Raw genomic sequence first — 72,089 nt, 5'->3', positions numbered from 1 at the left:
GAAGGGGAGTATAATGTTGAAAAAGAGATATACTAGTCTTGAAAAATATATATACATTTTTTGTCCTATTCAGAAATCATAAATTATGCAAAATATCCGTCTGGCATGAAAATAAAACAAGAAATGCATTTGCCTGTGTGTCGCGTGTCATGTTCTACAAATTTTGTAATCACTCCCATCCAGTCAATTCAAATTTCAGAACATGGCATGCTGATGCAGGAAAATTATGAAACGGTCGATAAAACCATGGAGTTTTTACATAAGTCGATAAGCTCTGGTTCATGATTTTAACCATAATGTAGATTGTGAAAGACTGTGGTTTCATGGTGTAGTGGTTATCACGTCTGCTTAACACGCAGAAGGTCGCGAGTTCGAGCCTCGCTGGAACCTCGCTTAGTATTTTTTTTTACACATAATTTCAATAATTATAATATATAACAAAAGGAAATCAGGTCATTTAATTTCAAGGCTGATGGTAATCACCAAACAAAATAAGCTCGGAACTTTTTTCCATGTTCAGCAAATTATAATGACATCCTAGGTAAAAATGGCGAGACTAATGCGAGATTGTGTGTAAAATGACCATAACGAACATTAATTAATCTCAGAAATCTAGAAAAGAATAAAAATGTGAACAGTACAACGACACCTTGAAACACCAGAGGGATGGGTTCATTTACTTAGGAGTAAGCGTCCCCTGTAGTCCGTTCATTTCCGCCGTGAGCTTTATGTATTGATCAGGAAGATGAAGTAATCCATAGTCAACTTTAGTAAAAAAAAATATATATATATATATATATATATATATATATATATATATATATATATATATATATATATATATATATATATATATATATATATATATTGACCTAACAATTGATAAGAAACATATCAGACAAAATATACTATAGGATGTTTTTGAAAACAAGGTCATTATGACGACCATAGAAGTGATGACTTTAAACGATATTGTGGAAATCCCTGTAACAGCAAACATATTTGCCAGTAGCCTGCCTCTGTTTAAAAATTTATGCGGCCCTTTGTTATCAAATCAGTAGGGAGACATAACAAGAATCCCATGGTCCACAATGCTCACCTAAGTCAATATGGTCCTATTGTTCTTCATCACCAAAAAATATTTCTATGTAAAAATTTGATCACATATTGTGGTCCAACCCTATCCTCGGAAGTCATGATTTTAATAAACTTGAATTTACACTACCTGAGGATGCTACCATAGAAATATGAAAAATCATGCTTCTGCTGTTCTTGAATAGAATATTTTTGAAGAGTTTTCCTACGTAAAACTTTGATCGCCCATCGTGGCCCCACCCTACCCCTGGAGGTCATAATTTGGACAAATATGAAACTACAATATCTGCAGATATATCCATAGAAATGTGACTAATTAAGAAGAATAATTGTAGAGATTTTTCCCAATTTTTTTTTTATTTTTTTATTATTTTTTTTTTTTTGTAACATTATGATACCATATTGTAATCCCACCCTACCTCTTGTGGTCATGATTTGCACACATCTGAATCTACACTACCTGAAGATGCAACCATATAGATTTGACTACTAGTAATCACAACCTTGCTGTTCTTGAGGAGATTTTTAAAGATTTTTCCTATGTGTTCTTTTCTTTAAGTTTTGATTGCTCATTGTGACCCCACCCTACCCCCAAGTCATGATTTGAAAAAAACATAAATCTACACTATGTAATGAAGCCTTCACGCAAGTTTAGTTTTTCGGGCCAAGTGGTTCTTAAGAAGAAGGTTTTTGAATTACCCCATCTTATTTTCACAATATGTTATTTTTAATTATCTCCTCTTTTAAGAATATGTGCTCATTCATTTGAACAAACTTAAATCCCTTTTATCCAGGGTTACTCTGTGCAAAGTGTGGTTGAAATTGGTCAAGTGGTTCTGGAGAAGAGGATGAAAATGTGAACAGTTTGTGACGTCGAGGACAACTACGACAGACAACGAACAAATTTCGATCAGAAAAGCTCACTTGAGCCTTGTTAATACATAAATAAGGGAAGATGACGATGGAAAAACTGAAGTCACTTTGTTTGTCATTCATTTTTTTTTTTTTTTTTTTTTTTTTTTTTTTTTTTTTTTTTTTGGTTAGTTGAGCGTTACCGTCTATAGCCTATAAAACAACCAAATATGAAACTGATGTGGCAGACTCGGTTGTGTCTTTTATTTCGAATTTGCCGGGATATAAGGAGTCGACATATGCCTGAAAGTAATCATCGTTAATTGAAACAAAAGTCATCTATATATCTAAATGTTGAGTTGAAGGCCTCAACAAATGTTATTCTTATCATGTACAAATTTTTAAATAAATTTTGCTCCTTACGAATAACAAAACAGGTCTGCTAATAAAGAAAAATAAAGAGGCACGATATCTGTCCATCGGAATTCCGACAGTTTGATGAAAGACCATCCTAACAGCACTTCAAGGGTTCCTTGTCCACTAGTGGCCATTGAACCCCTGACAAACTTCATTCGATTTTTTACGGGCTGATTGAAGCAAACTTCTTTTTGGGAAATTACAAATCCTGATATTTTTAATCTCTCGACCAATCACATTCATTCCTTTCGGTGAAAAAAAAAACTGTAACACGTGCATTGTCAACTACCTATTTAATGTTTACTTTTTTATCAACTTATAAAAGCTCAAATTTGCTTTGTGCTTCTAAAAGTCTGAATCTGCATGGCAAAAAAAAAAGGAAGTAATTTAATGAAATACTAGAACTTCAATTATGTTCGATGCTTGTTAAGGTCAAGATCTAGTAAATGACTTAGATAAAATATAGAGATAACGAACAGTATTCGAGCTCAGAGTCCATTAAAACAATACAAATCGGGAGCAGAGCAAACACGGACATCCAAAAACATCAAAGGTGGGATCAGGTGCCATGGAGGAGTGAGCATCCCCTGCCGACCGGTCACACCCGCCGTGTGCTCCTTGTCATGATCGGAAAATAACGGAAAAAATCCGTTGACAATTCAGTGTGTAAATAATGGTCTAGCAATTAGTATGAAAAACGTCAGTCAGCATATGACTTAATGATAGATTGTATTTGCTTACAAGGGTCATTGTGTCGACCATAAAACTTGCGAAATGATGACTTTAAACGCGACTGTTGATATTCTTGTTTCATCAACTTGTTTATCTATAATTTACCTCGTTTTAGATATTGTTCATACATAGAGCATGCTCTTGCATATCGTATACACCCCATATGCAAGTGATATAGGTATATTGCTGCATAAGTAAGGGAAGTTGACGATTGAAAAGTTAAAGTTATCACGTTTATCATAAAGCTTTGTTGTTAGATTACCATTAACGTCTTTTTATTGTAAATATTCAGTGTCAGACTCTGTAGTTTCTTTTATTTTTGTGGGTCTCCAAAAACAACATAGATATTTTCAATCAGAAACTCGAGCATCTTTTTAATATCAACTTCATAGTACTTGTGTGTACAATCAAAATGTTTTTTTAACAAAATAGTTTTGCAAATGACCAATGACAAAGTAAGTAAATTTACGATTTTTATTGAAAAAGCAACTGTCAGTGGTGTCAAAAAGCCTGGACTTTAATTTATCGTTGGGAATGGTTGTCTTTTTGGTGTTTGATCCATTGTGACTTCAGAAATGATCAAAGCTTAATATCGATACATTTCTATTATCTGAGATGGAAAAAAACTCAGAAAATTATACTTGACTTTCTTCGTTTTCATAAAAAATTACAGTTTAAAATTTGGGGTTTTTTTTGTCTAGATTATCAAAAAATCATGTCCCGAAACACCTTATTTTACCAAGCTATATTTGTGAAGGGTCATTAAAAGAACTCGTTTTTAAAATTTGAAAAATTCTTACTAAATGTTTAAAGCAATGGGTTTGAAGTATGAGTTTCCTCTTGTATTGTGTAAATAAATGTCAAAGAGAGCTATCAGGATGAGAGTTCTATCAATAACTAACTGTTATACAACGTTATTGGGACGTAGGCATAACACGTTAATCCGTAATCCTTTTATTGTTTACTCCTCTGCTAGTTAGCTTTAGATCGTGACATTGACATTTATGGGATAGCAAAACATTTCACATTCTCTTTAATACAATCAATTGCAACTACCCATTCTACGCAATAAAATCATTCTTATGAATTAATTTGATATACACCATGATTAGCTGAAATTTATCCATTTAGAGTCGACAGTTTGCTGTTAAAAATTGATTGTTTACATCACAGAAGATGTTTGGGTTGTTAAACAAAAATATCACAAGTACTTTTACATAATATTGATATTGTTTCACAATAAACACGATAATTATTTCTGATATTAACTTCCTATAAATTTTAGTCATAGTACTAATAATAATATCAATGGCTATCTAACTCAAAACTCCTTTTGCTTAAATTTTCATAGAAGTCAAAATATTTCAGAGGTGATAACGCTCTCGACAACTTTATGGATATTTTTTACTGGAACGATTGGTGTAACGTTATAATTATTGGTTGGGGTGATATTAAAAGGCAAAAAAATGCTGCAAAGATGATTTTTCTGCAATAAAAATGACTTTTTTTAAAAAAAAATTTAAACCGTTCAATTCAGTGATAATTTGCTTACTTCAAGTACTCACATTCTAACTGACTGTTGATAATCTTTCAATTTTTTAAAATCTTTACAAGTCATCATAAACGTTCCTCGAAAATAAGTAATAATAATTATAATATTTTTGTGTCAAAACGAAAAGGAAATTTGAATAATTATTTTTAGAGGCCGCTCAAATTTGTTGTGATGCCATGATGGTCTTGATCAGCACTGTACAACGTAAAAACAAACCTCAGTTTCATCCGAAGTTCGAACTTTGAACTCTCTGCCTGTAGAGCAGACATAATAACTACTACACTATGGAACAGATCATTTTCGATATTGTTCCTAGCAGACTTGATGAGTTGTAAGAAATATGGAGATAATGAACAGTATTCAAGCTCAAAGTCCATTAAAACAATATAAATCGGGAGCAGAGCAAACACGGACATCCAAAAACATCAGAGGTGGGATCAGGTGCCATGGAGGAGTGAGCATCCCCTGTCGTGTGCTCCTTGTTATGATCGGGGAAAAAAAACGGGAAAATCCGTCGATAATTCAGCGTGTAAATAATGGCCTAAGAATTAGTATGAAAAACGTCAGTCAGCATATGACTTAATGATAGATTGTTTTGCTGACAGGGTCATTGTATCGACCATAAAACTTGCTAAAGGATAACGTCAAACGAGACTGTTGATATCCTTGTTTCATCAACATGTTTGTCAATAGCTTGCCTCGTTTTAGAAATTGTTCATACGTTGATCATGTTGAATTAACACTGGGTCATAGAAAGACACAATAAATTGATTTTTTGAGAATTTGAGAATATTCTAATATTAAGAGATAGAGAAACTATTTTGTAAAGTTAAGGTTTATCATGTAGCTCAAACTTAACATCCGGCTTGATGGAATGCAATGTCTGCAATGTTCCAGGTGTATGGAAACAAGACAGTATAATCAAGGATAAATTGTAAAATTAGATTCATTTCTTGTCTTTATTTCTTTATTGAAAGTTGCTTTTTTTTTTCTCAGAAACAGCATTCATGCTGTGGCATAAATTGGAGAAGGTTAATTTGAATCGGCATTGCAATTGATAATTCGAGATGAATGGTAGCTGAATAAACTCATTGTTGGTGTTTTTTTTAAATATCTAAATTGACTCTATCATTTATCATGATTTTTACTTTTTTCTTTCGTCATTCATTTGTGGAAGTTACAAAAAGGTTTTCAAGTCACTGTTGTTTTTCTCATGTAGCATAAAAGAAAAACGGGGTGTGTTCTCAAAGTAGTTGTATAAACAGTGGACAGTAATTTCATAATTCATCACTCATCTCTGGATCTACATGCATACACGAAAATAATGCGTTGCATAATATGTGTAGTATCATATAAATGTTTTGTACATTTCTTTGATGCATGAGGCAAATCCTGCAATGTCATCATTGTATTGTAAGTAAAGGAAAAATTATATAATAGTACTTAAAAGACAGACATACTCATGACAATAATATTTGTATCCATTGAAAAATCGCTAATCTGTTTAATGCCGGAGAAAAGGTGAAATTGTTTGGTATCGCGTTCAATATAATCCAACATTGTTCTATTCAATTCTAAATTTCTTTCAGATTGCAGCTGTATGAATACTTTATCATTCCCTTTCCTTAAAATATATATAACTAAATTTATTATATACCCAACTGTTTGTCACTCAGTTTTACTGTTGAATTCACGCAATCACGTGACGATGTGATCCGACGTTCCGGATCACCACACTGTGGTTTTCTGAATCCATATCACCCCTCTCTGAAACTGATGACGTAGTACACAGATAAATGACGTTTTTATTCTCGCGCATCAAAATGTTCCTTGACAAAATGGTTTGTTTAATGGACTTAAGTTCTGTAATTGATCCAAAAAGTTTCCTTTTATTATATTTTGCTAGTTGTAAAGGGGTATATAATAAATTTATCATTATAACAGTAACTTGATCCGAAGAGCCGTATCACGTCTCGTTGACAGGCGCTGATCATCAGATCAAACTCGACGCTTCGCGTCTCGTTTGATCTGATGATCCGCGCCTGTCAACTTGACGTGATACGGCTCTTCGGATCAAGTTACTGTTATAATAATATATATATGTAGGATTGAAAACGGTTGTATATAGTGTTCCAAAGACAAAAATGAACTTGTAAATTCAAAATAGTAACACGCAGCAAATTAAGATCTTTACTGTAATCAGAACATAAATCTTTTATTCTACCATTTGATCATGTATATTTATCTTTTTTTTTTTATCATCTGATCATTTTAAAAAAAAAAATATTTAGCATTCAAATTGTCGACATTGCTATCTACAATTGTTTTTCGCAAAAGTTAAAATAAAAATAAGATTGAATGTAACACATCTGCTAAGGAGTTTAAAGTAAATAAATTATCCGAACAAAATAAAACATTTTTAAAAGTATCCGAATAACAACTGAAGATGTTCAGAAACATACTTAACTTGAAATGTTTTTTTCATAACATTGAAATGTATTTGTCAACTTCAAATTGGTTTTAAAAAGGTCAAGGTCATATAGAGTAAAAATGGCATCACGCAATGGCAAACTTTATATTCAAAACATCAAGAGTTAAAGAAAATAATTGATTTGGCATGATTGTTTACCTTTCTCTACACACCTTAAAAATTTAAAAAATAATAAATTGAAGCAAAGGTTCTTATGATTATTCACTAAACTCCAAATAGCATATGCGTAGGATAAAGAACATTCTTTCTTATAAATAAAAAATAAATCATATACTTATTTTGAGGTCAGAGGTCAAGACCATTTGTCGATCATGACACCCAGGTTCCAAATAATAATTTAAAATAATACGAGCTGGACATGAATAGAATGTTTACAAGAAGAAGAGGAGGAACAAGGGGAAGATTTACGGTAAACGCTTATAACAGTTCTCCTTATCTGTTTAATAACATCGGGTATTAGATGTAATAGGTGAAGACAACTGTAGTAGATTTCACTTTTGGCGTTCCATAGAATTAAAGGTATTCAGTTTAATACAGCCTTATCCACCCCCACTAATGTGTTCGGAACCTTTCATTTTTCGGTGTTCTGCAAATTATAAAACTCGAGGAGTTCAGAGTAGCTCTGACAGTAGCTCTGGCGAGATTAAGCGAGACTACAACGAGATAAGGTAAATTATTCACGGAAATGTGGCTAGGAAGTGACTTCCACGTGGAGACATGGTAAACAGAAAAGTTATGTTGCATTTCAGTTTTCACCACTGTATAATATCTGTAGAAATGTATTTCAGCCTCTCTTGAATTCATTCAAACTTCAATAAGTATTCCTAATGAAATTATTTTCTGCAGTTATGTATTAAAATTTATTTTTGAACAAAAATATTTGCAATGAAACTGGGACTATTTTTTGGCATCAGATTAGCAAATGAGGTACCAACATGGCTTAAACTGAAAAATCAGCTGAATGAGTTGAATTGCATTCTGGGCTACTACAGATACTACAGGAATTTTACGCTTGGGAAAAACCCAAATCTACAGGCGATCGGAAAAGCAGAATGAACTTTTTTTTCATGCATTTCGTAGATGAAAAGAAATTTGTCCATTTTTATTCTATTATTCCCATGCTCACAATTACAAACAATTCATTTGCTAAATAAACGTGGAATTCTAGCTTTTCTCAAAGTCAGACTGTAAGGCGATTTAATCGCGTCTGTATTCCTTTGTTGTACTATCGGTGAATACAATTGTCAGGTGGGTTCCCTGACCAAAAACACATGTGACCACGGGTATTGTCATGTAAAAAGAAATCTTTGCTTTTCTTTTAACTGTCTAAATGCCTAAGAGATGCTGCTCGTTTTCCTTAACCTTGAAGTGCCGGTGTTCTGAACGTGACACAGACTATATATTATTATATTAATATTTCTAGTTAACAACGTAACAACAAATAGCAAACATCAGTGACATCTTTCATAGTTTCTAATCATTTAATTTTTTTTAGCAGTTTTGGTTTTTTTTAATTGGTTTTTGCAGTCCATTTAATATCGATCGTAGATTGACCTGAACCACGTGTTCGAAGTAAAATGTAAACATGTAGTTGTCCAGTAAACGTTGCTATTCATTCAACGATTGGTCTATTGTTCGTTGTAAGATCCTCTCTGCGCATTAATAACAATAGCCATATAAGGTAAACAAAGGTTTGTCATTGTAGAAGATATTACATATTTTTTTCTACTAGCGGATTAGGCGATTTTGAAAAAAATGTTACTACTGAGCTCAAATTTTCGCCGTAAATTATCACAAAAGCGACCCCCCCCCCCCAGCCTTTTCTGTTTAAAATCAGGAACATCTCTCAGAAAGGTCTGGAAAAACATTTTATTTTTCATAGGACATGTTTTTAAAAGATACAGACTATAGCAATTTCCTGTTTACTGCCAATTTTATTTATAAAACCGGTTCTATCTTATAACCTTTGAATGGGTCAACCTACACCACGTGTCTTGAATTTAAATCACAATAACATTAGTAGGGGTGAAAGGAATACAGACGCGATTAAATCGCCTGACAGTCTGACTTTGAGAAAAGCTAGAATTCCACGTTTATTTAACAAATGAATTGCTTGTAATTTGCTAATCTGACGCCAAAAAATAGTCCCAGTTTCATTGCAAGTATTTTTGTTCAAAAGTAAATTTTAATACATAACTGCAGAAAATAATTTCATTAGGAATACTTATTGAAGTTTGAATGAATTCAAGAGAGGCTGAAATACATTTCTACAGATATTATACAGTGGTGAAAACTGAAATGCAACATAACTTTTCTGTTTACCATGTCTCCACGTGGATGTCACTTCCTAGCCACATTTCCGGGAATAATTTACTTTATCTCGTTGTAGTCTCGCTTAATCTCGCCAGAGCTACTGTCAGAGATACTCTGAACTCCTCGAGTTTTATAATTTGCAGAACACCGAAAAATAAAAGGTTCCGAACATATTAGTAGGGGTGTTATCGAGAGATATACTTTGGCTATCGGTAGTCAATTGTCAGTCAAGCATAAAAAATATCTATTGGTCTCTTTCATTCTTTTATTCTCTTGGCTATTTAAATCATAACAGACCTTTAAATTATGAGTAGTGTATCTAATCAAAGACTAGTGTTGACACCTGTTCCACCTGAATCAGATACTACATGATTTTCAGTATTATTGCATGTTTATAGTTATAATAAATTGTTGAAATCCTATCAAGTTGTTTTATTTAAGGAAAGTTAACCTTGGTCCAAACAATTATATTTCGGAACGAACCTGGGTGAAAATGAAAATATTTTGGAGTGGGAATGGACTCCTACAGAACAAACGGTGTTCGATCTCAAAAATCGAGTAAAAGGTGAAAATAACGAACGGTGTTAAATCTCATAAAACCAATTAAAAATAAGAGAAGGAAGATAACAAATAGTGTTTAAATTACATTAAAATTACGACCAGATGCAAATTTTAGTAACATTCCTTACCACATATGTAATAAAAAAAAATAATTTGTGGAAAGGTTCCAGCGAGGCTCGAACTCGCTGGAACTAAAATTTGCATCTGGGTCGTAATTTTAATGTAAATTACAAGTGCCATCAAAGATTATGGTAAATGAGTGAGCCTGGTCAATTTACCTTAAAATTACGACCAGATGCAAATTTTAGTACCATTCCTTACCACTTAATACTGTTATATAAAAGGTTTACGGATGATATTAGAATTGCATCGGGATTTGGATCAATGTAATTTTAAAACAGAAACCTGTAGATGAAGTGGTTAGAGATTTAAAATATAGAAAGGATGATGTGACATACGGCCCCCGGTAAATTGACAAAAAATTAAACGTCCAAATTTTACTCTAATTTCTGCATGCAACTAATCACTGATATGTGTACCCTTATGGAAAACTACTTTTAACAAAAATAGAAGCGTAATTTGGAAGATATAGATCTTTCATTTGGGTAGGGGTGCCATGTTTACATCCGATTCCCATTGAATTTTGGCCCCGCCCCACTCTTTGAAGCCCTTAAAATATACTAGCGCAAGTAGGTACATTTTTCTCCTTTGGCTGGTCACTGTATTTTATTGAAATCTACCTATATGTGAAAGGAGAAAAATGTACCTAACTGCGCTCACATGTTGTTTTTTAAAAAATGGTAAAATCTAGCTGGCCTTTCCTATTGTGAACAGATCGACGAAACTATTTTTTCTGACGTAAGATTAAATTCATATGCTAATCGAGGCACTGGCCATACTTTCTAACTGACCAATCAGCTAAATGAGATGCATTACGAATGAGTACCACAAAAATACTAAGGAAATTTTATGCTTGGAAAAAATGCTTTTTTACCTACTTTCCGATAAACAATTTTTTATGCATTTGAGTCACAGATTAGGCACGGATCTACAATTTCCCAGCTCACAGTTACAAACAATTGATTTATAAATATACATAATTTAAAGTTTTGTAAAGCGTTTGGTAGGCATTTCGCTAGGTCTACACGTATTCCCGAGTATCAGTGAATACAAGTTTCATGTGCATTTCTTGACCCAGAACGGTAAACGCTGAGATTCCATATGTATTATTATGTATAAACAGCCTTGGCTGACCATTAAAAGTTTGAAATGTAGTAGAGATATTGTGTAAATTGACCCAAACCACGTGTCTGTGATAATTGTAAACATGTAGTAAACGACAGCATGTTTTGTCGTTCTGTCATCAGATTGGACAATTGTTCTCGGTGAGCGACTATGTGCGAAATAATAACAATAGCCACATAAGGTAAATTTCTCAGACATGCATATCTCTCTATTGTACTAAGACCCGCCTATTCTCTTTTCATAAAAGAACATATTGACACAAACCTGGCCGAATGTTGCTGTCATAGGGTCTAAAAAATCATAGATAATGCAGTAATCCTTATAATTAAAATGCGTCGGAACTAATGAAACTATTCAAAAGGCGTCGTATTTATTCACTCATGTTTGAAAACTATCAAAATCGTTGTAGATTAAATATAATTCGTCGTAGAAAAAGGGGCCCCAGATAGCAGTTATGTCACATCATCCTTTATAAATAATTTAAAAAAAAAATTAATCATTAAAGGGAGGTGCATCGTAGAAGCACGGTTCTGTCCACAAGTGCCAGTGCCGTAAAGCTGTTATACTAATCGATTGTGATTGCCTTTAATTCTTATATAAAAATATTTGTAGCGGTTCCATGGTGTAGTGGTTATCACGTCTGCTTAACACGCAGAAGGTCGCGAGTTCGAGCCTCGCTGGAACCTTTCTACAAATTATTTTTTTTTTTACATATGAATTTCTTTGACCATGACAAAATCATGTCCTACTGATTTTTCGACACTTAATTAATATCCAGGGCAATAAGAAAGATAGAAAAGTTACTGTTATTTTATATAATGCCGGGTTATTAGATAACAATTAAAAGTTAAAAAAAGATAGTTATGGAAAAAAAGAAATGTGTCATACAGGAAAAGAGACCAGGCTCACTCATTTACCATACTCTTTGATGACACTTGTAGATTTTCATATCAATGAATGGCTTCTACTATACAAACTGTATGTGCTTTCAGAGTCTTTTGGTTTTCAAAATAAAATGTCAAGAAGACGAACACTTATCATATTCAATTTTATAAACTATAAGAGAATTTTATATCGACGACGTTTTCTCTATTAATAAAAGTCATTTTTATTCCTATGTTGATTAGATATATCTCACTGAACTCGAAATAAAAGAAACAGAATGACTGACACATCTATGTCATATTTGGACGCTTTACAATGAAAGACATTGATGGCAAACTGACAACTAAACTTTATGAAAAACGTGATAACTTCAGCACTTCTTTTGTCAATTAACTCCCTTTATTTATATGCAGCGATATACAATTATCGACTACATATGGAGTTTATGTCTCCTAGTTGATTCATTACGCAAGAGCATGTTCTACGAACATTGGAACAATTTCTAAAACCAGACAGGTCATTGACAAATAAGTTGATGATAGAAGGATATCAACAGCCTCGTATAAGTCAACATTTCGCTAATTTTATGGTCGATACAATAACCTTGTTTCCAAATCAATTTGTAGATAGTCGAATAGTGACTGAGATATTCCACACAAATTGTTAGGCCAGCATTTTCAAACTGAATTGTCTCGTGATTTTTACCCAATCGTGACAAGGGGCACTCGGCAGGTTTGACCAGTCGACAGAGGATGCTTCCTCCTGCATGGCACCTGATCTCACCTCTGTTTTCAGATGTTGGCTCTGCTCACAATTTATATTGTTCCCGTGGATGTGTGAGAATGATTACTGTTCAATATCTTCACATTTCATATTTAATCTTCCACAACAATTCATCCCAACTTAGATGTTTTCAGAGGTTCATGTTTTCACAAGCATCTTTATAATATCTTACTCGGAGAACTTGTATGTAGTATCAGTATGCTCTTTTAACAGAAGTAAGTTTGCTGATGACCAATGACAAGGTATGTGAATTTATTGAAGAAGCAGAAGTCTGCAGATACATGTATCTATAATGTCAAAAAGTCTGCTCTTTAATATATCGTGGGGAATGGTTGTATAAAGTGTTGAAAAGTCGTACTTTTTTATACTATTGGTTTTGGTATTGTGAAAAGAGTACCAAATCATTTCCAATAAAACGCTATACAAACCTTATGCCTTCTCAATACTTTACTAATTCAATTTTAGACAAATCCTTTGCATCGTTTGAAACTTTATTCTACGGAGTTTCTAGGTTGCAATTGCAGGTTTTTTTGTTTTTGATTTTTTTTACAACTTATAAGGATCGGCAGTAAATATAAATGACACCCTGCAAAAAAAAAAAAACAAAAAAAAAACAACCCTTACTCCTACAATTTCCCCTACTATTTTCTGTAAAAAAAAAAAGTATTCCCTCATTCCTTCATTATTTCAAACTTTAGTATTTTTACATATAATGAAAATAATTACATACCTGAATTAAGCCAATGGAGTAACGCCTAGTACTGTTAACTTCTTTATCTAACAAATGATATAAGTATCCGGGGAATTGGTACTCTCATTCCTATTAGAAAATTTTAGGGCGCCATGTGATCTCTTTTTAGCAAATCAATATTCTATAAATTTGTCTGAAGTGGAATAATTTCTACTCTGTAGACAATTCTATTCGGTAGACAACATATTAGAAGATTTTGCAGTTGGTCTTCTTACATTTTGGTATAGAAACTTTGTCCAGTGAGATTCCTAATAAATGAATGATTTTTAATCTACTGACCACCCCCTGACGACTGGTCGCGACCGCCGCGTGCCCCTTGTCATGATCGGGTAAGCGGAAAATCCGTAGAAAATTAATTCAGTGTGAAAATGAAATGTCTTTACAATTTGTATGAAAGACGTCATTCAGCATTCGACCTTACAACAGATTGTATTTGAAACAAGGTTAACTTTAAACGAGATTGGTGATACCCTTGTATCATTAACTTATTAAAAGTTTGCCAAATGTTAACTTTAAACGAGATCGTTGATACCCTTGCATCATTAACATATTTGTCAGAATTCTGTCTTGTTTTAGAATTTTTTCTTACGTACACGAGCGTGTGCTCTTGCGTAACAAATCTCGAAAGTCCAATGAAACGATACAAATTTGGAGCAGAGCAAACACGGACCTAAAAATTTAGAGGTGGGATCACGTGCTACGGAGGAGTGAGCATCCCCTGTCGACCGGTCACACACGCCGTGTACTCCTTGTCAAAATCGAAAAAAACGGAAAAATCCGTAGACAGTTCAGTGTATAAATAATGGCCTAACAATTAGTATGGAAAACATCAGTCAGCATTTGACTCAATAATAGGTTGTATGTGCTGACAAGGTCATTGTATCGAACGTAAAACTTGCGAAATGATGACTTTAAACAAGACTGTTGATATCCTTGTTTCATCAACTTGTTTGTCAATAGCTTGTCTCGTTTTGGAAATTGTTCATACGTAGAGCATACTCTTGCGTATCGAATCAACTGAGAGACATAAACCCCATATGCAGGTGATAAGGGTATATTGCTACATGCATAAGTAAGGGAAGTTGACGATTGAAAAGTTGAAGTCATCACGTTTCTCATAAAGCTTAGTTGTTAGGTTACCATTAAAACAACCCAATAATAAGTGATATTTACAAAATACATGTACATCATTATAATGTCCGTAGAATTTGCGAAAAGCTGAATTTAAACGGAATTGTTGAAATCCTTGTTACATCAACACATTTGTCAGTACTCTGCCTCGGTATAAAAGTTTATCGTATTCAGTGTATGCTCTTGCGTGTCAAATCGGTTGGGAAACATGAACACCAGATGCAGGTGATGTTGGAATATTACTATATGAATAAGGGAAATTGATGATGAAAAAGCTGAAGTCATCCTATTTGTTATACAGTTAAGTTATAAGTTAGGCATTATCGTTTATTAATTTCGAGTTCACTGGGGTATTTCGAGTCAAAATTTGAATGAAAGTAACTATTGTTAATTGATAAAGACGTCGCCGATAAATCTTATTAATGTTGAGTTGAAGGCCAAAAATTTGATTTTATACATGATTACTATCTCTTTTCCTCGTAATTTAACGTTCAAGTCAAAGTTTTCTTGTACATTTGGCAATTCCTTATACCGTTGGAATTAAATTCAAGAGATACCCGGTAAGTGACAAATTATTGATAAATGATTATACTGGCTAACATTATAAAAGACATCTTTTTGTTAATCTTTTGTTTTACTGTAAGAAGTACGGAAAAAAGATATTTGAAGATTTGCTTTCACATATTGAAAAGAGACAAGAATAATGGATTTTTATGGAATGTTTTATAATTATGGGGTTTTTTTCAGTTCTTCTCCTATGAAGTTGTTACTTTTTTCGTCACTTTGACGTCAGAGATTGCGTCAAAGGATCACTAAATAATATAACACAATAAAGTTATTTTCGTCAGGAAAACTTGACAAAATACGAAAGGAATGGTGTGAACGATACGTGTAAATTTCACGGCGCCACCGCCTCAATATTATTCTTACGAATCATGATGCCTATAAGTGGCTTCAAAAATGTAAAATGAACTGACGATGATGCAATATAATAAAGTCCTCAATTACAAATACAGCGATGAGGTAAAAAGCATCCATAGTTCTCATTGGTTTACTAGCTGCTACCATGATTGATATTCCAAAAAATAAAAAGCCAGAATATCTTTTTCTTTATAATATAGTGTTAATGTTGTCTTTATGTGGTTTATTTTTCAATTTGCAATTTATGAAATTCATTTTAAGATTGTGCTCATTTAATGCACCGCTAATGCAGTTGTGGAGAAGTATTCCTTCGACAAGTTTTCAGTCATCAAAGGTTTATTTGGTTTTTTTTAAAATTAAATTACAGGTATGGTCGACAAAGAGCTGTCTATTGTGTGGCTTTAACCCATAGCTCTTTGATTTAACCCTTTACCCTATGTCTTAAAGAGTAAACTCTCTTGAAAGTTAAAGGGTGTTAAGAAAGTTTGTTCAATATGATTTTTTTTTTGAAAATTTCGAGTAGTATTTAACTGAAGAGATTAATTTTCCAGTGGGACAAAATCACATGATTTTGTTTTCGATTTATAGCAATTAATTTCTACATGAAGTTGTAGGATTTTTCCATATGAAAATATAATAACATGGTATATACATCTTCAAAACACCCAAATGACAGAACTAGTACTGAACATTTTTTTGTAAAAATATAGGATTATTTACTTTTTTCTTCATAGCTTACTTTGCATTATACAAACTGATGAGTTTAGAAAGATCAGTCACTTTTCAAAAGAATAGGTTTACCATATTGGAATTTTATATTGACTTGATAAATTTTGTGTAGGTATTTGAAAGGAATTATTGCCGTGTGTGCTTAAGATATTTCATACAATATACTGCATCTCTGAATTTCTGCACAGACATCATCTGTTTCAATACCTGCCTTCCCTTTTCGTTTCAAAAAACACAATTAAACCTTATCAATAGCAAGAGCGGGACTCTTAGTTACTACCACCAAATATACATATATCTTTTCTGTATATGTTGAATGAAGGAAAATGTGGAAGAACTTTCTTGACGCCCTTTAATTCTAGATGAGTGTGTCATCACTATGCTATGAGGCGCCGTTTTGGTATTTACTGCCAAAAAGTGATATCACCTATTTGAATAGGTGATATCACCTATTCAATTGGTGATATCACCTATTCGAATAAGTGATATCACCTATTCAGCTTCTGAATAGGTGATATCACCTATTCGAATAGATGATATCACCTATTCGAATAAGTGATATCACCTATTCGAATAGGTGATATCACTTAATCATTTTGAATAGGTGATATCACTTATTCGAATAGGTGATATCACTTATTCGAATAGGTGATATCACCCATTCGAATAGGTGAGATCACTTATTCCTTTCAAATAGGTGATATCACTTATTCGAATAGGTGATATCACCTATTCAAATTAAATAGGTGATATCACCAATTCAAATAGGTGATATCACCTATTCGAATAGGTGATATCACTTAATCATTTTGAATAGGTGATATCACTTATTCGAATAGGTGATATCACTTATTCGAATAGGTGATATCACCTATTCAGCACGAATAGGTGATATCACCTATTCGAATAGGTGATATCACCTATTCATTTCCAATAGGTGATATCACCTATTCGAATAAGTGATATCACCTATTCGAATAGGTGATATCACCTATTCAATTTGAATGAGTGATATCACTTATTCGAATAGGTGATATCACCTATTTGAATAGGTGATATCACCTATTCGAATAGGTGATATCACCTATTCAATTTGAATGAGTGATATCACTTATTCGAATAGGTGATATCACCTATTCGAATAGGTGATATCACCTATTCGAATAGGTGATATCACTTTTTGGCAGTAAATACCAAAACGGCGCCTCATACTATGCACACTTAATAGACACCTAAATCTTGTTACAGATTTATTGACATATAACTTTCCATTGTTTCGTAGCCAGATATTTTTATTGAGTGTTTCCAATTTTTATGCCTCCACCATGAAATGGTCGGGGTATATAGTGTTACACCTTTCCGTCCGTCATTCCTTCATTCTGCCGTTATTCCATTATTAGCTCACCTGAGCTGAAAGCTCAAGTGAACTTTTCTGATCACCCAGTTGTCCGTCGTTCGTCCGTCCGTCCTCTGTCTGTATGTCCGTCCGTCTGTAAACTTTCACATTGTCAACTTCTTCTCAAGAACCACTGGGCCAATTTTAACCAAAGTTGGTACAAAGCATCCTTGGGTGAAGGGGAGTTTAAATTATAAAAAATGATGGGTCTACCCCCTTATAAGGGGAGATAATCAAGAAAAGACAAAAATAGGGTGGGGTCATCTCAATCCTCAACGTAATGAAGACTCTGTAAAAGTTTCATTAATTTTTATTTAGTGGTATAGGAGGACCGAAGTTGCAGATAAGAAATGGGTACCCTCAAAGTTAAACAGAGAATGGTTTAGTATGTTTTTTTACTAGCAAACCCCAAATATCTTTCCGATGGAAAATTAAAGAAGAAGGTGCACAATGACACTATGTAATAAAGATTCCGTAAACATTCAATTAAATTGCATTCCTTTGTGTAAGAGGAGTTGCGGATAAGTGATGGCTAACCTCTAGTGTACCAAGAATGTCAATGTCCATGGATGTTTTGCCATGGGGAAACCCCCAAATAGGTGTCCGATCGAAAGGTAAAATATGAGATGCACAATGCTACTTTGTAATAACGATTTTGTAAAAGTTTCATTAAATTGTAATCGGTAGTTTAAGAGGAGTTGCAGATAAGGGATGGTTACCCCCCTCCCCCCCCCCAAAAAAAAATGTAACGGACGTAAGGAAGGACGTACCTGCGGACATCCCCATCACTATTAACCCCCATTCCCCACTTGTGAAGCGGGGGTATAACAATTTCGTTTTAGACAATTTTGAATTTGTTGCATTTCAAAACTTTAATGTAAGATTTGTACTTTCTGTTCTGTAATTATTGTTTCATCTCCTCAGCAAGAGAGAGACTCGTCCTGGATAAGAAGGTGTTTATTAATAATTTACACATATGACTTTATTTTCTATTTTCGTTAGTAGGGTCTATTTCAGTAAAAACAACTTTTGGTTCATCATTTTTTGAACTTGATATTCCAGTCCAGTCGTGAAAAAGATATTACATTCAAGATATTTAAATTACATAATGAATAGGATTGTTATTTTTTGTCATCAGCTGATAGCCAATCAATGTTATTTTATTCACAGACTACGTATGTAAGCCCAAATCTGCCATTTACATGTAATTTAAATGAAAAACCAACAACTTGGGACCTGGTGAAATAAAACCTTATTATACTGTAATTAACAAGTAGATCTTAAACAAATACATGCAGCCATTTGACATTTGTATTCATTGGTTCAATTTTGAAATCCGTGATTTTTTTCTTTATAATTATCATTACGCCGGTTGCGTCTACATTTCATCAATCGTGATGAAGTTTGCACGTGTATAGAAATTTAAGGTAGGTAAATTCAACGTAAATTTACGTAAATTGAGTTCATCCTAATTTCATAAGGAAATAATAAAATAAGTCTGTATAGGACCAATGAAAAAAGTATGCAAATTTACGAGTTCCATTTTTAGCTCTACTGATCAGAGACCAGAAGAGCTTATGCGATGGTAAGGTGTCCGTCGTCCGTCCGTCCTGACCCGCAAACTTGATAATATAGTGAAAATGCATTAATTCTATTTAATTATCCTGTCTGCTCCTTAGTGTTAAGCAGATAGACAAAGTGATTACTTATAATGAGCAAACTTCTGGTCCCAAGGTCAGAGGCTCTGGTGTTTCTCAGTGGGGAGGGGGCTCTCTTGATAATATAGTGAATCTGTAGTAAAAATGCATTATTTCTTTAAAAATCTTCTCTGCACCTGGGCATATCAGAGGCAAAAAGAGTAAATGTTTTAATAAGGAAGGGTACTTTTACCAGATTTTTGAACATCTGGATCATTTGGTCAAGTGTTCTGGTTCTGGCAAGGGCTCTATTAATTTGTAGTCTTCTGAGAGGAGTTATTCCCCTCTGCCATTTACTTTTGATAATTAATCACTGTAAATAATGTACTTGAAAGGTTAATAGAATAAGAGAATTATGCAAGAATTTTTATTGTATAATACAAAAGTACTTTCATAGTTTTAATGATCAGTTAGACTTTTGAGTAATAAATAAATAAAAATGAGACAAAAATAACTTGTCTTATTAAATGTTCATCAAAGACCAAGAGAGGCCAATGTAAGAGTTTTCAACAAGGAATTAAAATAGTATAGAAGACTGATAGTTTGTTAATATACTGTATGGTGGTGGTGATAAATGATAAATATATAGGAACAGATTAGAACCTAATTTATGAACTGTTACCGAATGCTAGACTAATTATTTTGTTGATCCTCATCATCCTATTTTTCTTGCTTTTGGGCAACAAAGCTTCACCTTTCAGTTCATTTTATACTCTATGGATCCTCTAAATTGTTGTATTATACTCAGGTGACCGTTAAGGCCCTTGGGCCTCTTGTTTCAATTTCTTGTAGCTATTGTAATATTGTACAAAAAAATAAAGCCTGCTATACACCTGTGTTTATTTTTGTAGAAATTTCGATGTTTACTTCCTGGCAAAATTATTCAATTGAGGTACTTCTCTAAATCGTTGTTCTTCGGGAAAAAAATCGTAAATAGAATTGCATGTATGTATCTTAGTGAAGTCTACTTCAATACCATTTTTTATTGAAAACTGACCAAAACTGTAAGAAGAGAAGCATTTTAAAATAACTTAACCATGGCAACAAAAACTGATCTAAGTGTAGCCTTCTTGTGTACAAGTTTTCATTGAAATTTAACAAACATGTAGCCGAATAGAGATCTCTCTTCGAAATTAAAAACTAATAACTAAATTATGTATAGTATATACTGATGTTAAGTTTACTTGAAACCCCAATTTTATTTAAAACTGTATCTGAAGCAGCATTTTGAAGAAATTTCATAAAAGTTCCATTATAAAGTAGCCATGACAAAACTGATTGTTGAAATCAAAATCCCAATAATGCATCATAGTGAAGTCTTCTTTTGAGTAAAGTTTTAATGAGATCGGAACAAAAAAAGGGGAAGTAGCATATTGAAGAATTTAACAGAATTTTTTTATTTTTGGTAACTCTGAAAAAATCGTTCCTCTAGGCACTTAACTAATTCAAGTAGACCCAATCTTTAAATAGCGACAGAGCTTCCCTTCTTTTATGAACTCCCTCGAGTAAAATGCCTCACGATAGACTCTTTATGAAGGGGAAGACTTCGAAACTTTGTCAGAATGAAAAAAGAGATTTAGAAACATATTAAAGAACAGCATCAGAAAATTAAAAGGTAAAACAAGTACCATCTATTCTTTCTTCAGTAAGCTGGAAGTGAAAAAATAAGGCTACATGAACAATATATATTTAGTTCCAGCTATGAAAGCTTCTAACAATATAGTATTTGTAATTTTCATTATTACAACGTAATCTTTGAGGAATCAGCTTCTAATTCCACATCTGGTAATCTACATTATACTCACATGTCCCTTTCAATAAAAAAAAAGAAGAAATTCTTCAAAGTAACCTTCCAGTTTTAAAACATTTGTACGTTTAACATTCCAGCCAATGAAAGTGAATTTGATTTACAGTACCTATAGTGGTTTCCAAAAATTCATAAAAATGTTTACAAACAAGGATACATTGTATGCTCTTTACTCCTCAGGAGAATATTGATAGCTGCAATAATGTAGCCCTCTCCGATATTTTAAATTTAATGTTTTCTTAAGAGAAAAAAAGAGGGCTACATTATTGCGCTAGAATTTTAATTGCTATGAAGGAGAAACTTCAAAAGAACTATGCTACAAATTATTCAAGAAATGGTGTGAATTAAATATGGATTCTCAAAATAAGAACATTTAGAAAATTTGAAATTACAATATTAACCCAAATTATAATAACAAAATATAGACTTTAATACACTTGACATAATCATTTCAAAAACTGAAGACCGTGCTTTTTCGTGCTTCATATACAAAAGCTTCTTCAATAAAAATAGAACTTGAAATTTTTTAATCTTGTGATTGGTCACCTACAAAATTACTTTGTTAAAAATTAAATATTCTGCATCTACTTATAAGTATTCTGAAGTTGATTTGAAGGGGAGGTTGGACATCTAACAAAAGTTATTTTATTCGTATGTCCACTCCATATATCCCAGTGAACTCGAAATAAAAGACACGAAGTCTGCCATCTGTTTTACTGTCTATAAACGTTTTTGACCAACTAACAACTAATATATATAACAAATGGAACAACTTCAGTTTTTCCATCGTCAACTTTCCTAATCTACCTAGAAACATTCCACGATCACCTGCTTATGGTGTTTATGTCTCTCAGCTGAATCTGTAGGCAAGAGCGTGCTTCGAGTACGGTCATTTATTTAAACCAGAGCAGAGTACTGACAAATAAGTTGATGTTGAAGGACCATTTAAAGTCAGCATTTTGCAAATTCTTTGGTCAATTTAATGACCTCGTTGGAAATATAACCAACCATTGGGTATTACTTCGTACTTATTTGTAGGCCATTGTTTATATATCAATTTTTCATTGCTCCATTCCACTTTATCACCATCCAGTTCATTGCGGAACCACATGAGCAAACTAAAGACATTTTATTATAATCTGCTAGTGTACCAAGTTTTAATGAAATTGGAACAAAACTGTCGTCGGAGAAATATTTTAAAGCTTGTTTACAGAGAGACGAACAGAGCTGAGATTGCAGGACATATTGGAATGCTATCTTACCATCACACAAACTATTAACAAAGGTGGAAGGACTACAGTTAACTGTATGTTTAATAATACATTAATCTATAATAATTATGATGCTACCAGAGCCCATGGAGTCATAATATGAATAAACAGGAATCTTCGCTAAATGGGATGTCTGTATATTAATGACCTAATTGTAGCCCTTCTGTTCTTGAGATATTCCATGTCAAAGTATGACAATCTATAACCTACTTTGTTGTTCCCCACTCTAGTGCCACAACAAAACATGATAAAGCAGAGAGCTACAGATCTAAGCGTTGTAAAAACCTTCAATTTACACAGCTTCTTTTTTGTCACTTGCTCTGGGTATTGCTTCTTGTATTTTATGCTTCCCCCATTTAAAATGGTGTCTGATAATTAACCATAAATTTTACTCCTATTCCTGACACTTTATTTACCTTTCAACGGTTCCAAACGGGTGTATGTAGTTTTGGAGTATCAGTTTGAAAAATGCATTCCGACGTCCTTGTTGGTTATCATCCTGAATTAACACGCCCAAGTTTTATTTATATATTTCTTTTTTTTTTTACATACATATTGTATTCTTTATAGACAATATACATGATATTTGAACCTCCTGAATTTTTAATTTACATTTTCTCGGCAAGTGTATGTTCTTCGCAAGACTCATTTTCACACGACCCCCAACAAGGACGTTGGAATGGGAATTTTTAAACCGACATTCCAAAACCATCAAGGGCTGTTCTGGACCATTGAAAGGTATATAAAGTGTCAAGAATAAGAGTAAAATATATGGTTAATTATCAGATACCATTCTTAAAGCAGGGGACAACATAAAACACAAGAAATAATATCCGAAGCGAGCAACAAAAAAGCGGCGGCGTCAATTGAAGGTTTTTACAATGCTTCGATCTGTAGCTCTCTGCAGCGACCATTGACTCGGCTGAGCTTTAAAAAAATACATTATAGACAAGCGTGAAACAGAACAAATAATCAAAAAAAGTATCATCTCAAGTAAAATTTACTCTTGTTCCACACAATCTTTTAAAATATTTTATAAATGAAAGAATTTTCTTACTCTCATACTGATATCATTCAAACTTATTGCACTCGGCTAAAATGGTCACCCTCTGGAAACAGTTATACAAAATATCACATCGAACACACTCCAAGACATACAAAGTGATACTCTTAATTACAGGAAATCACAAACTCTGGTTAAGCAATATTGTACTGACATTATCACAGTTACATCATTGGGACATTTCTCCAGGCATTTTCACATCATCATACATTTATTAGGAATCTTCACAGTTACATCATTGGACATCCATTAGGCATTTTCGGTATTCCATTCTCATCAAACTCTAAACCTGGTGCCTATAAATAAACAAGAATACATCTGACATAGAAAAACTGAGGATAGCAAAATGAATTCAAAATGCAGAGTATTATTTGATTTCATAAATATTATCTTGAGGATACTAAAAAACATTCACACACAGGCTTTTCACATTTTTCCTAATATTCTGACAGATTTGCATTTTTGACAATAAATAGTAAAGCCTACCATGTCACCCACAATTTCTTTTGGAGGCTGTCCCATATTTTGCATCTAAATAAAATTAAATAATACTGATTGTTCTGCAATTTATGATACAAATATCAATATTAGTAATTTGGAAAGTGTATATCTGTAATTCAATTAAGAAAAATATCATTTATAGAGTTTCATTGGGATATACATGTATGACATAAATCTGATCACATACCAACTTCACGTCATATCCCAATGAACCTCTAAAAATGATATTTTATTTCTTTTATTTATATTTACATTTTTATATGTGTTACAAAAGGAAAAAATGCACTATTTAGGCCATCTTTAAAAAATTGCTTGGTGGCCCTCTCTTGACAGACTGACTAAATATGGCCCACTCAAAACTTTTTTAAACCTCCAGGAAACAATTATTTTTTAATTCATTCCAAAGTTTTCTCATCTCATTGTTAACTATTTTAACTTCATATTAGCAAGTGTTTTTAAGTAAAAAAAATTTCCTACCTACCTACCCTTATTTTTTCCTTAGTCGGGAGAGGGAAAGTAAACATTTTTTTTTTTTAAGATGGCCTTAGACTCTGTTATGGAAATGCAACATTATATACATGAAGGACATTATGTGACATCACAGTCTAGACATTCCAAATGTCTTGTGTGGTTTGCTTTCCATATGCAAGAAAGTCTGATCACATGACGGACTTCATGTCACATTGGCAAATGTAAATATAACAAAGATGAATAACTCTGTCTGACCTGTTGCATTAAGTCCACAATTCTTTCAAATCGTAGTTTTTTGACATCTTCTGTGTCTGACATGTGTTCAGCTTCAAACTCCACACAGATTTCCCGTACAATCCTGTCGTGTTCCCGATATTTAATCATCTGCTGGGTTTCCACCTTATCTTTGTTCTCCTCAATCCATTTTGGATACTGAGAAAATTAATTTCCATGTTATTTAGGAGTAGAGTTTTCAAACAATGCAATAAGAGGAAAACACCCCTCCTTAATTGCTTAAGTTCAATTATTTTGACTCATAAGCATGAATTTAATTGTAAAAATATACAAGTGTACAACCAAAAATTTGCAGAAATCTCTGAATACAGGTGAAATTTACTACAATTAAAGCAATAATCAAATCAGTGAGGAACATAATTAATACAGGGGAAAGGTTATGTTGTTGATATTTTTAAATATTATTTGAGCTCAAGCATTTGGAGCCAAATGTTTAATTGCTCTTTATATGTACATGTATATATTTTTAAAAAGTTAAAAACACGCTGTATTAAAGTGGGCCATGATGCCAATTTGAAATGTAAAATCCCTTCTACTCACAGAATACACACAGCATAAATAATAACAACCTACCTTTTGTGAGAGTTCCTTTAGGGAGGGATACAGGACCTCCTTAGATAACAGGGTCTTCATCATGCCCTGCATTATTTCACATTCTCAACCTACCTTTTGTGAGAGTTCCTTTAGGGAGGGACACAGGACCTCCTTAGATAACAGGGTCTTCATCAAGCCCTGCTTTATTTCACATTGTCAACCTACCTTTTGTGAGAGTTCCTTTAGGGAGGGATACAGGACCTCCTTAGATAACAGGGTCTTCATCATGCCCTGCATTATTTCACACATACAACCTACCTTTTGTGAGAGTTCCTTTAGGGAGGGATACAGGACCTCCTTAGATAACAGGGTCTTCATCAAGCCCTGCATTATTTCACACTGACAACCTACCTTTTGTGAGAGTTCCTTTAGGGAGGGATACAGGACCTCCTTAGATAACAGGGTCTTCATCATACCCTGCAACAACCTACCTTTTGTGAGGGTTCCTTTAGGGAGGGATACAGGACCTCCTTAGATAACAGGGTCTTCATCATGCCCTGCATTATTTCACATTGACAACCTACCTTTTGTGAGAGTTCCTTTAGGGAGGGATACAGGACCTCCTTAGATAACAGTGTCTTCATCATGCCCTGCATCATCGGCATGAATCCTTCTCCCTCCTCTTCCATCCCCATACTGGTAAAGGCCTTCAGTAGATCCTCATCACTCATGTCACCCTGTTAAACAATAATCAGTCTAAACCTTGAGACTTTTTTTTTTTTTAATGTGAAATCATTCTGTGAGTATCAAATAATTTTTTTACAAAAACTGTTTAGTTTTCCTCTAAGTTCAATACAATTTAGCATAATTGAGTAAAATAAATATATGATCACCTGTGCCCCGTCTAGATTTTCGGTCATACTTTCTATTGTGCTGGCCAGGGTTTTGGCAAAGTGTTCTTGAGACCCTTGTGACTCATCTGAAAATAAAATTAATCATTTTAACCACTTTAAACAAGCTTCTATTTGTATTGTTATATGACAAAGTTATCAGGGATAAACTCTATATGATAAAGTATTTCATTCTACATTTTTCAGTGCATTATACGAAATAAAAGGTTCATATACCATAGAACCTGAATTATCATCCTTAATTTGTTCAAATTATTTCATATAAAACATTATATCTTAAGAAATAAAACCATCCATGAAAATAGTAATTGTATCTTAATAACTGATATATCATGCTTTTTTTTCTTTCACTGGTCTGTTTAAAAATTTGTATCAAATTTTCCTAAAATAAGTGTGACATCATTATGATACTCTTATTCAAACCTCAAACCTCGTTATCTCAAACTTCCAGATCACCAAGGATTCGGATTTCGGAGATATTGAGTATGGAACAAGAGGTTGAGACTTCAAACTCACTTCCAATTGTTCATAGTATTCAAGATATTGGTTTTCGAGATACCAGAGTTGAACTGCAGTTGACAAGAAATATCTACATAGTTTCCTCTTCATGTGTGTCTAATACTAATTCAAACTAATCAAATTCATGCTGGGTCAAAATAAAACGATTACCAGACTGTCCTGCTGCCTCTGCCAGTTTTTCTATCTGCTCCATGAGTCGAGGGTCATTTCCCATCAGACCTTTCATGGTCTCCTGAAACTGCTTGCTCATTTCATCAGAGAACTCCTCAGCAAACATCTCTGACATTGGATCTTCTTTCTTGCCTCCTGGGGGCACATGCTAATGAAGAAATTAACAAGAGGCCCATGGGCCACAACGCTCACCTAAGTAACTACGGTCATTCTTGTTTTTCACCAGCAGAATCTTTCCTATATATTCCTATGTATATCTTTGATCACCCACTGAAGCCCCATTTTACCCCTGGGGATCATGATTTGAACAAACTTAAATCTACATTACCTGAGGATGCTTCCATATAAATTTGCCTAACCATGGCTCTCCTGTTCTTGAAAAGAGGATTTTTAAAAGAATTTTCTATGTATTCCTATGTAAATCCTTGATCCCCAATGTGACCCTATTCTACCTATGATTTGAACAAACTTGAAAATACACTACTTGTGGATGAATCCATGTAAATATGAATGAACATGTCTTTGCTGTTCTTGAGAACAAGATTTTTCCTATGTTTTTGCATGTTTTTTGTATGTTTTCCTATGTAAAACTATAAGATTGTCATTGTAGCCCCACCCTGCCCCCTGGGGGTCATGATTTGAACAAACTTGAATACATACTACCTATGTGTGCTTCCGTTTAAATATGACTGATCACAGTTTTGCTGTTCTTGAAAGAAATTTTTAAGGATTTTTCATATGAATTCTAGATCTTATGTAAAACTTTGATTGTCCATTGTAGCCCCACCCTACCCCCTGGGATTATGATTTGAACAAATTTGAATCTAAACTACTTCAGAATGCTTCCAAATAAATATGACTGATCATGGCTTTGCTGTTCTTGTAAAGAGGATTTTTAAAGATTTTTCCTAATATTTATATCCATGGATGTAAAACTCTGATCGCCCATAGTGGCCCTATCCTACCCTCTGGGGTCATGATTTGAACAAAATTGAATCGACACTATGTCAGAAAGTTTTCACATAAGTTTCATCTTTTTCTGGCCCAGTGGTTCTTGAGAAGGAAGATTTTTAAAGGTTTTTCCAATGTACTCCTATGTAAAACTTTGATTTCACACTATAGCCCCACACTACCCCCTGGGATTATGATTTGAACAAATTTGAATCTACACTACCTCAGGATGCTTCTTTATAAATACTACTGATCACGCCATTGCTGTTCTCGAGAAGAGGATTTTGGAAGATTTTTTCTTAAATATACCCATGGATGTAAAAATTTGATCGCCCATAGTGGTCCAACCTTACCCCCTGGGGTCAAGATTTGAACAAATCTGGATCTACACTATGTCAGAAAGCTTTCACATATGTTTCATATTTTCTGGCCCTGGAGTTCTTCAGAAGATTTTTTAAATGACCCCACCCAATTTTGAAAGCTTTCACATGTTTCATCTTTTCTGGCCCTGGATTCTTCAGAAGATTTTTTCTTTATTATATCCCCTTGGAAGAGAGTGTGGCCCTTCATTTGAGCGATCTTAAATTCCCTTAACCCAAGAATACTCTGTGCCAAGTTCGGTTGAAATTGACCCAGTGGTTCTGGAGAAGAAGATGAAAATAAAAAAAATTAAGGAGCCGATGCCAACAACAACGACAGACAACGGACACATTTTTATCAGAAAAGCTCACTTGAGCCTTTGGCTCAGGTGAGTTAAAAAGTGCATAATCTTTATAAAATGTATGTGTATCATTCTCCTACTTTCAAAAAAGAACTGAAACTTCTCTAAGATTCTATTTATTTTAATGAATTTCACTGAAATTAAAATCAGAAACAACATGTCTAATGAATTACCTGTATCTTGTTCTAAATAAACACTACTTATGATTAATTTAATAATTCTTTAAACATGGAATCATGGGAAAAACTGACCTTGACATTTTTATGTGGTGAGGACTCAGCACCCTGTGGTTTATCAAAGTCTTTTAAGGCACCTGAAATTACAATAAAACATTAAAGAAAGCTTACCATATATAACTTTAAACCAGAGAATAGGCATGGATCTCCTTGTGTACCAAATGTAGGCATAATCAGTATATGAGCTAAAGCAGTGATTGTTTAAAAAGACAGACACTGGGTATCCAATCTATCCCCCCCTCTTTGAAACCACTCAAAAAAAATTATTATAACAGGAAAGGAGAAAATGTATGGCTAGACTGGGAATCAAACCCTGGACCCCTTCATCACTAGCCAGGTGCTCTACCAACTGAGCTATCCAGACCAATATCCAAAACTCAAACCATTACATGCCCCCTCCTTTAATTGACTTTGCCCTTGAAGAAACAACCCAAGTTCTCTTTGCCCCTGGCAGGACTTTCACCTGCAAGTCCAGATGTGGTCAATGGCACTAAATTGTGTAATAGGAAAGGCTGGACTAGGAATCAAACCTGGGACCCCTGCATCACTAGTCAGGTGCTCTACCAACTGAGCTATCCAGGCTGATATCCGCAGTCCAAACTATTACAATATGATGGAAGCTAAAATATATCATAACATTACATTTTAAACCAACTCTGACTACATAGAGAATAACCAGCATCCTTCTTGGAGGTATATCTAAACATTTTGGAATTAACTAATTTGATATTGATACCAGTATTCAAAACAAATACTTTACTGGTCCCTAGGGCTGTGTATTGAGCAAAATATTTCGATACGATACGATATTTTTTTAAGCGATATGCGATATATTGGATTATTTATTAAGTCTTTCACAAATGTCTTGTAAATGACATTTAATGCATAAATTTGATAAATACTGGGTGAGTCTAACATAACATGTTAAAATATAGTTGTCTATGTATTTTTGTAATAGTTATTTAAGATGTGCTATCTCCTTAATGTTTATTTCATTTTTGTTCATTTATATTTCAAAACAGTTAAAAATAATCTTTGGTGACTGAAATTCCCAGCCTTTTTACAGAATTATAAGGAAAACGGCCTGTTCGATACGTATTGCAAGTTATTTTTTCGATACGATACGTTCCTGAAAATCAATATGTATTGAATATTCGATATATTGACACAGCCCTACTGGTCCCCAGATCTGCAAGATCCGCGCGCTCATTGCACTATGACGGATTTACGTCACTCAACTGATAAGGGTTATTCTTGCACACTACTCAACTCGTTAGGGTTAGTCTTGCACCCACCTGAGAGATTAGGGATTGTGAGTTCTTGCACAAGTATTCAACTGATTAGAGTTAGTTTCACATCCATCCAAGAGATTAGGGTTGGTTCTTGCACATTATTTCACTGATTACGGTTAGTTTAGCATCTGCCCTGGAGATTTGGGTTAGTCCTCGCATACCATCCCAGAGATTAGGGTTAGTGACTCGTTCTTTTTTATTAATTAAGAAATTCAGTTGCATCTGTATTTTTATTAATTCAACTTTGCAGTCAAAAAGGCCAAAAACCTAGTAATTTTTATTTTTTCAATTGCTCACGCGATCTCATATATATTGAAGTCGCCCTTGGTGACACTATTTTAAGTGCGTTTTTCTAGGGACCAGTAAAGTTGTTCCACTATTTTGTATTAAATATAGCATACAATGTGTCCATCATAATAAGTGCAAATGACAGTAGCTACTTTCTGTTCTTTTTTGTCTCTGTGTAACCAGTGTAAGTAATTAAATGTTTCAGTTTCAATGTTTTATTTTATAATTATTTCTGTTGTGTGTGTTTACATTTGTGTTGTCATGTGTGAATGTCCACGTGTGAGTATTTATGTTTACTAGTGTGACGTACTTGACCATTTCCGGTTTGACCAGTTCTATTTCTATTAATAACTTTTTACTAACTTTCCCGCGACTAAATGTTTTCCATGCACACTCGGCGCTACACCCTTTACGGGGATAGACGTTATATTGTATTAGAGCTGATTAACAAGTGGTGCTTGGTAAATATATTTATTTTATATACATATTTCTTATTATCTTTGTAATTAAAAGTAAAGTCATCAAGTATTTGTAAATGTTTATTAATTATTATGACTTTATTTCAGGTTTTTCTTATATATATTACAATAATTAAAATCTTGGTCAAACCTTACTACTGACTTATGTCTTACTGAAGAACCTGGAATCTACCGACATGGTTTACAAATGGCGCCCACGTTAATTGGAAAACCAGGCATCCAAGACTGATCCATTGGAATAATTAGGAAAAGAACCCGGGGAGCGGATTGGAGAGAGGGCGGACATAGAGAAGTCGCTGACCTTTTCATTTCCATATCCAGCGAATTATAGGCCTATTCTATACATCTTATGTGTGAATTCATGGATCTAAATCAGCTATGAGTGTACAGTAAATCATTAATGTGTTTTGTTTGAAACTGGCCGGTATTGAAAAGTGTGTTCATAACAGTGTAAAAAAAAAAATTCACAGGCGGATCCCGAGAGGCGAATCCGATACTTCCGGAACCGTGACGTCACAGTTATGCGCGCAGCGAACCAATGACCGACCAAAATGGAGTCTTCCAATTCTATTCAGCGTGATTCGTAAACTGGTCTGCGGAGCAAAGGTACTGTAACTAATTGTGCATACAAATGGTCATTTCCATGTGTTATTCTGTGTACTTGTTTGTCATATTTGTGTGTGCAAGTTACTGTCTTCGTCTAATGTGTTGTCTCAATGTCTGTACTTACTACTGAGGTGTAAAAAGGGAATTCCCAAGGTCTATTTTTGTTTCTATTTATAGTGCACAAGACAGTTTCTAAAGTTTTGCTGTATTAGTGTATACTTTTTTCTTTTTCAGGTTGATAATTGTTTGTTTTGCAAATTATATTTTTGTATCTATATTTATATTTTCATTGTAAGTTCATTATTTATAGTTTTATTTATTTCTAGGTAGCTGTAAATTAGGTGTTTGTAAATTTAGGTAGCAGCAAGCCGAGTTCACTTTCTAACCAGCATGCAGTTATTTCACTAATCAAACTAATATTTCTTTCAGTCCATTGAACAGTAGACAGACCTACGGAGCAAAGAGTTATTGTGTGTATGTCTGTATGTTGTGTGTTTGTGGTTTTGAATTTTAGGAATTTTATGATGAATTGTTTAAAACTGGGTATCATAAGTTGAATTAAACCATCTTTAAAGTATTCAATTTCACCAGTAAACATATCACCAGGTAACTTACTCAAAAGTTAATTAAGAGTTACTACATCAGATAGCAGTTGCTGTGGTTGTATGTACAAAGTTGTAAGGATCTGTTGAGGTGATCAGTTGAACAGTTTTTTGGTTTGTTGTTGTGAATAGTTATTTTATATTGGTTTGAACTGTACAGTTGGCGTAAATATTTGGTGTGAAGTTGTGAAGTGTAATTAATTGTTCATAGAAATGGCTGACAAAGAAAAACAAAAGGTTACTGCAGATGTATCCTCATCAGAGGAAAATAAACTTGATTTTGCTGGTGTTGCACAACCTGCAACCAGTACCCCCAAAACCACAAAAGATGGTAACCCTGTTAAAACAGAGGTATCTGTACCTGCTGAACATTTACAAAGTGCAAAACCAAAGGTATCTATACCTGATCACAATGTTCCTTTACATCTTGGACAAAAGCACAATCCCTTTGCAAAGTTAGCTTGTAATTTTGGTGATACTAGTAGTAGTGGTAGTAAACTACAAAATACCTTTTATGATAAGGATGGGAATAGCATCAACCAGGTGTATGAGTTTAATACTAACATCCCAAGAATCCCACAATTCTCGGGTGATGACCCTCCTCAGAAGGGGGATGTTTCATACAAAGAGTGGAGATTTGAAGTGCAGTGCCTAATGCGTGACCCTGATATAAAATCAAATATTCTGATACAAAGTATTAGACGGTCATTAAGGGGTACAGCAAAAACAATGTTAATTCCGCTAGGTGAGAAGGCTGGTGTTAAGCAAATTTTAGAAAAACTTGACATTTTGTTTGGTGAAATTTCCAACAATGGCATGATTATGCAAGAATTTTTCAATGCATTTCAACTAACAGGTGAGTGTGTAACAGCATTTGGGTGTAGACTTGAAACAATGCTACAGAATGCCATAGATAATGGTTATCTTGATCGTGCATCTAAGAATGACTTATTACGGCATAAGTTTTGGACTTCATTGAGTTCAGAGAAGCTTAAGTCTCAAACAAGACATAAATATGATGACATCAAGAATTATGACAAGTTGTTGTTAGAAATAAGAAGGGTAGAAAAAGAAATTTTGATAAGTTCTAGCATTTCAGAGAAAAAGCCAGTTCATCAACATGGTATGTCTGTATCTGAAGACTTAGAGGAGAAGTTAATGGAGAAGATGAGGAATATGGAGACAAAATTGGAAGGTAAGATAAATGACAAGTTCAACCAGATACTAGAAAAATTGGATGGTAGAACAGGTAATGTAGCAAGTAGACCTACAGAAAACAGAGGTAGAGGCAGTTACTACAGAGGCCGTGGAGTTTGGAGAGGCAACTCTAATTACTACAGAGGTAATTCAAATGACAAAAGGATTAATGCTGGTCGAGGTCAAGGACAGAGACGGGATCAAGGAAAAAGAACAGGTAATTATAACCCAAACGAATAGAGGTCTCTGATGAAGGCCGACCGGGGACCATGATTTCAAGTGAAGGCCAGCAGTTAAAATGCAAAATGATTGGTGAGTCAAATGAGACTATTATTTTTATGCATGACAATTCTTTTACAGGTCTTGTTGACAGTGGATCAATGGTAACAACATTGTCATTATCAGGTTACTATTCTATGAAAAATCAACCAGAGTTGAAAGATTTATCTAACTTAGGGTTAGAAGTGTCTGTTGCAGATGGTTCTCTATTGAAATACAAGGGGTATATAGAGTGTACTGTAAAAATTCCATTTATGGATGTAGAGTTATTTGTCCCTATTTTAATTGTACCAGACACTGATTTCAATAGAACATGTCCTGTTATCATTGGAACTAATGTGTTGAGAATTTGTAGAGATTTGTTGGGTGAAGATTCCAATGAAATGAAAACAATTCCAAAAGAATGGAAAGTAGCACTAAAGAGTATGAAGAGTAAGTGTTACCATGTCAAATCAGTGTGTAAGAAACCTATTATGGTACAACCTAATGAATCTACTGTTATAAAGGGTCGTGTTAAAGGTTTAACAAGTAACAACATGACAATGGTTTCTGAAAACTGTGATAATACTGATAGGTTTACAGTTTGTCCAAGGGTAGTTAAGTTTTCTACACCTACTACAAAGTCTACAGTGCAAGTCAAAATTTGCAATATATCTGCCAAACCCATCTCAGTTAGGCATGGCACTGTACTTTGTAATCTCCAAGAAGTTAAGGTGGTAGATAATTTTTCTGCATTAAATCCCAAATCTGAACTGTGTGACCCTATTGAACTTGGAGTTAAAGTTGACTCCAGTATGCTTAATGAAGATCAGTTCAATACTGTGAGAAATATGCTAAAACAGTACAGTCATGTATTTTCGAAAGGACCATTAGATCTCGGAAGAACTGATTTAGTCAAACATTCTATTGAGTTAGATGACACCAAACCATTTAAACAACCATATCGCAGGATTCCTCCAGGTATGTATGAGGAAGTCCGTCAGCACGTGCGCGAAATGTTAGATGCCGGAGTTATTCGCGAATCCAATAGCAATTATTCTTCGAACGTAGTGCTTTGTCGAAAATCAGACGGATCTTTGCGGTTTTGTCTAGACATGAGAATGTTAAACTCGAAGACGCGTAAGGATTGCTATATGCTTCCTCGGTTTGATGACGTCATAGATACCCTGTATGGAGCCAAGTTTTTCAGCAAACTCGACCTACGATCGGGCTATTGGCAGGTGGAAATTGAGGAAAAAGATCGGTACAAAACAGCATTCTCGGTAGGTAATTTAGGTTTTTATGAGTGTAACAGAATGAGTTTTGGATTAACAAATGCTCCTGCAACATTCCAACGGTTGATGGAGAAGTGCATGGGAGATATGCATTTGAAAGAATGTTTGATCTTTTTGGATGATGTACTCATATTTTCAAAAACTTTTGAAGAACATTGTGTTAGACTTAAAAATGTATTTACAAAATTAGCTCAGCATGGATTAAAATTGAAACCATCAAAATGTGAATTATTCAAAACTTCAGTAACTTATTTAGGCCATGTTATTTCAGAAAAAGGAATTCAAACTGATCCGGAAAAATTATCAGCTGTTCGTGATTGGCCAACACCGACCAACATCAAACAACTCCGTCAATTCCTTGGATTTGTGGGATACTATCGGCGTTTCATACAACATTTTGCCAAGATAGTAGCTCCACTTAACACCCTACTTCAAGGTCATGGTACAACTAAGAAACAGAAGAGGAAAAAGAATAGAAATACACCAGTAAAGTGGCAGTGGACGAAGAAAGAGGAAGAGGCAATCCAGACGGTAAAGAGCAAGCTTCTAGAACCCCCTATACTTGGATTTGCCAATTACAAATTACCATTCATCTTACATACAGATGCTAGCAGTTTTGGATTAGGGGCTGTTCTCTACCAGGTCCAGCAAGGTAGGAAAAGAGTGATAGCCTATGCCAGCAGAGGCTTGAGGCCAAGCGAGCGGAACTATCCAGCTCACAAACTGGAGTTCTTGGCACTCAAATGGGCGGTCAGTGATAAATTTCATGATTACCTCTATGGTACTACTTTTCAAGTGATCACAGACAATAACCCCCTTACATATGTGCTCTTTAAAGCCAAGCTTGACGCTACCAGCCAAAGGTGGGTTGCTGCTTTGGCAGGCTATGATTTTACAATAGCATACAGACCTGGTCAGCAAAACGCTGATGCAGATGGGTTGTCAAGGAAGCCAGAGCTTTTCTCAGAGGCTATTAAGGCCATATGCCAGTCTATACTGTGTGGTGTTCCTTATTGCCAGACTATTATAGATGACTCTTCACCAAATTCTGCTAGTTTTGAGACTATAGAATCCCAATATCTAAGCAAAATTAACTGGAGAAAAGAACAGGAGGAGGACAAGTATCTAGCAAGAGTTATAGAGTTGAAGAAACAAGGATTTTACCCAAAAAGAGTGAACATGAAAAAGGAGGATTATTCAGTTCAGAGATTTTTTAGGGAATGGAGGAAACTTTATCTGAAAGATGGAATTCTCTACAGGAAAGTAATTATTGACGACAAAGAGGTAAGTCAGCTGGTGATCCCTGAGGTGTATCGTGAAGTAGCTTTTCAAGGAATTCACAGAGATACAGGTCATCCTGGAAAAGAGAAAACCCTGTGGTTAGCAAGGCAAAGGTATTTTTGGCCAGGGTTAGAAAGGGAGATAACTGAGAAGATAGAAAATTGCCCTAGATGCATAAGACGCAAAACTCAAGCAAAGCCTTTTGCTGAGTTAGTCCCTATTGAGACCACACATCCAATGGAATTGGTGTGTATTGACTTTTTGAGTCTAGAGAAAAGTAAAGGAGGGACAGAGGATATATTGGTTATTACCGACCACTATACGCGCTTTGCACAGGCCATACCATGCCGTAACCAAAAGGCTACTGTAACAGCAAAAGCCCTATATGAGAATTTCTTCCTTCATTATGGTTTTCCAGAGAAATTGCACAGCGATCAAGGCAGGAATTTCGAGTCAAAAGTTATAAAGGAGCTTTGTAAGCTGCTAGGAATCAGAAAAACCCGTACGACACCATACCATCCTATGGGTAATGGTTCGGCAGAGCGGTTTAATCAAACACTTTTGAAGATGCTGGGTACCCTAGATCCCAAACAGAAGACAGACTGGAAACAACATGTTGCCCCTTTGGTTCAGGCATATAACGCTACCAAGAGTGATGCGACAGGTTTTTCCCCACATTTCTTAATGTTTGGTTGGAGTCCAAGACTACCTATAGATTCCTTCCTTGGACTTAACCCAGGAAATGAAGGAGATGTCAACCCAAAAGGATATGTGGAGAAACTTCAACAGAGGATGAAGTCAGCATATGCCATAGCATCTGAGGAGGCAAGGAAATCAGGATTAAAGAACAAAGAGAGATATGATGCTAAGGTAAGAGAGACCAAGTTAGAACCGGGAGATAAAGTTTTGGTAAGGAATGTTGGTTTAAAGGGTAAAAACAAGTTGGCTGACAAATGGGAAGAAACTGTTTATACAGTGAAGGAAATGCCAAATCCAGATGTTCCGGTGTTTAGGGTTAAAGCCCAGGGTAGACCAGGCAGAACAAGGACGCTGCATAGGAATATGCTTCTCCCTTATTCTGGATTGCAAGAGGGGGAGGAAGTACAGTCTAAACAGCAGGAAGGTAGCCGAAAAAAGGCAAAGAAAGAGGGCTTGGACACTTGTATGCCAGCAGTAACAACGGATTCATCCGATTCATCTGAAACAGAATCTGAGAGTGACAGGGAAAATTGGACAGTGAGAAGAGTCTTGAGGACAAGATCAAAGGGAGACAAACCTGAACTGCCATCATCTATACAAGGGGTTTTGCCAGTAGTTGATGAAGGTTATAGTTACTCTTGTATTAGTCAAAGTCAAAATAAATTTAATAATTGTAATTATTCTTTATCCTTTCAGAATTCAGATGTTGATGAGTTGAGCCAGAGGACCAATGAAGCAAGTCAGAATTCCGAGGCAGATGTGTCAGAGCAAGCTCCAACTATTAGACGATCTACGAGAACAAAGAAGCAGCCAGATAGATATGGTGAATGGACGAGTTAAAATGAACACTCAGAGTAAAGTGATAAGTGAAAGTGATTTCAAAGACTTCTTAAGTGAAGATAGTATTTTATCATTGTTTTTATGATTTGTGTAAATATTTATTCTGAATAAATGAATCTATGCATGACATTCACCGATACATGTTGTTTATTTAAAGATAAACAATTGATACTGTAATTATACAGTGTAACTTTATTGAACCCCCATCATCAATTGATATTTGATGAAATTAATATTTAACTTGAGATTGACTTGAACATATTCAGTTGATTGCGGTTGGTTCAGTTGATATGATTCGTTGACAATGATGTTGAGGTCTTATGTGTCAAAGGTTTGTGGCAGGTTTGTTCTTCAGTGTCAGTGAGTTGTATTTTGGTGATGCATTAATGGATTCAGATGATGTTCGATTATTTTACGTGGTTTGATTATATTTTTAGCATGTTTTCTGGATTAATTAATTTGTTGTACATATATTCTGAATTGATTCAGCACTTTGAATTAAAACATTGCCTGATATTTAATTTCAGAGAATGTCAGGAGCCATTTAATAAAAGGGGGGAATATGTAACCAGTGTAAGTAATTAAATGTTTCAGTTTCAATGTTTTATTTTATAATTATTTCTGTTGTGTGTGTTTACATTTGTGTTGTCATGTGTGAATGTCCACGTGTGAGTATTTATGTTTACTAGTGTGACGTACTTGACCATTTCCGGTTTGACCAGTTCTATTTCTATTAATAACTTTTTACTAACTTTCCCGCGACTAAATGTTTTCCATGCACACTCGGCGCTACACCCTTTACGGGGATAGACGTTATATTGTATTAGAGCTGATTAACAAGTGGTGCTTGGTAAATATATTTATTTTATATACATATTTCTTATTATCTTTGTAATTAAAAGTAAAGTCATCAAGTATTTGTAAATGTTTATTAATTATTATGACTTTATTTCAGGTTTTTCTTATATATATTACAATAATTAAAATCTTGGTCAAACCTTACTACTGACTTATGTCTTACTGAAGAGCCTGGAATCTACCGACATGGTTTACATCTGGAAACAAATAGCATGAGCTGATAAGAACCTTATGTGCCAACCATAATTTACTCATATTTTAATGTTTGTGAGGAGAAAGATGTGGCTTGGATAACCATGACTAGCTAACCATGACCATGGTTATTTGTGTAATTCCTGCAATGTACTCTTGTTAATCTTTACACCCATAAAATATTGACATATCACACACCAAGTTTTATAGTTTACTTTGTAGAACCTGTTTTCTAGAGATAGCTTCAACGTGTTCAAACAGTACATACTATTATGTTATCAATAGATAAACGGAAAAACTAGGACGTGTAGACACTGTAACCTGAATTTCCTTAGTCTGTGAATCTTTAATCCCAACAACAGACACTGTGCTACCCTAAGCTACCCTAATGAGACAAACAAAGACTTGAAAAATATTATACAAACTTTCTAGTAGGTCATCAAGCTCTTTGTCAACCTCAGATTCTGCCTTTTGCGACTTTCCGTCTTCGTTTTGTTTACTATTGGACATTTTCACACCTTTTTCACATTTAGATAAGTTGTCCCTTAAGGTATGTCACTCGTGAAATTTGTTATATCAAGGATTTTTTGAGAAGTATATTTTGGATAAGTACTCATATAGTATGACTCAAAATCGCAGAGAAAATGGGGGGTCAGTGTGCATCTAACTGAGCTACGGTACAATTAAGTTGACCTTTTTGCACTTAAATTGTAACTCTTTGGTTAATCACTTTAACCGTTATCATATTTTATCAGATGTAACCATGGCAATAAACATATTCTTATTTTACGTAAAATAGTTTGAATAATATTTATCATTGAACAAATCATGCAAATTAATGCGCGTAAATTATTGTGTGACCTTTTTGCACTAAAAAAGTCTCATATTTGGGGTATTAAAAATCTAAATAAGCAATAGAATATTTTCTTGTATCAAACTTTTTACGACTTAAGTGCTGATCGGTCAAAAGTATCGAGTAGTTTAAAATAATGAAAGAAAAAGTTGGGGTCAGTGATGTAAATTTTGAAATATTGGTCAAAATATGCGATTTTCTGGCAAATAAGTGTTTAAATTTTATCTTGACTTCTTTAAATATATCTTCATTTCTTGGCAAAATTTGTTGAGTGAAGGTGTAAATTTTGTTATAAAAATATAAATTGAGACCTATATTTAATATTCCAGGCATATCATAACGGAAAATATTCTCTGAGTAAAAGTATGTGAGGCTAAAGTCCAAAGATATTAAATTTAATAAATGCGTAGATTTGCAGAAATTTCTACTAAATATCCTTCCACCACAAGAAATAGTCCCTTATAAATCTTGCTTCTTTATGAATTTTTGAGCAGTTTTTTAATTGAATGTTGAACATTTTACATTGTTTAATTTAAATATGTTATAAAGATTGAATTGTAATAAATAGTTTTTAAGTAAGAGGTTCTGACTGAACTTTTCTAAAAGGCTGACGAGTGACATACCTTAAATTATTCGAACGAATCGGAAACGTTCTACAAAGGGGCTGGGAGTGTCGAGTCTTAACAGGACAAAACATTTATTTCCAACATGATCAAGGACATTTTTATGCCCCAGTATCGAAGATTCGGGGGTATATAGTTTTTGCCCTGTCCGTACGTCTGTCTGTTTGTCCGCAAAAACTTTAACGTACCTTGCCCATAACTTTTGATTGGTTGGAGCTATGGCTTTCACATTTCACCTGTGTATTCCTTGTGACAAGGCCTTTCTTTGGGTACAACCATATTTGACCTTGACCTTGGAGTTTGACCCAGTTTTGCAAAACTTTCTCAAACTTTAACCTTGGCCTTAACTTTTGAACAATTGGTTTTAGGGCTTTCATACTTAACATGTGTAATCCTTGTGACAAGACCTTCCTTTGGATACCAACAACTTTGACCTTTTGACCTTGACCTAGGAGTTTGACCTACTTTTGAAAAACTTTAACCTTGGCCATAACTTTTGAATGGTTGGTGCTAGGGCTTTCATACTTCATATTTGTAATCCTTGTGACAAGACCTTTCTTTGGATTCCAACAACTTTGAACCTTTGACCTTGACCTTTGAGTTTGACCTACTTTTGGAAAATTTTAACCTTGGTCATAATTTTTGAACTATTGGTGCTTGGGCTTTCATATTTTACCTGTGTATTTCTTGAGAGAAGGCCTTTCCTTGGGCACCATTAAAATTAACCTTGACCTTGATGTTTGACATACTTTTGAAAAAAAACTTTAACCTTTTCCATATCTATTCAATGGGTGCTGCTAGGGCTTTCATATTTCACAGGTTTATTCATCGAGACAAGACCTTACTTTGGGTACCAACATATTTGATTTGCATTTGATAAAGTTTAACCTTTGCTATAAGTTACCAAACGGGGCATCAGTGTTTCACAAACACATATTGTTTTTCACTGGAAAAAGTATGAAAATCAATAAAAAAAAAAAAGGGGGGGGGGACAACTAAACTTCAAACTGTGTGAGAGAGCGAAAGGGAGAGAGATGGGGGTAGCACCAGTCAAGCTGACTGCCGAAACTCCAAAGGGAAAATTTTTGAGGAGAGAATATTTATTTTCAAAATCAAACGAGTGGGCTTGTTTTTGGGGTCGTCATTCACATGCACCATGGCCGTAAGAACCGGTGCTCAACCCCGGTTGGAGGGGCAATAATTTTGCCGATATATAGTAATGTTGACGTGTTTATATGGATAATGTCAAATGAAGATTCTGAGTTTGTTGTTTTATTACGCCAACAATACGTTATATTTCCACTATGGAAGAGTTATACTTCTTAGTGCGCTCTTTTGTGAAAAAGTCGGAAAATGTACAAATCTCGCGGGATTTCAGGGACAAACGTAACGTAAACATGTAAACAATATGTTGAATGTCGATGAACAAATCCTAAGAAAATGCAAATGAAATATTTTATTGTTGTGGACTTTATATACATCAAGAGTAGGAATGACAACGATATCAATTTATATCTATTGTTGATCGTATGTATCTATTTATCGTATGGTACATCTAAATACAATACACATGCCTCGGAAATGTCGTATTTTTATTAATGGATGATAAATTTAGGGTTCTCGCTCTCTTACATATGTTTTTTAGTTCTTCTGTTCTTTAATTGGAATGACAAATACATTTAACATTTAAAATTGGATTGAGATTGCCATGTTTTGTAATATCCGCAACGCCATGCTGTCCCTATCAGACGACCAAACACGCCTCTAATTTTGAAGAGTTCACTAATGGAAATAGAACGTATTGATTTATTATGCTAACTTTAATACGAGAAAACATATTATAAATTGTTGGAGATCTTAGTAGCATAGATAACCGGTGCTTGCGGACAGGACACCAACACCCCCCTCCCCAATTATACACCCTTGGTCCAAGGATTTTTTTTCTTCAGATTTTTTTTCTAGTTCACATTTATAAGGTGTTCTATATTTAAATAAAAAAAATCAAAGATAAATGTACAAGATACAAGATATTTTATTTACCAATCAAGGGCCCCGAGAGGCATTTCCACATATATAAATGCACAATTTAAACATTATTCACAATATACATTGTTTTTATATAAAAAAAAATATATATAAACAGTTACATAAACAGTTATATAACATTGTATTCAGCGTTAATAATCATAGACAATACCAGTGTCAAGTGTCCAAATTATTGTCACTGATCCCAAGACAATACAAATATGTTATGCTACAACATGTTCATACATGTATTTATACATTTGTATGGGTTTTTTCCCTATAAAATTGTAATATATTTCAGGGAAAAAATACAATAAAGTAAAATTGGAGAAAAGGCATGCATGTACATGATGACAGATGTATTTATACATTGGTTCTTTTACCATTTTCAGAAATAAATTTTCCAAGTAAGCATAAAATTTCTTTATTTTCATTATTCAAAATCCATACAATAAATGTCAAGTTATTAAGAACCATATTTGCAGGTATTATACAATATATACATGCAAGCTATATAATATATAATATTTCATGCAGCAGAGAGACATGAATGTCCTCAAAAATAAGACTCTGGTCATAATTTTTTTTAACATCTTTTACGTAAAGAAAGGATTTGAGAGCAGGTGCATTTTGTTCTACTATACTAGTGTATATCTTATAAGATATTGCCTACTACGAATGTTATCATATATACGTAAATTAAAAATTATTAGAGTGCTATACCTCAGTTCCATTATTTTCTCCTTCGTTTCACTCCACCGATAAATAAATATTTCACGAACTATTTTTGTGGAAAAAAATAAGATGAAAACGTGATAGGATGGTTACAAATTGCTTTTAGTTTCATAAACATCCTAACCCTAAATGTAGATACAGAAAATAATACAAAACGCAAAGAAATAAATATAATTTAATTCAGTTATATCTTTTTCTTATAATGTTTTTAGTTTCATTATAATCATTGTATATTTCTTTCTTTTTTTTAATTTTTGTATTAAGCTATAATCTAAGATGGAAAGGACAAGTTCAACGTTTATATACACTGCATGAATGCACAGATAAGGCCGTTGTTTTCAGAAAATACTTTTACCCCCCCCCCCCCCAATGATAAATATACTAAAATCCCAAAATTATTTACGGCTAACAAACTGTTAAAACGCTATTAAGATGTTTTAATTATTAAATCCTACGACGGAGAATTTTTATTCAAACATTGAAAACGTCAGAATAAAAAAAAAAATCCGGAAACTATATTTAGGGGGGAGGGGGGTCGATCTCGCTATGAAGAGGGAAGACTGGCTATGTAGTGAGACACCCCCCCCCCCCCCCCAGAAGACTAGCTATATAATGACACTTCCTCGGGAGAAGACCAGCCCAAGTTTGTTTCGTTTTTTTTTTTTTTTTTTTTTTTTTTTTTTTTCCATGTTAACTGCGGCGTCCAACCTAAAAACGACAAAAAAAAACTATCTTTAGATTCCATACAAAAAAAGGGGGAACACACACACACACACATGCACAAACCAACTGCAGTTAGGGGAGGAGCGCAAGATTGCTAGATAAATTAACTGAATTTTTTTCACCGTTTAAGAATTTTCTTCACTTGTAAGAAAATATAAAAATGAAAAAATTCTAAACATTTATTCAAAGATATTTTTTAAATCATGCATAAACATATATTTAAATCCAAATCTTAAAAAGAATGCAAACATTTACATGTATGTATATACCATCAATAACTACTGGGCCATTTTCGTCCGCAAATATTTTTTAACCATGTTAAAGGGGACGGAGGTATCTAGGCCTAAAAGTCAAAAGAAGCGATTTTTACCCAGAGTTGTCGTCCCTAATACACAACTCTGGATAGAGTTTAAAAAACCTACTCTTTGCCACATGACAGGTTGCAGCGTAATTGAATTATTTGACTACTTGGGTTTCCTATCAAAACTTCTTGAGAAATCTTGGGGTATGATATAGAACATTACGGAATACACAATCCATCACGACCAAAGTGCCTGATCACACTCGGAGCTCCTCGTGTGGCTCGTACCTCGCACACTAACCGTTTGTGTGGAGCGTAGCGGAGTCAGCCGAGGATTGCCGATTGGCCTGCTCATCATAAATTGGTTCCCAGAGGTTTAACCAATCAGAGATCGGGCACTACATGCTTATGAAAGGGGTCAAGTAGTAAACAAACGATCACTCCCCCTGGCATGGGCTTTTATTACTGTTCATCACGTCCATGTAGTGAAACAATGGTGCTAAATATTTTGACGGAAATTTAACTGGAAGTAGTTGCATAGTCTGCACTGTAATGCTCAGTGAGCTGGATTCCTGCGGTTGTTTGATTTTACACATCGTGTGATCAGCTGTTAAAGACCATGGCAGATTATTTAAGTGATGCTTCCTCCGACAGTGAATCAAATAGCCGGAATTCTGAGGATTCCAGCTACAGCAACCTCTCTACGATCCCAGATAACTTGATCCCCCGTGCCAAAGAGATCCTCTCCCTCAAAATGAACCACAATGAGATTTTATTGCTCCCACCGTCTATATCTGTGTTTGTGAACTTGCTCTCTCTTGATCTCAGCAATAACCACCTAACTCATATACCTAAAGAGTTGATAAGTCTTAGGTGTTTAAGGAAACTTCTAGTCAAAAGCAATGGATTATCCTGTGCATCTATTCCTAAGGACTTTGGACTGCTGTCATCTTTGGAGGTGTTAAACTTTAGTGGAAATTCACTTGAAACCTTTCCTCCCCAGTTTACAGAACTATCAAATCTACGACGTCTTTACCTGGGTGGGAATTGTATATCAGAAATGCCAAATTCTATCAAAAACTTGCAGAGGTACAAAGTACTGTTTTGTTTTTTACTAAGCTGTTATGATTGCCTGAGGCAGTTAGCATGATGACAACTGTCAGTGTTTCACAGTAGATCCTGTTTTTATTTAAAATCAGATTTCACCTTTTAGTGCACTAAGAAATGATAAAGTGCTTACAAAAACAATTTATCATTAGCATTACTACGCAAATAAACATTTGTTTCAAGGTTTGTTTGTTTTTTTTAATGAAGCAATTTAGCACATTTTTGTCTCCTTAAAGTCGCCTTTAAACAATGGTAATGATATTACTTTCATCTGAAATTAGATGTGGCTTTAAAATTAATTGTATTTTACCATTTTTTCCTACATTTACATGTAACTGTGATTTTCACTTTTTCTTTCTTTTCAGACTAGAGGTATTGTACCTCGGTGGAAATCGACTAACAGAGGTCCCAGCAGAAATAGGACAGCTTTATAATCTCTCCTGTTTAATACTGTGTGACAATCAAATTCAAAGCATTCCACCAACACTGATCCAGCTCCGAAAATTACAGTCGCTAAGTCTCCACAATAACCAAATCTCTACCCTCCCTCCTGAGATTGTGAGACTTAATCTCTCGGAACTCAGTCTCAGGAATAATCCTCTTGTGAACAAATTTGTACAAGACATGACTTACGAACCACCCACTCTACTAGAGCTATCAGGAAGAGTGATTAAAATAGAAAAAGTCAAGTATACCAAAAACGATCTCCCTAGTAATCTACGAAAATATCTGGCATCTGCTCAGAGATGTGTGAACCCCAAATGTAAAGGTAAATAATGAATCAATTAAAGCATAACAGATGTGAATACTGCTCTAAAAATAAACACAAGTAGCCATAAATATATATTATACAATATCAGAACCAGAACATGTCCAGTAAATCAATCTTGGATAAAATGCAGCTTACCTTTATTGAACCCGTGCCAGGTTAATGCATAGAATGTTATCCTAATTTGCTTTGTCAGTAAACATAGTAAATGTCTTAAAATTCTAGTCTACAGCCATTTTACAACAAATAGAAATATTTTTGTGGAACACTGGAACCTAACTACCTACTTATTAATCATTATTTCTACAAATTTTACAAAATTTACAGTACATCTAATGTCATCTATTTCAGTACACCTTATGTCACCTATTTAGTCATTGAAGGTTTCTTTTTTTTTCTACAGGTGTGTATTTTACATCAAGGATTGAGCATGTGAAGTTTGTAGACTTCTGTGGGAAATATCGCCTCCCCTTGTTGCAGTATCTGTGTTCCCCTCAGTGTAGGACAATACCAGCTGTGTACCACAGCAGCAGTGACACCGAAACAGACGAAGAGGAAGTGGCCAACGCAAAACTACGCCGCGTGCTGCTGGGGTAGCCATCTGCTACATCACAAGACAATGCTTCCATGCCCCCGCACAAATGGCAAACAGAATAGATGTTATCTATCAATGCATTGAAACCACATTCACAGATTTATGAAACTGTATGTCATTGTGGTTTGAAATGTATTCCAAAAGTCTTAAATGTGAAATACGGGTATTTGTAATTTTTTTTTTTTTAGAGTTTAGTTAATTATAGTCTATGGAAAGGTATATTTTTGTTGACTTCTGTTTTTCTTTTTTATGATTAATATCCAATGAAACTGCTATAAGATATATATTGAATTAAACACTTATCTTGAAGTAAAAATTAGTGATACTGTCTGTTACTTGCTTCAGCAAAGTTTTACACTTGGAAAATGTGCAAAATTGTGTTAATTGTACAAGATTATCGGTGTTTGTATCCCCATTACTGCAGCAATGTCACTATATCGAGAGAACTTATTTAATTATTATTTTTCACTAGTCCAATTTGTCTCACAGTCTTTTTTTTAAATATGTTTTTTAACCTCTAACCTTTCTTTAACCTTTCTCAATGTTTATACTTTACCCACGACTTTCCTAAAAATTGTACTAGAGTAGGCAATGCTAGGCATTGAGATAGACTTAATTCCCATGTTTTTATTGGGCATTTCAATAACAAAACAACAGCCAAAAAAAAAAAAAAAAAAAATGGACAGAACAGAGGTCTATTTGCAGAAGGAATTATGACTTAAACAAAAATCTACTCTTAATCTTTTTTTCTTGTAACTTATTTGTGAACATATTATTATTATTTTTTTTTTTTTCATTTTTAAATTCTATAGCAGGATTTTTCTCTAAAAGTTGTTTACCATAGTAAGAAAGGGTTATGAATCCTCTAGGGTATTAGATCTAAATCAAACATTTATAGGAGGAGGTACAGAATTTATATTGATTTGTCATTTTTTTCCCCATTTTCATTGCAATCAGAGATCCAGAAAGAAAAAAAACAAAACTTACACTGAGGATATTGTTATAAAATATATTTAATAATGATACTATTAGAAGTATTAAAAGTTTGGGAACTTTGCAAAGTTCCGCACATTTTGTTATACATATCAGTGGTGCATGTAAAATGGGGGTGGCACCCCCACCCCTTTTCTCATCACCAGATTTTAAGTGCAAGCAGTACTTAGTGCATCAGTATTTAGATAAACTTTATTTGTACAAAATCACATTTTTATTATCAAGTATGGGTCAGTAAAAACACATATATTTAATTTTATGTTTTGGGCATTGGTTTCACTAAATCCAAGCCACTGTGAGAAAAAATTTCATTACAATTATATTTAAATTATTATACTTCTACAATGTGATAATTTTTATTCTTGGATAAAGCTCAGAAAATACAATTTTGCTTCTTTTAAAATAAAAAATAAAATTGGGAGAGAGGAGGCTTTGATTCCATCTTTGGCATTTGTTTGCTTGCTAAGGGTGTGATTGTGCTAAAATGTGCTATTTACTAAGAAACTACATGTACATAAAATTTTATACATGTATAAGCTTTTTATTTTAAAACAGTGTGTGTACATTATCCTTAAAATAATCTTCAAATTTTCCAAAGGTGCTTTCAGAAGAATGAATAAAATTTTTTAATTTGCCCTGCATATGGCTTATGTTTTAGATTGTAATAAGAAAAAAATGCATTAGAAACATATCATGGCATAATGTGCTTTATATAGTATGTGCAACTTGTACATGTATATGAGTTTGGCAACAAAATTGGTTCTTTTTTTTTTCTTTTTTTTAACAAAAGATCTTGAGAGAAATTCTTAAAATGTTACATAGCTTTTAAATCTCACTAACTTAATAATTTGGTGAGACTATATAGAAAACAAGAGGCCCTAGGGCTAGAATTGCTCTTCTGAAAATTGTACAACCTATAATCTTTTCCGTTTTAAGCCTCTTGGTAACCAATATATAAGGATAAAGCCTTGAAATTCCAAAAGTAGGACAGCATGGCAACAGCTAACAAAGTTTGATAATTCCAAGCCAATTAGTGTCAGAAATATTTAAATTTAGCCATGAAGTTGCAGAAGTAGGTCACAATGGCCTACTTTTGGTTGATACACTCAGAGGACTCAAGATTCATCAACCAACAAAATTTCATGGTGACCTACTTTTTGGTTGAAACACTCCAGGTACCCAAGAGGCATCAACTGAAAAAAGTTTGATAATTCCAAGCCAATTAGCATCTGAAATATTCAAATTAAGCCATGAAATAGCAAAAGTAGGTCACAGTGACCTACTTTTTGGGTTATACACTCAGAGGACTGAAGATGCATCAACTGACAACTGACAGAGTTTGATGATTCTAAGCCAATTAGTAACTTATAAAGCCATCAAATTCCAAAAAGTGGGTTATGGTGACCTACTTTTTGGTTAACACACTGAGGACTCAAGATGCATCAACTGACAAAGTTTGAAGATTCTTAGCTATTAGTATCTGAAATATTTAAATTAAGCCATGAAATTGATAAAGTAGGTCAAGGTGACCTTTTTTTGGTTGACACACTCTGAGGACCCAAGATCCATCAACTGACAAAGTTTGATGATCCTATGCTTCAAAGTGTCCAATATATGCCTCTACAACAATTTGAAAATGATATACCTGTAAAATTTCAAAAGAAGGTCACTGTGAGTCTGTAACCTACTTTTTGACGTATCTGTTTTTAAAAGGCCCCCAGGTGCATCAACTTATAAGATTTGATGATTTTAAATCTCTAATCTCTTAGTATCTGAATTAATTACCTTTAATGTTTAGAAAATTATTAGCCATAAAATTCAGAAAGTAGGTCATGGTGACCTACTTTTTGGTTGACACACTTCAAGATCCCATGATGCATAAACTGACAAGTTTTAATGATCATAGGCTTCAAAGTATCCAAGTTATGCATCAAAATTAAACTGAAAATGAATACCTGCAAAATTCAAAAAGTAGGTCACCATGACCTACTTTTGAGTCAACATGAAATGAGGTCTGAAGATGCATCAACTGACAAGATTTGATGATCCTAGGCCTTATAGTAGGCAAAATATCAAAGATTTAACAAAACTTAATTTTTGGTCAACTTTGAAGTGACCTTGAGACCACCCCCTTTGCCCCAGGGTGATGCCTTGAACTATTTTTAATCTACAATATATCCTCATCCTTGTATGCAAGTTTGGTGATAATCTGCCCAGTGGTTTTTGAGAAGATTTTCAGCAACCACTTTTGTTTTTATTTCCCTAATTATCTCCCCTTGTTTCAGGTTTAGTATAAATGAAAGCCCTTAGGCCAAGGATACTCTGTGACAAATTTGAAAAAAAAATTGACTAAGGGGTTCTTGAGATATGGCCCATTTTTCAAAAAGTTTACGCACACCACACAAATGGCCATAGCATAAGCTCTTTGAGCCTTTGGCTCAGAAGAGGTAATAAAATAATTACTTAATCCGTTTAATTCAGCTTAAATTGCAATTTTATCAACATAAAGATGAAATAGATTGCAAAAGTAGATTTTGATCTTATTCATAAGTTCTTTCGTAAAACAGGCAGCTGAACTTAGTTTTAACTTGTACATTTAACTTAAATGCAATCACCATGCCTGGGGCCATGTCTTCCTTACCTTAACAATGTATTAACCTTTCTGATGATTCTGAAGATTTGAACATAAATGCAGAAAATCAGGAGATGTATTTGGGTTCAGTACAGATTGATGTGAGAGAAGTGAAACTCAATGAGTAAACAAGATACTCTTCAATAAAACGGAATCCACACATGTAAATAAATTTACTACATAATCACTCTCTTGCTTTGAAAGCATATATAGTCCTTAAAATTTCACAAAACCCTTGCTAAAAATTAATTACCAATAAGACCATTTCACTTTATTCAGATTTTTATCTATTAATTTAGAATTATTATTTTCTTCTTTTTTTATTTTTGAAAATTTACATCATTTTTCTGATTTTTATAAAAAGTATCTCCCCCCTTAAAAATATGCTGTCAACTATATTTACATGTACCATTGATATTCTCACTTGAACTTCTAACATTGGTGGACCAGATACAGGATAACAAGTGACATTAGAAGTTCAGACTTGGTACAAGAGTAGATAAGTGTTACAACATCATTTTCTATCCTGGTTTTATTCTTGATGCATGACATGAATTTATTTACACAATACTGTAAATGTATATGTACAATTGTGTTGGATTTTGCTATGAACATATTCTCATTGTCTCGTGATCCAAACAACTTTTTAATAAACTGTAGTACATGTACATGGACATTTTTGGATTGTTTATAAGACTAAAAAGAATTCTGATGTTTAAATTCATAACTCTACAAGGCAAACAACATCACTGTCACAAAGTTGGACCTTATATTGCACTTTGACTTCACCAACATCCTGTTAGAAAGTACTGTTCCAGTCTGTCACAAGTTGAACTTGATTTAAGTCGGTGACTTATGTACATAAAAACTCCTCCCACACTCCTGATATAACCTGTCAATCATCCTCCATATCACTGCCCTTATTGGATCCCTCGCTTTGAGCACCACTCCCCTCTTGAGATGCCCCTCCCCCTTCTTCTTCACTGTCACTTTCCACAATTCGTGCTTTCTTCTTCTTAGGACCTTTTTCTTCCTCAGAATCCTTCAACAAATTAACAGCAAAACATCATATTCAAGCTATGTAGAGGTCAGTTTTTTTCTTAAAAAGCTAATTAAAAAAAAAAAATTGCAAAGACAGAATGTTCCAATTAGAGTAACTTTTTCAAAAGAGATTATACAGTTAAACTTCAGTTATCTTAAACTTCAACTTCTCGAATACCATGGATATCTCAAAGTTATTTGGAAGTCTCCACCAACTTTTCTAAAGTATTATTAACCTCAATATTTGAACCCTTGGATATCTTATAATATTTCCTGCTGTCCCATCGATTTCAAGATAGCAAGATTTGACTGCATAGTAAAGTTTTTCCAAAACTGATCTAGATGGAATGAAATTCAAAGACTAGGATTGACTGTATAAAACTATAAACTACGTAAAATACCTATAGAGCAAACTTTACTAACTCTGGATGATACAAATACTTATTTAGGCATTTTTCAAGATTCATTTTTAATGTCAATTTTGTGTCAGAGCTAGATTACACAAAGAATCATATATGTACTATATATTTATTACCATATCTTTCCCTACACAATTCTTAGATATGGGTTGAATAATGAGAAATGCAATAAAATTACATGTACATGTAGTACGGTTTAACAGAAACTTTTTTTTTTCAATATGTACGTTTTGGATTCCTAAACCTCATGTAACTGTGATATAACATATCTTCAGTTTACCTTGTGCAATGCCAGTACACGTGCATGTATTACATAACAGAGTTGATTGAGCAATTCTTTAAGAGGTTATGTTCTAGTTCTTGATCCATAAAATCATGTTTGAAGTTTAAATTACTACAGGACAGCTAATTTTGTCTTGTCTTTGATATCATGTTCTATATCATACCAATATAGATTTTTCTATGTCAGTTTGGCACTTTAAATCATGTAAAACATGTGTTTGTCCTAAATTATTTACTATGAGGAATCATAATTTTCATTTGTTTCTCTTGGACATGTTCTAAATTCTTACCCTCAAATTTAAAGAACAGGTCTATTTCAATATATACGTGAAGTTTTTTGTTTTTTTTTTTTTAAATCTGATTAATTCCATGTTGATTTAGTTAAATAATCTTTGAAACCTTGTTCTAAATTCTTAACTTAAACCATAAGTTCAATCTTTTACAGTGATTATAAAAAGAATACACTTATTTAACAAAGCCCTGTTACATAAACATTACATAATTCTAAGGAGGCTAGGGTGATTCATTGACGACACCTGTGATTCACATTTAAAACAGGAAGATGGTACTACATGTACAAGAAGGCGACAGAAAAGGTCCACGGACCACAATGCTTACCTGAGTCACCATTCTTTTCCTGAGAAATTAATTTGTATATGCAGATAAAGTTATTTATTACAGTTATAGTATGTGTTGATCATGTGTTTGTTTATTTTATTTTTTTTTTTTACCAAAAACATATCATTTGTTTGCTATTTCAGATCTATGTACTTGTTAAACATGTATTTTAATATGCTACACACCTTTTCAAGAGTTTAGCAAGTAAACCCCATTCAAAGGCTTTCTCTTTGTGCAGTTTAGATGTGGCACCCACCCACTCTCACAGTATTTGATATTTTTGACAATATGTATGCTTATATTATTATCATTTCATTATTACACAGACTTTACAGCTTACAGAAGAGTTTTCATATATTAATGATAAATTGCACTCTTGAGCTTGCTTCTGTACCAACACACAGTGTTACTTTATGGTGTAAATTATTTATGTTAAGTAGTTGAGTGTGTATGAACAAATTAAAATCATAGAACCCCTTATGTAGTCTCCCAGTTAAAGTCAGTGATTTCAACAGTTTCGTTTACATCATACTGGGCTAAATATTAAGTTTAATTTTCAAGTTATAGCCTTACTTTTATTGAGAATTGTCAATATCTTTCTGTATAAATTTTTGTTTCCCATACATGTGTGTATTAGTATTATCAATTGTGGCCATGCTATTCTATAAAAGAAACATTTTCAAATGTTTTCATAAATATCATTATTTAAATATTTGACCTTTAATTGTGGTCCCATTGAGGGGTCATGATTTGAACAAATCTGAATCTACACTACTAGAAGATGTTTGCATATCAACATGACTTATTGTTACCCAGCTTTCTTGATAAGATTTTAATGACTCTCCAATATATTCCCATTCAAAAAATTTTGCCTCTAACATAGCCCTTAGTGGCCATAATTTGAACAAATTTCTTTCTTCACTAGATAAAAAGGCCAAGATTATTTTAATCATTATTAATATTCATGATCCTGGTCTTCTTTAAAGGAAAATTTTCAAAATGTTTTCTTTGACTCTCAATAATTTGGTCAAACTGAATCTGCACTACATGAAGATAACATTAAGACCGGCTCAACAATGTTCCAGTGGCCCCACTGTTGTTGAAAAAAAAACTTAATTTTTTTTTCTTTATACAATAAAATGATGGGACCAAGAAATTTTTTTTGAGATATTCAGGTATCTGAGATAATGACGGTAAAATAGAGTCAAACCTTGTTGTCTCAAACTTCAAGGGACCAAGAAAATACTTCGAGATATTTGAGGATTCGAGATATCCAGGGTAAAATACTTATAAGCGCTTGGGACTTCAACATCACTTCGACATATCCTTGGTATTCGAGATATCCGTGTTCGAGATACCAAAATTCAACTGTACATGATGAAAAAGTAGTTGGGACTTCTAATTGACTTTAAGATATCCAATGTATTCAAAATATTAGTGTTTGACATAATGAAGTTCAACTGTATTTCTAAATTAAAAAATTGACTCTTTGTTGCTGACCCTTTCAATCCCCAGGGGCCAAAATACCATAAAAATGTATATTGAAACAATTATGATTTATTTATGTCACTTATGATTCACAAAACACATGTACTGTATGAACTTTTTGTATGTACTGCATGTTTTAAGTAAATGCACATCAGCCTAAACATTGCACCAGTCAACCTATACGTGATATTAGGGACTACCAGCTGCCTGTAAAACTAATACCCAAACAGGGTCCAAGGTTCATCTTCCTACAGACGGAAATGTTTATCAAGAGAGGACATTGCCTTAAGAGCACTGAGTTTCTCTCATGTGATCTTATCTTTGAAGGGTCACGACCTCCAGTCAATTTTTACTTTATATCATACATCTTGTTGTGCAGATATGAAATACTGCCCTCTCACTCAAACATGATTCTTAAATCAGAAAAAAATGTCTCCTACCAGTAACGTGCAAGGTAACAAATACACCGAAGAAAAAAAATCTGTCCTTTAACTTCAGTATAAAACTGGATTGAAATTCACCCTGCATCCTTTATCAAATAAATCAAAACAGGCATTCAGTTTGGTAATGTACAGACTAGAAAACTGAACAGTCAGTAAGGCCCCACAGAGAGATAGAAATCTAAACCATAAAGGGTCCAGCTAAGGGATGAGAGTTTGACTTAACAGTCAGCAAAGGCCCCACAGAGAGATAGAAATCTAAACCATAAAGGGTCCAGCTAAGGGATGAGAGTTTGACATGATAAAGAAAACATTGAAAAGGAAATTTTAAAATAGAAGGACTGTTTGGAAATTATTGAGACTTTCACCTAACTCCAGAAAAGAAAGAAATCAATTCATAAAAAATCACCACATTTTTATCAAGAACCTATAATACAAACATGCAAAATCTCTTATTCATGGCACCATTAGATAAGTACCGGTGAAATTCTAAACTTTCATAAGTCCATTGACCAGGAGCACTCGACAGTGATAATCATATCATTTTAATGTTACTTCAGCAATAGATTTTTTTCTTTCACATTAAAACAAATGGGCAGTGTCAACTCTTCCTTTTTTCTGTCATCACTTGATAAACATTCTAAGAACCCAATTGGCTCAAATTTTCTCCATTCTTAACCCCCATCTCCACCCTAATCTTTACAAACTTGTGGGTTCTTGCTACCCTTATTTCAAATAATATCTCTTACACGTGGAAGTCATTGGTACCAACTTAAGGACTTAAGGATAGGTGATGTAACATGTTAATTCATCCTTAATAACTGATGGTCATCCAGTTTATTTGCTTTCACTATGGTTAAATGATATGTCAAAAATGTTTACTAGTAAATCAGTAATAAACTAAAGCCCTATATACAACTGTATTTTGTTTTAGAAGGTCCTTTGTCTGAACTGTTCTTCTCAGCTTTACACAAAAATAAATGCATACCTGCTGCTCTGCCTTGATGTCAAAATTCATTTTGCTAAAATAATAAGATTTCTATAGCCTAATGAAAAGTCTCTATGATATTTATATTTCTAATCCAAAATCTTTCAAACGTGCACAAAATAAAATCAAGATAAAGTTTGAAACATGATATACATGTAAAATTTTATAAATTTTCAAACATTCTATGGGTCATTCAGGACTTAGTACATAGTATATTTAGAATTTGAGACTGCACCAGGTACACCATACCATGGACATATTAAAAGGTCATTTAAAAGGAAAATTAAAATACTTAAATATTTCTTGCTTTTATATATTTTTTGGTGTTTGTTAAATGTATATACCAATTTTCACCAAAAAACATTGATTAGAAAGGGAAAAAATCAGAATGTGTCTCCATAAATTCCAAACAGCCCACATATACCGGTATATATATGATGAAGAATATGAAACAGCAACTTTATTTATGAAATTTATAGATTATTATTAAGATATATTCTAAATGACAATTGAGATTATCCAATTATCAGTAAGAAATTAAAAGTACATGTATCCTTGTTTTTACAAAAGGCAGTGAAATCATCATGTCTTACAATAATTCAATGTATATTAAAACTAGGAAAAAGAATGCATAAAATGACAGCATTCAGCGAATGCAAAGATCACTCAGACCTGACATTAACTGCAAAACAACCATTACTTGCAAACAGAGGTGTTGTATAATCTTAAGATAAGACTTTGGATTTTCAGCAGCAGGCAAGATAATCATTCGTACTGCTCTCTCATCCTTATATTCTTAGTATAAAATAAGAACCTTTTTAGCAATAACAGAATGAAGTTATTATTCAATTACCTATTAACATTAATAGTATCATTGAATTTACATAAGGCAGCAATAAAATCTGATATTTTTTAATATATTTTTATTTAAAATCCCATAAAATCATAATTCAATAATTTGTGTATTAGAACCAGATAAAAGCACAGACATCATAAAAAAAAAAACCTTCATTGACTGCAAACACCATCAAAGAGTGACCTTAACTTCAAAATAAACATTACTAGCAGACAGAATTGTGTTAGTTAATCTCAAGGTGACAGATAAAGATTCTGCTCTGGATATTCTATAGTAGACAAGTTAATTAATCCAAGGGAACTCATAGCAGCTTTCATAGTTTACAATGAGAACATTTTCAGCAGTTTTCTTTCTTTGGCCATTCAGTCTTATATAAAATTAGGAATCTACCCTACCACCCCAGCTCCAAACCAGATGACACAGAAAATCAAACTTAATACCAAAATAAGTCTTACTGCATTTACAACCAAAATCCCAGATTTGAACTTAATGGGATAAACATAACAAAGATTATTAGAAAAGAAAAGAAAGTGGATGGAAGAATGACAGATACTCAGCAGGGCTCTCGATTCTCTATAATTGGGGCCACTGAATGGCCCCATTCCCAATGCAAAAAATGTACCTTTTTCCCAAAAGCAAAGTGTAAATTTCCCAATTCTTTTATGCCAAACTATTTTTTTTTTAAATCTTAATCGATGAAACTTAATCTCCAACAAGTGAGAGTGAAACAAACTAGTTCTAAGTTGAACTGTATAAATTAGTGCATGCCACCTATATTCGTAAGTTGATTTGGCTTCGATAAGAACCAGGTTTTCCCAATTTTCCCCAAAATGATGAAAATTTTCCCAATTTGAACTGCCCCAGTCCCAAAAAGTGGTGTGAGAGCCCTAGATAGAGATTTCTATAGGACATCTGCAAATCCTTGAGGGGCCCAAATTAATGTGAGAAATATTTTTATTTAAATTATGTTATTCCTTTTGACTAATTCCTAAGAAATAATTGTTTTAACAAATACAGCAGCAATGCTCATTTAAAAATATATTATTTTAATAAGTGTTTGTCAACCAGTAACTGGTTAATTGTCTAATGATGTGAAAATCGGTTAGTAAAACTGTCATTCGTTTACTCGGTTACATTAGACAAAAGTAGAAAAAAATACAATTTAATATTTTATTCCTAAATGAAATATTATTTACACATGTTACAGTTAATTAAAGTTTTGATCTAGAGATTCACAAATACGATCAATTTGTTTCAATTACACTTAGTTTTCACAGTTCATCTAATTATTAACGGTTTTGATTGTCAAGATCTTGGTCTTGATGTTGATGCTAAAAATTACTTTTACCTATTTCAAATTATATCATTTACAGTAGATATCTGGGTTTTTTTCAAGTTTAATATTGAACGACAGATCACTCTAACTGCAATCAAGTACCATAAAATTAGAACTCTTCAGTGTGTACAGTGTTTAGAGCTTCCTTAAGAATATTATTTGTGATTAAGTTCCTGATGTTTTTATCTTTACAATGTTGTTGGGGATTTCAAATTTTCGTTTTCATTGTGATACTATAAACAGGGTTCACCCTTTTATGCTTGAAAATATTTTTTAAATTCACCCAAACACAGTAAAGCTAAAGAGATACTGCTGTTTTCTTTGCCCCATTTTAAATACGCCCTTTTGCGAGGAGGGTGAAAATGGAGGGGGGGGGGCAAAAATTTCCCTATATACAGTACATGTATACTATTTCTTGCAATGGCAAATTTTCTTGTTTAAGATTTTTTTCTTCTCTTATTAAAGCATCTTAATCAAATTTTTTTTTTTTTTCAGATTGACCTGAATTTGAAACTCTGGATCATTTAAAACTCATTTCATTTAATTTACTTTTAATCATGCCCTTTACCTCCTACACATACACACTGTATCGATGTCATTTTAAAATCACTTGTATGTCAGCTGTTCCAGCCTACCCAATTTTTTAGGGTCAGCCATTTTCTTAATTGAATGCCAGTTAATTATTAAGAGATTTGTTTGACATTTACAGAAACTTGACATTTTTGACATGGAGGATAATTGCTGTTTTCATCCTTTTTGTTACAAAGTAACCAGAAATATGTCAATAGGACAAGAATGCCCAAATGTGGGCTACATTTATGTAGCACAATCATGCAGTGTGAAGCTGAGCCAAAAGGCAATTCTAAGTTTCATTGCTTTGTAAAATAAAATATTGGGTATGATTAAAATTTTTTAAGGTGTTTCAAGAAGATGCATTTGTGTAATACAGTAATGTGGATGGATTGTTTAAAGAACAGAGATGCAATCAACTTAGAAGCCACACTGTTCTCGCTTGGAGCTGGATACTACTTCTCTTGAATGAACCCGACTTTCCCAGCTGTTAGAGTTGTTAGAGTACTCAGACAAATACATGTATTTGGGTATCCAGTAACAAGTTTGTGTTTTTTTTTTTGTATAATGTTGTGCAAAGTCAGAGAAAACACATTAAAAGTAAAAGCACAATCTGAATAGCAGATAAAGGAAACAACTTCAGTTTAATAAAGATCAATATGACAGCTTTCCTAAGAGTTGAGCTAGAAGGGTAGGACATCGATACTCTGTATCCATACCATACAGAGTGGTTGTTTGAAATTTACTGATAAAATACCACTTCATTTAATATCGGTATATAATCCTATTCTTAAAATACACTTAACGCATTCCAATTAATTCAACAAAATTGAAAAGATTTGAAATATGAAACCACAATATTCAATTTTAAAATGTGTATTGTAAGGTTATGCTAATTAATGAAATGAGGCATTAAGGGGTCCTGCTTTGTGTGTTGGCCAACTTTTTAATTACTAATGACAAGTACAAATAAAATTTCGTGATGGAGGTAGAAAACGTCCATTAGCTGGGGACAATGTGCTGGTGAATATACCGCAAGTTCTATCACTGTAGACTTTTTAAAGATACACAAGAAAGAAGAGTTGGTGAAATATCTTGCTGACATTCAGTGCACCACACTTACAAAATTTATGAGGAGCTAGTACTCCAGTGTTACATTTTCACTGATACATTCTGCTAAGCCTATTCTTCTAATTAAATTCAACCATTTCTTTCCAATAATAATTACTTTTGGAAGACAATAAAATACTCTAAATATTCTGAATTGGATGACCTACTATCTAGAGTGCAACCCTCGGCAATATTTTGCACTTCAAGCATATTGTTCGAATTATTCAATTGTCACTAGTGTAAACAATGTTATGTCCTGGAAATCTCACAAGATTTAGAGCTTCCTAGACTTTCCCACGAATGAATGACAGTAAGGTAGATAACTGAGAGGTAATCCTGATACTAAGTAATACTCCTTACATTTTTGCACAGAAACCACAGCTGAACAAACATATGGATGGATATCTGTAACTTTATATGCCACCCCTCCCCCCATTTTAAAAATGGGGGCACAATAAGATTACCAACTGAGGAAATGCTATCTGGTGTCAGATTCTCTTTACAATCATACGTTACTTGATAATGTATTCATTTAGTGGACTGCAAAGCAAATATTAAGACAACGGTCTCGGTGAAGTGAGTATACTACTGTCCTTTCGTGTCAATTAATGGTTCTACAATGACTGTATAATGTGCTACATTAACTATAAATAACAAAGTCAGTGTTTCTTGTACCTCATCACTTCCGCCTTTCTTGGCCCTCATCAGACGCCCTGATTTCTCCCCCTCCGAGTAAGAATCATCACTGTCTGAGGAGTAAATTGTCTGGAACCGGTCAGCTACAAAAATAAAATTACACCCTCTCTGACAAGCTATCTGTCATCAACTATCTGTCATCAGATATGTGTTTTTAACTGAAAAAACTTATTTTCAATTAAACTTTGCATTGATATAGTGCTAGCCCTTGACAAAATCATTGGTATGGATGACATTAAGCCTGAAATTTGGTGCATCTAAGTGAGCATAAAAATGAATCATTGATGTAAAGTTAGACTGTATAAATACACAGAAAAACTCAAATTGACAATGCACCATTAATACCCTGTATAACCAGTGATAATAAAAGTTTTGCTCATTGTCTTTTATTTCCTTACCCCAATTCTGTTTATATGTTAACACCTTTGACACTTACCCTGTTTCTGTATATATGTTTATAACTTTGACACTTACCCTGTTTCTGTTTATATGTTTACACCTTTAACACTTACCCCGTTTCTGTTTATATGTAACACCTTTGACACTTACCCCATTTCTGTTTATATGTTAACATCTTTGACACTTACCCCATTTCTGTATATATGTTAACACCTTTGACACTTACCCCGTTTCTGTTTACATGTTAACACCTTTAACACTTACCCTGTTTCTGTTTATATGTTAACACCTTTGACACTTACTCTGTTTCTGTTTATATGTAATAACACCTTTGACACTTACCCCGTTTCTGTTTGTATGTGTACACCTTTGACACTTACCCCATTTCTGTTTATATGTTAACACCTTTGACACTTACCCCGTTTCTGTTTATACTCCTTTTTCAACTCGTTAAGTGACACACCTCCCTCATCATCATCCTCCCCGTCCTCTAGATACCGTGCATTCAAACCACGATGCTGACTTCTTTCTTTCATTCGCCTCCTTGTACTTTCTCTTCGAATAGAGGCTCGGAGCTTTTCTTCTTCTTTCTACAATGATAAAAAAATGCACCATTTCTTTACGTGTCAGGGACAAAGGGCAGTAACTCCTAATCACTCAATACAGATTGTTTCTGAGAGCTACATGTTCATCTGATTAAAGGGAAACAATGACACACAAATATGTAGTACTGCATTCATCTCTGCATATTTCCTTATGCCTTAATTTTAAACTCCATTAGACTTAAGAGGAGAAACTTTTATTGAATATTGATGTAGAAATAAACTGTTGATCAAAAAACTTTTTGCAACACCCTATTTTGCGAGAAAATTATTTGGTATTAATAAGCAAGACAAAATTTTCATGAATATTGTTTTTTGATGTACATAATCCTTCATAAGATTAATATACATGAGAATGAAATTTGCGCGAGCAGAAGGTCTTCCATAATTACGTGAAAATAAAGTTCTTGCAAATAAAATGTACTTTACAGTATATATTTGTATAAGAAACTGTGATAAATGTACAAGGAAAAGAGATAATCAAGAATTAAACCAAATTTTTTTAAAACAAAATATCCCAAAAGTCACTTTCACTTGCATTATAATGTTTAAAATGTATACATTTTTAATTATTATGCAACACTGTCGTTTGGGATACATAAATGCCTGCCAATAAACAGAAAAACATAACATGATACACTGATAAAATGAAAGGAAGAACTACATACATTAAAAAACATGAAAGTTTTATTGAATTTCTGAGGAATATCTGGGAAACACTGACATATTCAGGTTAGCTATAAACCTGTACATACAGGTAGTAAATCTGTACAGAGTTCAGTTGTATGTAATTAATCTGTACAGAGTTCATTTATATGTAATTAATTTTTACAGAGTTCATTTACATGTAATTAATATTTACAGAGTTCAGTTGTATGTAATTAATCTGTACAGAGTTCAGTTGTATGTCATTAATCTGTACAGAGTTCAGTTGTAAGTAATTAATCTGTACAGGGTTCAGTTGTATTAATTAATCTGTACAGAGTTCAGTTGTAAGTAATTAATCTGTACAGAGTTCAGTTGTAAGTAATTAATCTGTACAGAGTTCAGTTGTAAGTAATTAATCTGTACAGGGTTCAGTTCTATTAATTAATCTGTACAGAGTTCAGTTGTAAGTAATTAATCTGTATAGAGTTCAGTTGTAAGTAATTAATCTGTACAGGGTTCAGTTCTATTAATTAATATGTATAGAGTTCAGTTGTAAGTAATTAATCTGTATAGAGTTCAGTTGTATGACGTTAATCTGTACAGAATTCAGATGTAAGTAATTAATCTGTACAGGGTTCAGTTGTATTAATTAATCTGTACAGAGCTCATTTATAAGTAATTAATCTGTACAGAGTTCAGTTGTATGTAATTAATCTGTACAGAGTTCAGTTGTATTAATTAATCTGTACAGAGTTCAGTTGTATGTAATAAATCTGTACAGAGTTCAGTTGTAAGGAATTAATCTGGACAGAGTTCAGTTGTAAGGAATTAATCTGTACACAATTTAAAATCTGTCAAACCTGTTACGTGAGGGGAATGTAAAGATTACCATACCTTGATCATTTCACTTCTGTGTGCATCAGGGTCACGACCTGAAATGGGAAGGACCTTGACCTTCTGAGCTTTGGTGGACCTGTCTGCTAGAGACAAGGTCATCTTTCTATGAGTAAAGGATTCTGTTGAATGTGGCCTAAAAAGAAAATAAAAATTCAATTTATATTGCACATCTCACATGTAGAGCTACATATATTCTTCTAATATCTTTTCAATGCTTTCATTTGAGCTCATCTAAGCATTATATTTTTTTGTACAAGAAACTTCAGAATAAGAATGAGACAATACAGATTAAGTTTAAGACACAATAGAAAACTCTCAGTACAATGAACTGCAGTGAAATGACTACCATTAACTGCAGTGAAATGAATATCAATAACACCAATGAAATGACTACCATTAACGCCACCAAATAATTACCATTAACTGCAGTGAAGACTATCAATAACGCCAGTGAAATGACTACCATTAACTACAGTGAAACGACTACCATTAACTACAGTGAAACGACTACCATTAATGCCACCAAATAACTACCATTAACTGCAGTGAAATGACTTTCAATAACACCATCGAAATGACTACCATTAACTACAGTGAAATGACTACCATTAATTACAGTGAAATGACTACCATTAACTGCAGTAAGCTCATTACCTGAATGCCAGTTTGGTTTTAAAAATGTTCTGTCCCTGCAACCCCGTTCCTTGTCTTACAAACAAGTGATTGAAGTCTCCCTGTATTGGCATCGTGTGTACATCAAAGATCTCATCCCCCAGGTGGAGAGACATGCTGCAACCAAACAAATGTAACTCTGTCTCAGCATTATCGTCATATCTCACAATTAAACCTAAATACTCAACTTCCAAAATATCATTGTAATCACTTATAGTACTTACAAGATTTATAAAAATTATATCATTCTGCCAAAACGAATACTGAAAAATTACTTTTTTCCATAGGGTCATAATTCCACAGAGTCTGACAGAATGTGAGTTTCTGTAGCGGATAAAAATTAAATGGATTTCTTGTATGCTACAAGAATGGACTTGAATGCACTTTAGTACGCTATGACAAATTTCCACATACTCAGTGTAAATTAATCCCGAGCGGAAAAAAACATGTCTTCAGTAACTGATAATCAACCTTCTTGTATTAAGTTTTAACTTATACTGTACCAGAAGAAAGAGAAAACTCTGACCTGCCATCTGACCAGCGGACTACACGAGCATTACTTTCACGTACTGGGTTCCCTAACTCATCCACTGCCTCTGTACCATCTTCATTTAATTTCTTCCTCCAGCGAATTGTGTTCTCTACCTGTTTGTCAGATACAATAAAATAAGGAAATAGATTTTAAGTCTTTAAAAATTTCTATTCATTCCAATAGATTGTTTTAATAAAAACATTAATATGTTTTACCTTTAGTTTTAGACGAGCTCTGCCTTCTTCATCTAAGACTTCATCTTCATCAATTTCATCTTCATAAGTCTGGTTATCATATGGTCTAAAAATGATAACATGAAAAGTAACACCTGACAAATGTAAAAGTTTCCCAATGGTCTGATATTCACTATTGCCAGAGTTGTTGCCCTTACCTTGTTTCCACACTGAGAAAGTTTGGCAGTTTGACATAGTGCAGAATTTTCCCAAGGTTTGTCATAATTCGAGGAATTTCTACCTCAATCCTTGTCTCTGGAGCCTCTTCTTCTACTTGTTCCTCATCTTCATCATCAATAACAGGACCCTGGCAACAATATAAGTCACAACATCAGATATAGTGCAATATATGTCATACCATCAGAAATAGTGCAATATATATCATACCATCAGAAGTAGTGCAATATATGTCATACCATCAGAAATAGTGCAATATAAGTCATAAAATCAGAAATAGTGCAATATATGTCATACCATCAAAAATAGTGCAATATATGTCATACCAACAAAAATAGTGCAATATATGTCATACCATCGAAATAGTGCAATATGATATTATACAGACCCTAAAACGTGCTACTACACCTCAGAAACGAACCATACCGTTCCATGCAAGAAACGTACCGTACCGTGCACAAAGCGAACCGTACCGTACACGAAGCGAACCGTACCGTGCAAGAAGCGTACCGTACCGTGCACAAAGCAAACCGTTACGTTCATGAATAATTTTTGATATAATTATGCAAGCCACGCCCCGATCTTGCAATGACCAATTACAGTAAGTGTTTATGTTTTATTACTCTTGACGCAGCGCTCGTTAAAGAAGGATGGAAAATAACCGTAGACATTCAAAATATTATTTTTAAGTATCATGCATCTGGACTTACATCTGTAAATATAAGGAAACTACTCAAAACTAGTTATGACTTCAAAACAACTCGACAGAGTGTGAGGCGATTCCTTATTCGCTATGCATGATCGGGTTGTGCTTGACTAAAATTTTTTATTTCATATTAAATGCAGTATCGTTATATTTTCGTGTACAATTTATAATAAATAAAAGTGAATTAAATACTTTATCGTTTATTTCTATAGCTTTTATCTACCCTATTCTTGTCTCTATGGACGTTCTCAGAAACCAAGACACATTGAAAAATGTATTAGTATTCTGTGCTATTTTCCGAAATCAAGCCCTTAAAATAATTTTTATTCATGTAAGTAATAGTTTTAGGGAGAAATGATTAAAGATTTAGCCAAAAAAAAAATAATAATAATAATAATAAAGAAGAAAAAAAAGAAAATTAAAAAAACTTTCGAACTAAATTGTCAATTTGAAACCGGACATGTTAAATTTAAACGCCTCTCAATCACTAGAAAAAAAATAAAAGCGATGTATATATAAATAACGTGTGTTGGTTTACACTCTTCTGACCAACCCAAGATGTTATCGCCAATATAACATACTGTCAAAAAGTTCGATCGCCACATTTTCGCATGGAATTTTCAGTTTAATACACGTAATTAAAAAAAATTTGGATATATGTCAGAATTAATTTTTATTCAAAGCATTTTCCCATTTCATTTGCTTTATTCACTGAAACCTGCAGGTAAAATATGTTACCTGGAATTTACATATAAAGACCAGTTTAATCTTTTTTTTATTAAATGCTTGGTCCGTGCATGCGTGTTCATCCAATTTTTTTTCTTCAAGAAACACTGCACGCTTCTTGCCATGGTCTTTTATCTAGACTGACGTCTTTCTATGCTTTTGTTATTTACTCTAAAACATTTGAAAATTTCGATCAAGTATTGTCATCACACATGCACAGGTAAAAACTTAAACTGGGTATATTGAACCCTTTTCTAATTCCGTTAATCCAGATATGCCTACATTCACACGTGTATCAATAGTTTGCTGTCTTACACAGTAAGTCTACAACAATGAACCAGTTTTAATCAGCAGATAAGTAGAATTTCATGTGCAGTCAGCTTTTCTTCTAGATTTTCAATAAAAAAGAGTTTGACAAGGAAACAAAAGGGGGGGGGGGGGGGGTAGCACCCGGCATGGGCAAATTCTTCATTTTCAAAGTTTTTGAGGACATGCATGGCTGCATATTATTTATTTTCTAGGTAATTGAAAACGGACTATTTATTTCTAACATTTTGACATATTTATTTCGGAAATCTTTCTTTGCAGTCAATATATATTATATACATTTATACATTGTAGATGGAATTGAAGCTGTCTTAACCGTTTTCTTGATTGTAACTTCCCTTTAAAAATCGTTTTTACACATTGATGGAAAATTTATGTAAAAAGGAAAAAAAATTAAGTAATATTTTGCACTAATTGTGTGCACTTCTACTGATTACTTCTCAATGTATTTTTCCTAGTAAGCTAAACAACTAAGCAAAAATTAAATTCCTCGCAAATAAATATGAAAATAATAACTTATTTATTAATTGTTTGTTTGATCATTCGGTCAAGAGAAAATAAATTTTGTTTGTTTGTTTGTTTGTTTTAATGAAGCAACAGCGACAAGACCGTAAAAAGAATGGTAGACGAAATGAAAGCATGAGGGATTTACAAAATCAAACTCATTTGTTTAAAAGTGTGATAAGTGAATATTTAAAAAAATAATTGTACTCAATTAGGAAAATTAAAAGGGAAAAAACATGTACGCTTATTCTTAAAAAAGAAATACAGAAAAGCCTTTATGGCGAGGCAACCAACATATTTTTTTTTCATGTTATGCAGTGTTTGTTGATATGTTCGATTTATTTCAAGTTATTGAACCATAAGGCGATGGTGTACAAAATAAGATAATAAATAGAAAACTAAAATTATTTTATTTTAAAAATTGAAAGTAGTTCAAACAAAAAGTAAATTAAAAGAAGATACAGTTAATAAGACGACTTGTTACATGTAATAACGAAAATACAGCTGTAAAAAGGAAATATTTATAACAGCTTTAACTTAAAAACAACCTATTAAAAATGCTTGTGATACGGTCCTTCCATTTATGTAAAATAAAGAGATTATATTAAAGAAATAAACGACTTAATTTATGAAGTAGCCAATCATAAACTAAAGCGTACAGGCTCCACCCACTTAATTTACATACCGTTCACAAAACGAACTGTTCCGTGCAAGAAGCGTACCGTACCGTGCACAAAGCGAACCGTACCGTACACAAAACGAACCGTTCCGTGCAAGAAGCGTACCGTACCGTGCACAAAGCGAACCGTACCGTTCACAAAGCATACTGTTCCGTGCAAGAAGTGTACCGTACCGTACACAAAACGAAACGAACCGACCGTGCAAGTGGTGTAGTAGCACGTTTTAGGGTCTGTACAAGTCAATACAATGGTGAGAATAAAGAAATTTAGTTCTAAATAAAAAAAAATTGAAACAGTGTGACATTTAAACAGGGATACAAACAAAAATTATGCTTTATATCTCTTGACAGAATTATAACGACAAGACTTATTTTACATGTAACAGTTCACAGTTCATACAGCATACCTGTCTTTCTTGATCAGATCTTTCCCCTTCATCCTCGGCATCTGATTTCCTGGCCTTATCCTCCTCGTCTGAGCTGATGTCATCAGCGTCCCCAAACAAGTTCCCCACCGTGGCTGTAAACAAATGTTGTCTAACATCTACACTGAATGTAACAGCTAAATGTTGCACTAATTCAGAAAACATTTTAATTCTTAAAAAATCATTACTGTTTGCTATTTAAAAAAAATATCAATTATAATATTTAACAATAGAATTACATTTTGTTCTTTTTTCTTATTTTTCTTTTCAAATATTTTTGCACATGTTCAATATAATCAGAAAAAAATATTTGATCTACATATTTACCAAGACTAAAAGGATGAGCTGGAGAAGAGCAAATAAACATATTATCAATTACTGAACAACTTACCACCCATATTATCATCTGAGTCTGACCCAGAGCCCACTTTCTTTTTTTTCTTCCTTCTTCCAATGTCTGACCCACTGTCACTCCCTGAACCCCGCCCTGTTAAGAATACGTCAAATTCCTCAACATTCAAAAGTTAATGCCTGTTCTTTGTTAATTATTACTACAATAAAATAACAAGCATAATATTTAACTCATCAAAGACATTTTTCAGTTTATATGAAGTCCTACTTTACCTGGACTCCTACTCCGTGACCGGCTCCTGGATCTACTTTTGGCTGGACTGCCTGATCTGCTTCTTGTAGGGGATCCAGACCCACTTCTAGCTGGACTCCCTGATCTACTTCTGGGACTTCCTGATCTACTTCTGGGACTTCCTGACCTGCTTCTTGGACTCCCTGACCTGCTTCTGGCCATTGGTGTACCAGACCTGCTTCTTGCTGGAGAACCTGATCTACTTCTTGGACTACCCGACCTGCTTCTTGGACTGCCTGACCTACTTCTTGCTGGTGAACCTGAACCACTTCTTGCAGGGGAACCTGACCTACTTCTAGGACTTCCTGATCCACTTCTTGCTGGACTACCTGATCTACTCCTAGCTGGTGATCCAGATCCACTTCTGGCTGGACTACCTGATGCACTCCTTGGTGATCCTGATCCACTTCTTGCTGGGGACCCTGACCTACTTCTAACAGGGCTTCCTGACCTACTTCTTGGGCTTCCTGATCGAGCTGGTGAACCTGACCTAAAACATTTTTAAGGACATCACTTGTAAGTTATCTGCTTTTATGATATGCAAAAAAAGTCATGTTAGTCAAGTGGAGAACAGTTTGATTAAATTCTGACTTGAGTGGACAACATTGTTTATTTGTGTGCTTTATATATAAGTCTATCAGATTAATTATTAGTCTTTCAATTAATGTTTGTTACCTCCCTTTAAACAATTTAAACCCCTTTTGTTGCTTCAATTCTTCTCAAGGGACCATGGATTGAACAATTTTTAAAATCTAATTTAAATGATAATGCTTGCATATTATTAATTTGACAAGCTTGAAACTGCAGAGACTCAGGTGACCTTAAAATTTCAAAGTTCCTATTGTTTTACTCCTTCTTTCTATGGGTAAAGTTATACCTGTGTGACGCTGGTGATCCTGCAGGAGTTACAGACTGACTCCTGTCTGGAGTTCCAGAGTGATGGCTTGCTGGGGAACCAGACATAGCTCCAGGACTGTTCGGTGGTGATCCAGATCCACTTCTCTGTGGTGAACCACTATGAGCTGGACTTCCTGATCCTGCTGGACTGCCAGCTGGACTTCCTGAATGGTGACTCCCTGGGCTTCCACTTCCAGGGGATCTAGATCCATGACTTTCTATGAATTCAATTCAACAAAGCTTACTATTATAGTAATAAATGAAAACCAAGAATAGTAATTGTTTAAAAGTTTATAATGAAAATCTGATCTACTACTGCATGCTGATTGAGTGACTTCATGCAGTCAGCCTTCATTTCATATATGTGATCACTTAAGACTATTAATAGCTCTACAAGTTAACAGAAAAATATGCTGTGTATAATTTTGTAACAATGTACTTTTTCATGAATTCTACAGTTCTCACTGAGTATTCGATGCAGCGGTCAATAGCACCAAAAAAGGTGCAAGTGCCCTGTGTTATTCAGTGATAACACCAAAGAGGTTTATACAATAGTAGTGATGCTAACACATTATCTTAATAGATTTTTTTATGATTAAAAAATTGGGGGGAAGAGGTGAAAATGTTAAGGCGACTTAAGCTTCACTTTAGGGTGAAGTTTGGAGCACAAAAGTGACTATGTTACTTCAGTCATCCCCTATAATAGTCCTTATTTATCAATACAACATTTATACTAGTGTCATAAATAATCATGGTATTTAAAAGTGTATAAATCTAAATCATTTCACGATGAACATATAACTTTAGGAGAACGACTTTACTTTACCAGTCCCCAGGAAAACATGCTAAAATATAGTGTGGCTTATTCAAATATATATGTGATCGGGTGAGCGATTGAAAAAAATAAAAAGCATTTTTTACCCAAAAATCAAATTCTATGGTTAAATATTTAGTTTAAAACTTTGTTTTTAAATGAATTTTTTAACCTTGTTCTCTGAAAAAAAAAAGTTTATTCAGTGAAAAGGAGACGAAATAATTTGTCAGTGTAGCCCTTGTGGCACATGCTTAGTGCCATTTCTTTTGTACTTCGCCATTTTTTTTCATGTAAACAAACCAACGAAACAGCCATCACCAAGTAATTATGTATCAGTACAGCCATCACCAAGTAATTATGTATCAGTACAGGCATCAGCGGGAATTATATATCGGTACAGGCTCCAACAAGTAATTATGTATTAGTACAGCCAATGACAAGTAATTATGTATCAGTACAGGCAACACCAGGAATTATGTATCAGTACAGGTACCAACAAGTAATTATGTATCAGTACAGCCAATGACAAGTAATTATGTATTAGTACAGCCAATGACAAGTAATTATGTATCAGTACAGCAAATGACAAGTAATTATGTATTAGTACAACCAAGATCTTGCAGATCTGGAGACCGGTAAATTCTACCCTATCTACCCAACTTTAGGTATTCATAGTTAACAGCTGTCACATGAAACATTATAATCAAAATTAAATGTCTTCTCTTAAATCGAGTTACGTATTGTATATTCATATTAACAGGAAAGTATATATACTAACAGATTTATTCCAAAAGTGTTTTAAAATTCCTCCAATACAATGGAACCACGATAAACTAAATTAAGAGATTGTGCAGGACCTGATGAGAATGGAATATATAACTATATAGTAATAGGTACAAGCTGAATGAATACTATTCTGAAGAAGATCACATTTTCTTCTGTTTCACGTCGTTAAAACAAATAAGTAGTAAAATTACTTAAATGATAAGTATGTTAAATGATAGACATTAAATTTTCAGTTAGAATTTCCTTACCACTAATAAAATATATATGTCTATACACTGATACTAAAAATCTAACGACGATTGTTATCGTTCTGAAACGTAAGCATGGATTATCAATAACATAAATATAGCTAAATCTCATATAAACTTTCGTAAAACAGCAAACCTTCATCACTTTCCGCTCCGCTACCGAAAATGTCGCCCGGATCTGCCATTTTCTTTTTGTTTGATATTAGACGTGTCGTACATAGAATAACTCGTATATGTCCATTTCAGCGTACAGTGTTAGGACAATCCCCCGCTCTAAGACGATATATTTCGTAATCTTCAATGTTCATTAAAAATTATATTTATGCCCCCGTATCGAAGATTCGGGGGTATATAGTTTTTGCCCTGTCCGTCCGTCTGTCTGTCTGTCTGTTTGTCTGTTTATCTGTTTGTCTGTTTGTCCGCAAAAACTTTAACATTGCCCATAACTTTTGATTGGTTGGAGCTATGGCTTTCATATTTCACATATGTATTTCTCGTGACAAGTCCTTTCTTTGGATACCACCATATTTGACCTCTTGACCTTGACCTTGGAATTTGACCTAGTTTTACAAAATTTTACCCAACTTTAACCTTGGCCATAACTTTTGAACAGTTGGAGCTAGGGCTTTCATACTTCACAAGTGTAATCCTTGTGACAAGACCTTCCTTTGGATACCAACAACTTTGACCCTTTGACCTTGACCTTGGAGTTTGACCTACTTTTGAGAAACTTTTAACATTGAATATAACTTTTGAACAGTTGGTGTTAAGGCTTTCATACTTCACATATGTAATTCATGTGACAAGACTTCCTTTGGATACCAACAACTTTGACCCTTTGACCTTGACCTTGGAGATTGACCTACTTTTGAAAAACTTTAACCTTGGCCATAACTTTTGAACAATTGGTGCAAGGGCTTTCATACTTCACATATGTAATCCTTGTGACAAGTCCTTCCTTTGGATACCAATAACTTTGAACCTTTGACCTTGGAGTTTGACCTACTTTTGGAAAACTTTAACCTTGGCCATAACTTGAGAACCGATGGTGCTAGGGATTTCATACTTCACATATGTAATCCTTGT

The 72,089-nt window shown here is 33.8% G+C and overlaps 4 protein-coding genes and 2 non-coding genes across 7 annotated transcripts; 4 read left to right on the top strand and 2 right to left on the bottom strand.

Annotated features, from left to right (window-relative positions):
• Window positions 1-317: 317 nt before the first annotated feature.
• Window positions 318-390, top strand: Trnav-aac (transfer RNA valine (anticodon AAC)). Its single transcript has one exon. It is a non-coding gene; the product is annotated as a tRNA-Val (tRNA).
• Window positions 391-11,871: 11,481 nt separating this feature from the next.
• Window positions 11,872-11,944, top strand: Trnav-aac (transfer RNA valine (anticodon AAC)). The gene has a single exon. It is a non-coding gene; the product is annotated as a tRNA-Val (tRNA).
• Window positions 11,945-23,611: 11,667 nt separating this feature from the next.
• LOC133201289 (peroxisomal biogenesis factor 19-like) lies at window positions 23,612-39,422 on the bottom strand. The gene is made up of 8 exons (XM_061337088.1): window positions 39,314-39,422; window positions 29,017-29,078; window positions 27,073-27,241; window positions 26,386-26,471; window positions 26,077-26,229; window positions 24,920-25,096; window positions 24,179-24,223; window positions 23,612-23,988 (listed from the first exon to the last, which is right to left on the bottom strand). Exons 1-8 carry the CDS (start codon window positions 39,396-39,398, stop codon window positions 23,923-23,925), a joined length of 843 nt encoding a protein of 280 aa, XP_061193072.1. The 5' UTR covers window positions 39,399-39,422; the 3' UTR covers window positions 23,612-23,922.
• LOC133201211 (paraneoplastic antigen Ma3 homolog) lies at window positions 32,482-33,708 on the top strand. Its single transcript, XM_061337004.1, has one exon. It carries the CDS (start codon window positions 32,482-32,484, stop codon window positions 33,703-33,705), a length of 1,224 nt encoding a protein of 407 aa, XP_061192988.1. The 3' UTR covers window positions 33,706-33,708.
• A 5,175-nt stretch (window positions 39,423-44,597) lies between the features above and the next one.
• LOC133201369 (leucine-rich repeat-containing protein 58-like) lies at window positions 44,598-47,127 on the top strand. The gene is made up of 3 exons (XM_061337187.1): window positions 44,598-45,237; window positions 45,621-46,024; window positions 46,428-47,127. The coding sequence occupies exons 1-3, from the start codon at window positions 44,768-44,770 to the stop codon at window positions 46,619-46,621; spliced, it is 1,068 nt and encodes a 355-aa protein (XP_061193171.1). The 5' UTR covers window positions 44,598-44,767; the 3' UTR covers window positions 46,622-47,127.
• Window positions 47,128-51,114: 3,987 nt separating this feature from the next.
• LOC133201368 (RNA polymerase-associated protein LEO1-like) lies at window positions 51,115-71,188 on the bottom strand. 2 transcript variants are annotated; one of them, XM_061337185.1, is made up of 13 exons: window positions 71,140-71,188; window positions 69,136-69,373; window positions 68,240-68,748; window positions 68,007-68,102; window positions 67,598-67,710; window positions 64,230-64,378; window positions 64,054-64,138; window positions 63,833-63,951; window positions 63,289-63,423; window positions 62,632-62,767; window positions 60,906-61,077; window positions 60,068-60,171; window positions 51,115-51,286 (listed from the first exon to the last, which is right to left on the bottom strand). In XM_061337185.1, exons 1-13 carry the CDS (start codon window positions 71,186-71,188, stop codon window positions 51,140-51,142), a joined length of 2,052 nt encoding a protein of 683 aa, XP_061193169.1. In that variant the 3' UTR covers window positions 51,115-51,139. The 2 variants fall into 2 exon arrangements, with proteins under 2 accessions (XP_061193169.1, XP_061193170.1); XM_061337186.1 differs by having other exon boundaries at window positions 68,246-68,748.
• Between the last annotated feature and the right edge of the window lie 901 nt (window positions 71,189-72,089).

Source organism: Saccostrea echinata, unplaced genomic scaffold (assembly GCF_033153115.1).
Source record: "Saccostrea echinata isolate AGI-Se365-2 ecotype Australia unplaced genomic scaffold, CSIRO_AGI_Sech_v1 ptg000043l, whole genome shotgun sequence".
In the NCBI taxonomy this organism is placed as follows: domain Eukaryota; kingdom Metazoa; phylum Mollusca; class Bivalvia; order Ostreida; family Ostreidae; genus Saccostrea; species Saccostrea echinata.
This window is presented reverse-complemented; position numbering and strand designations above follow the sequence as displayed.

Coding starts and splice junctions, on each gene's coding strand:
- LOC133201211 (XM_061337004.1), top strand. CDS start 32,482: ATGGCTGACAAAGAAAAACAAAAGGTTACTGCAGATGTATCCTCATCA.
- LOC133201289 (XM_061337088.1), bottom strand. CDS start 39,398: ATGTCCAATAGTAAACAAAACGAAGACGGAAAGTCGCAAAAGGCAGAA. Junction 29,079..39,313: donor GCTTGATGACCTACTAGAAA/GTTTGTATAATA, acceptor TTGTAATTTCAG/GTGCCTTAAAAGACTTTGAT. Junction 26,472..27,072: donor AGAGGCAGCAGGACAGTCTG/GTAATCGTTTTA, acceptor TTTTATTTTCAG/ATGAGTCACAAGGGTCTCAA.
- LOC133201369 (XM_061337187.1), top strand. CDS start 44,768: ATGGCAGATTATTTAAGTGATGCTTCCTCCGACAGTGAATCAAATAGC. Junction 45,238..45,620: donor TCTATCAAAAACTTGCAGAG/GTACAAAGTACT, acceptor CTTTCTTTTCAG/ACTAGAGGTATTGTACCTCG. Junction 46,025..46,427: donor TGTGAACCCCAAATGTAAAG/GTAAATAATGAA, acceptor TTTTTTCTACAG/GTGTGTATTTTACATCAAGG.
- LOC133201368 (XM_061337185.1), bottom strand. CDS start 71,188: ATGGCAGATCCGGGCGACATTTTCGGTAGCGGAGCGGAAAGTGATGAA. Junction 68,749..69,135: donor GGATCACCAGCGTCACACAG/GTATAACTTTAC, acceptor AAAATGTTTTAG/GTCAGGTTCACCAGCTCGAT. Junction 67,711..68,006: donor CTCAGATGATAATATGGGTG/GTAAGTTGTTCA, acceptor ATTTGTTTACAG/CCACGGTGGGGAACTTGTTT.